Genomic DNA, 72,089 nt, shown 5'->3' on the forward strand with positions numbered 1-72,089 from the left:
CAAGAAAATGAGCTTTTTTTCGTTTTCCACTTCTTGAGTTCTAATATAATACTTGTTCTTATAGTTATCAGTAAATGGACATCATTAAACTTATATGAACAATAGTTTTGTTTGTCTGGTCTATTAAAAATTAACAGAATCAATGATAGTCTTACATGAGACTAGGTAGTTGTTCTAACAAGACAAAAACCTTTAAAAATTAAATGAATCTAAAAAATTTTCTTAGTACTTCGTGTAACATTTTCAAAACACTAGTTCTATAAGTTGTAAATATATTTCAGCACTCTAGCTATTTTTGCAGCTGATCATATGCCACAATCTTCTTGTTATGAGTAGTGTGCATATTTTGAATGGGAGAGATATACTTCTTAGTGAGAACATACATATTGCCACTAAAACTTAGATTCTCTCAACCATTGAATGTTTAATACATATACACTATAGAAGTATAATGGCTTATATGTTTCTAACATTATGTCTTGTGACTTGGTACACATATGGGAATCAGGATCATCAGAAATGAACACTAGTAAAAGCACAGTTGTTTATGTTGAAGAAATCTGAACCTTACTGAAAGAGAAAGACATATGAAGAAGATATTAATTCTAAGTAGAGACACAAACTTATGTATTCATAAGGTAGAGTATGTACAATGGGAAGTGTTAAATAGGGTTTCATTGTAAAGACAAATGTTTATGCTTATATTCATATATAGTGAAGAATGTACAATCTACAGAAATAACAATGATATTATGAATACAGTTGGCTGGATAATTATACATAAAATTATCATTTTATTTTTTTCATAACCAAACCATATCATAATTATGTAAGGCAATACATCACAAGAAAATAATTTTAGAAAATGATACCATGTTGTGGTATGGTTGTGTTAATCTGGAACCCAGAGCTAAAAAGGTGAAGAAACAAACACCAGAGCTATTTGGTCATCCAGTCTAGCCAAAGTATAAAGTTCCTGGCCCAGTTAGGAGTACTGTGTCAACAAATGATATGGAGATTTGTATAGGAAGACAGTGCATGTTGAGTCAGTACCTATACACATGTTAGACATACACACATATACTCACACAGACACATACAAGCATGTGCACAAACAACCCACATATACCAGTCATACTGTACACCACACACATACAAATACACTTGTATATACACAGAAATAAATGATCAATCAGTCAATAAAATGTTACTAGAATAGCTTAGGTCATCAGTATTATCATCAGGAAAAATAAGACTGTCATAACTACAATTAGCTTACACCAAGACCCAAAGAAAAAAATCCTAAAAACTTAAGATAGAAATTTTGTCACCTCAAATTGTTGTAATTCAGTATTATTTCCAGATAATATTTTACTAGCCAGAATTAAAATTACCCATGCCAAAAGACTGAATTGAAGCTCTTATATATCATGGTAAGGTTGCAGAGGGAGGTGATTTGCAAGTAAAGGGAATATATTTAGCATTCTCCACCTTCATAAATACAGAGATTGTGGAAGTACTAGAAAAATGTCTTGTTATTGAGTATCCCAAAGCACTCTCCAATTATCTAGATTTGATCTTCCTTAATGAACGAGACTTCCCATGATATCTTACTAATTAATATTTAATAGCTAATAACAAAAAATGACACTATAAAACAGGATACAAGATTATATTTCAGTATTCTTTGGTTTTTGCTATTTTACTCACAAGAAAATATGCAAATGCTATAGTTATTTATAAGTCATATTTTAGGGATGGATTTTTGCCTACTTATTATATGAAAGAGGTCTTATAGGAACATTTTTCCGTAAAGAGGAGTTTTAGATAAACGTGAATATTAATATTTAAATAATACAACATACTTCTGTGTACTGTAATAAATATGTATAAAGAATAATTATAGAAATACATGCCCCCAGGGATGGTAAATTTGAATGTAGGATTTACCACGTATTTAAGATACTTTTTTCTATGTATAAATAAGTATATTAGCCATTTTGAATTTAGTTTTTTTTCAAATTAACAATGATGGATTTATACTGTAATACTTTTAGGCACCAATAAGTTAATTTCTGTTGTATTACCTTGTGAATTTTCCTGTATTAACAAGTTATTGACCTCTTCTGATTATTGCTAAATAATTAAATTGTAGATGTCTATTTATTATGTCTGGCATAATTGTGGTTTATTTTCATAAAAATAACCTTTTTCTTTGCTATTGGTATTCAATTGAGAAAGTCCTTACCTATTTCCCCATCATGCAGTATAATTTTTTTGTTCTCACATTTTTTATTTATTATTTTCTCTGTATATTTATTTAAATTAGAAACAATGGCCGGGCGTTGGTGGTGCACGCCTTTAATCCCAGCACTAGTGAGGCAGAGGCAGGTGGATATCTGTGAGTTGGAGTCCAGCCTGGTCTACAAGACCTAGTTCCAAGACAGCCTCCAAAGCCACAGAGAAACACTGTCTCGGGGAAAAAAATAAAAAAAGAAACAAGATTGTTTTACATGTTAATCCCAGTTCCCTCTGCCTCCATTCCTCCCCCTACCGCCCCCATGCTAATAACTCCCTACCTATCCCATACCCTTTATGCTCCCCAGGAAGGGTGACACCTTCCATAAAGGGGTCTTCAGAGTCTGTCATATCCTTTGGGATATGTCCTAGGCCCACTCACTTGTGTCTAGGCTCAGGGAGTATCCCTTTATGTGGAATGGGCTCCCAAAGTCTATTCTTATGCTAGGGATAAGTACTGATCTACTACAAAAGGCCCCATAGATTTCTGAGGTCTCCTAGGTGACACCTAAGTTCATGGGGTCTGCATCAGTCCCATGCTGGTTTCCCAGCTATCAGTCTGGGAACCAAGTGTTGCCTCTTGTTCAGGTCAGCTGTTTCTGTGGGTTTCACCAGCTTGGGCTTGTCCCCTTTACTCATCACTTCTTCTCTGCAACTTGGCGATCAATTGCCACAGACAACATAATAAAATACCTTGGGATGACACTAACCAAAAAAGTGAAAGACTTTTATCATAATAATTTTGAATCTTTAAAGAAAGAAAGAAACTAAACAAGGTACCAGGAAATGGAAGGATCTCCCATGTTCTTGCATAGGTATTATTAACATAGTAAAAATGGCAATCTTGCCAAAAGCAATCAACAGATTCAATGCAATCCCCACCAAAATCGAGGCACAATTCTTCACAGACATTGAAAACTAATTCTCAACTATATATGGAAAAACATAAGACCCAAGATAGCCAAATTAACCCTGTATAATAAAGGAACTTCCAGGGGTATCACCATCCCTGATTTCAAGCTCTATTATAGAGCCATAGTTCTGAAAACAGCTTGGTATCGACACAAAAATTGACAGTAGAACGATGGAATCAAGTTGAAAACCCAGATATTAACCCACACACCTAGGAATATCTGATTTTTGACAAAGAAGCTAAAATTATACAATGGAATAAACAAAGTATCTTCAACAAATTGTGTTGGCATAACTGGATGCTGTCATGTAAAGGCTGCAGTATAATCTTTTCCATGTTTTTCCTTTTCTTTTTTTTTTTTTGGTTTTCGAGACATGGTTTCTCTGTGTAGCTTTGGAGCCTATCCTGTCACTCGCTCTGGAAACCATGCTGACCTCTAATTCACAGCAATTCGCCTGCCTCTGCCTCCCAAGTGCTGGGATTAAAGGCGTGCGCCACCAATGCCCAGCTGTTCCATGTTTTTCTGATATGGTGTTAAGTGTATGTGGCTTCAAGCCTGACCACTCTACATTGGAAAACTGTAAAGAGGGTAACACCCCTTGCCATGCTAATTCTTCTTTCCTAGCAGTCATTAGTTACTTGTAGTGATTTCCTTCTAGCAGTTTCAGAGTTGCTCATTGAGCCCTTTGATCCATTTGCAGTTGTTATTTGAGAATTACAAGGGAGATAGCTCTGGTCTCATTCCTCAAAATGAAGGTAGCTAACTCTCTAGCACCATTTTGTCTCTGTGTTCCGACTTTTCTCCAGTATGCTTCTTTTGTTCACTTTGTCAAAAATCATGAGGCTATAGTTATATGGATTTATGTCTAAGTCATCTATCTATTCTATCCCATTGATATGTGTTTGGTTTTGTACTAGTACTATTTTGTTTTTAATTACTAAGACTCTGTAATAGATTATATGTTAGTTATTTAGAACATCCAGCAGTACTTTTATTGTTAAAGATTATGATGACTATATGAAGTCTTTTGTGTTTCCATTTGACTTTGTGAATTGCTTCAATCTTTTGAAGTATGCTGTTGCAGTTCTAAGTGAAATTTTATTGAATCTATCAATTGCTGCTTTATGCATGATAACCATTCCTGTAATATTAATTCACCCCAAAAATGAATATGGGAAGTCTTTCCATCTTTTGGTGTCTTCTGCTATTTCTGTATTCAGAATTTCATAGTTTTTATTGCATAGTTCTTTAGTTTCCCTGATTAAGACTATTTCAGGAGATTTTGTTTGTATATTTTTGTTCTCTTGTTATTATGAGTAGGACTGTCTCTCTGAATATTTCTCCATATGCCTGATGCTGATTTTCTACTCTGATTTTGCATTATGACACTTTGCTGAAAGTGTTTATAATGTGTTAGAGCTTTCTATTGTAGTATTTATGATCTTTTATGCATAGAACCATATCATCTGCACCCTAGAGTTGACTTTGCTGTGATAAATACCTGAAACAAAAGGCATTGCATTGGAAGTGGTTTATTTCATCACAGACCTTATAAGTATACTTAATTAAATTTCAGTTAAAAACTGCAACAGCATTCTTCAGAAAAGAATTTACAAGAACATATAGAATCACAAAAGATTCCAAATAATTAATGTAATCCTAAACAATAGGAGTAAGTCCATCACCAAAGAAAGTCAGGCCAGGAAAACAGAGCAGGATCCTAGAGGTTAGAATTTGAGAGAAGCCTTGGAAAATGTTGCTTGCTGGGGTGCTCCTCAAGGCTGACTCTACCTGCCCACAATCTCTCCCACATCAATCACTAATTAAGAAAATACCTCAAAATATTGCCTACAGCTGGTCATTTGCAGGAATTTGTGAACTATTATTCTCTACTCTCAGATGTATCTGTCTTGTATCAAGTGACAAAAAAAGCCAATGCAATCTATCAATAAAAATATTTTTGTCTTCCATTCCTAATCGTACCCATCTTTTCCATGACTCTTTTCTTTTTATTGTAGTTAATATTTCAAGCACCATACTAAAAAATAGGATAAATAGCAACTATCATGTCTTCATTATTTTACTGGGAAAAAAATTCCAGGTTTTCTCTGTTTAACTTAAAATTGTCTGCAGGCATTTTGTGTAACATTTTAGTTACATTGATAGATATTATTTTAAACCTCTATGGCTTTTATCATGATGGAATATTAGAATTTTCATAGGCATTTTTTTTTTTTTGGTTTTTCCAGACAGGGTTTCTCTGTGTAGCTTTGGAACGTATCCTGGCACTTGCTCTGGAGACCAGGATGGCCTCAAAACTCACAGCGATCTGCCTGTCTCTGTGATTAAAGGCATGTGATGCCAACACCCGGCATTTTTTGTTGTTGTTGTTTTATAGGCATTTTAATAGATGTAATATGATAACTGTAAGGCTTCTGTCTTGTTTTTTTAACAGCAAATTTATTGGATTGTATGTCAAGAGAACCAGCTCTCAACAGGTCAGGTACTGAACAGGAGGCATTGAGTTGGCACAAATGCATGCACATACAGGAGACTTTTCTGAGGCCCAAATCTTGATTCTTCACTTTATTTTCTTTCTGTTGCTTGTTCTTACTCTGTTCTGTTCTTTGAGCCCACTGTTTTCTTTCTACTTATTTCCAGGTTTTCTCTTTCTGTCTTTTCCTGATGTTTTCTTTTTATATCTTTCCTTCTTTTATTTTTGTCTTATATCTTTTATAAATCCTAAGATAAAAATTTCTAGGCAAGAAAATATTATGTTACTACCAGGAATTACATATTTCCAAAAAAATATTTAAAACTTTACACAGGAATTAATCACATTATGATGTTTTTCTTAAAAGCCCACAAGTAGTTAACATTTTCCTTTATATTAATTTTCCCACCATAACACCTTAACCCCAAAACAATGATTCTTTTATAATTGATTAACTAAGTCTTAAGCAAGCCAAGCATATTTCAGCCAGTTATTTTAGTATAGGCAGGTAGCGTTTTGTGCTTTGAAGAAAAAATTAATCATTTTATTATTTATTTCAAAAGATAGTAATAAATACTAAAGAATCACAAATCTAAGGTTTTATATACAAAATCAATCAGTGATTTTTACTGTAAGTCTTCAGAGTGCACACTGACTCATCAACATTTTGTTCTTAAATCATATCAGAAAACCAAGGGAAAAAATGAGTATAAGAAAATAATCATTACCTTTGGTCACCAACTCATCTTTAGAAAGACAGGTGTGTCACATGATAATAACCATGCTGCCTTTGGTCTTTTTCCTTGACCTCAACAAGCCCCTCATTTATTTATTAAAAGTATGCCTTTTTAAACTTTAAAGTGTTCCCCAAGATTTTCCACATCAAAATCATTAACAAAAATATCTTAACCTAACTTTACTAATAATCTCTACCTCTAAATTCTTTCTAAGTAGCAATGCTTGGAAATAAGCAACCACTCTTATTGTAGGTAACTGTGAACTGTTCAGTCAAGGGATAGAAACCCACCTAGAGTTTTCATGCAATTTATAGATTATGATGGACATGGTGACTGCCAGGGCAAAAAGCAAATCTATGCTCCATAACAGCATGAGGTCCTCAGGATATGCAGTATTTGGAGCTCTGCCTTTCCAAGGTATACCCATTGTGTCTATGCTAACCAATGAACCTTTTCCCATGAGTTGCAGAGCTGTATGCTCTCCCTCTCATAGGTTATTAACTCCCTGAATAGTCCTAATCCTTAACTATGCATTTGCTTTTTGCGTTTGTATTACTAACTAGTGCCAATGACAATATACTTAAAAAGAAGCAAATTAAAGAAGAAAATGTTCATTTGAATGAACAGTTGAAGGTAAAATCTACTGTACTGACAGAAGTATAATAATACTGAAGTGACTACACAGACCTTAGAATTTCATGACACAGATGGTTCATTGTGTCCACAGTCAGGAAGTAACATACATTATGATTCCAGTTCACATAATTATTCTGTGTGTTTTCTCTTTATTTTTTTATCCTATATACTTTGATCACATGCTTTCCCATCCCTCACTCCTACTAATTATTCCTATGTCCCTACTCCCTCAATTTTTTGGTTTAGTTTTCTCTCTCTCTCTCTAATGAAGAAAAACAGGAAAATAACAACAAAATTCAAAACAGATAAACCAAAAAAAAGAAAGAAAAGAAAATCAGTAAGATGAAAAGAGCAAAACAAATCAGAGTGACTCAAAGCATATAGAGTCCACTTAGCGCAACCTAGTAAGGGTTGGTCTTCTCTGCTCACTTAATTACTGATTGGTCTTCCAGATAATTGCAAATTAGTTAAATTTGTAATGAACAATAAATTTTACCTGTATACACATTATCTACATGACACTCAGACACATCACCTTTCAATTATAACCTTAAATAGTTTTTTTATTACAGTCACATGAGCATCTTGATAGAAAATGCATTTTGTCTATGTCTGAGAGTGCCCTAGATATTAAGATTTTTTAGATTGTCTGGAAACCAAAGTGTCTACTGAGACACTATTCAGGTCTCTAAATTCAAGCTCCAGAATTTTTTTTTTGAATTCAGATACTATAAATACATAACTGATTATCAGACATGGCCTTCTACTTTGGCTGGCTCCACTCTATATATGTAGCTTTCCTTCATGGATATGGATAATATATATAGTTGGAATTTCTACATCCTAATGTCTCCAATGCCATTTAGGTGTCAAGTGTCCATTATTAACTAGACTCAACCTCACTAAAAATTCACACACACACACACACACACACTGCATCAAGACAGTTTTAAGAAGGCAACATGCATGGCAATATTTTAATTGCCAATAGATGCTTTCACCTGTTCAACTTGATAATCTGTGTCTTCAAAGGGTATGTATTTCTATTGGCAGTCTTGTGTTAAAATTTCCTGCTAGTGTTGGCCATTGCAACCTTGTTTGGTGCTTGGCCTAATCTAGAATTACTCTATCCCACAGGTCCAAACACTGTATTGCTCCCGCAAATTGATTGTTCTTTGTTTGTTTTTAAAGTTGCTGTGAAAATAGTACCTGAGAAGAACCTTAGAAAAGGAAGGATTTATTAACTAACAATTTGAGGAAACAGTTATTGTGTTACTGTGCTGAGTGACATTCTATTCAAGATGGGTCAGAACATGAAGCAACTGGCCATATTATGTCTGCAATGGGAAATACAAAGTGATGAATGATGTTGCAAAGCTCTCAATGACACACTCACACACACACACACAAACACACACACACACACACACACACACACACACACACACACACGTTTGTTTGTTTGTTTGTGTGTGTGTATTTTTCTTTTCTTCCCTCTCTGTCAATTTTAATCGGTTCCAGATCCTCCTTTCTTTCTGCATGTGTTCATCATCATATTTCACAAAGTACAGTCTTGGGCCTCTTTGGTCTGGTTTCCACAATATTAATGTCAGCATTATTGGTTCAAATTATGTGCTTGGAATTAGAGTTTACTTTTAAAATATCCAAATGAATGGAAGTATGTATCTAATGTCCAAGGCAGATACAGAAGCATTGCTATTTCTGTTATTCCTGTCATCCTCATCTTTAAGTAATTTCTAGTTCACTCTCTTTAGCTTCCTCCTGTCTGACTTAGCTCATTTCCACATTCATTGTGTGTTTTCCTTGATAAAATCATAACAAAATGTGCATAGATGATTTCTCTAAGGTTTCATTTATATGTATCTACATCTACATCTCTCTTCTATATCCTATAGATGGTTGGTAGATAGATGATAGTGAGAATGATAGAACTAGATACTCCTGTGTTAAGCAAGTTTCAAACATTGTATTTCCCATAGCCATATAGAATTTGTAAACAGAACATAGATGGTCAACTTCATTTCAATGCTTCTTTATAAAAACCTCTCTTCTCATAGAGAAAATGTAATGTTTTTAATATTACTTTTCAGCAGCTCTACACAGTATACTGTGTAGTCTATAGAGCACACATTTTTTAAACAAGATCATTCTGCCCTAGAGTGTTAAAGAATTATTTTTAAGATAGCCAGTCACTCTCTGTGGCTTTGAAAAAATGTCTGTCTGTATTTACAAGACTATTGTAAATACCACCTTTGGTAGTGGGTTTAGCTTCCTCCTGAATATTTTAAATAAAGGGTTTGAAAGGCAGCTTTAGTTTTGTGGGGTTTAGAGCCATAGGAAAAAAAGAATTGAATCATAATAAGAATTTTGGTTATTTTAGAAATTGAAACATTGTTTAAAGTCTTCAATCTTTATCATTTGAAATTCCAAATCATTCTAAACATTATTCAGTGAATGCTGGTGAGATATTTTTATGTGTTTAGTCTGACTCCGGGGGCATCTACTCATAAGTATTAATAAGAACTTAGCCTTCAGTCAAGAAAATCTGAAGAATCTCCTGGGTAACAGGGACACATTATGTTTCCCTACACCAGGAAAATGAACAAATCAATTTGCATTTTGAATTCCACAGAGAATGAACACTGCTAGTTAGTCTGTTATGGATTCCTCTAGGAGCAGTGAGTTGAAGTATTTCTAGCAATATCACATAGTGACATTTTTATTACCAGGAAATCCTTTGCATGTACAAATAAAAAATATGTTCTGTTCCATTGCTGTCTTACTGTGAACAGAATACTTAGAAAACTGATTCATATTCTTATCCCTGAGTCTTTATTGCATAACAGAAGCTACTTGTCATGTGTATGTCCTAAGGGCTATTGCAACTTTTATGGCCACTTACACTCTGTTCAGATTATATGAATGCACAAGCCCAATTAAGAGAGTCTTTTATTTCATATACTTTGGTACATTCGTGTGGAATTTATTTTAAAGTTGGTAACAGTGCATAGATTGAGGTAATTTTAATAAAATATCCCAACAGAGAATTATTTTAATGGGATATTATGTTCTCTGCTTACTGGCATTAAGTGGTGCAAGCAATAATGCAAAAGAAAATAAATGTTTTAAACAAATGCAGCATATCAACCAACCTAGGCGCAGTGAAAGATGACAAAATAAAAATTTTGCTGTTGGCCGCTTTTGTTCTCAAACTTGTAATAACATCAGGTAACATTTTAAATTAATAAAGCATCTTTACTCCTCTCAATATTTTCATATTGTGTTGTGCTATGCAGATGAGTCATGCATGTTTATCGACCATAAATTACATATGGAAAAAGAGATCCCAAGGCACTAAATTGTTTGCATACGATTATATTTACAACAAAGCACTACCCTAGGGAATTTTTTTTGCCTACTATTTTCTACTTTCTGACTTGTTCTAATATTCAATCATCATGTTCAATAATTGTTATCCTACCTTCCATCATACATGTCTTTCTAATATGTTTTCCATTTTTCATCTTCCCTGGAGGAAATTATATGTTGTCATTTTATGGTGGATGTGTGTTTTTCCTTCCTGCTTTAAGCTCACCACTACAATTGGAGACAACAAAAATGTTTCCATCTAACATCTGTATTCCCCCACTTTCCTTGTATTACACAAAATGTTACATACTTTTTTTCTTATTGCCATCCCCAGTATCCTGTGCATTCTCTACTTATATAAATTCACTGAAATTTTGTATTTTATTAAATTGAAACATTCAGGAGAAGACCAAACATACAAGAATAACTGGCCAACACCCTTTGATCTTGAGAGACTAAGAGAAAAAAATTGGATGGATAAGAAAGTGGAGTGTTGACCAAGAGCACTTGGAAATGGGTGATATGAATATGATCAAAACATGTGTGAATTTCTCAAACAGCTAGTAAAAATAGATTGTTTTAATTTAAAAGTTTTTTCCTGCCTTGTCATCTGTGATATTGACAGTTACTGCTTGGATATTGATTGTATTTCCTATATTGGTTGGATTTTATTTTTACTTTGGTGGTAATGTCCTCTATATGTTTTGTAAGTTGTCACTTTCACTCTATTATTGTTTACAATTATGCAGAAAAACATAAATTGAGATTGTAGTCACTTATAAATTTAAATGTATTTTTAATTTTTGGAAGTTCTCTTTCTTTTATCCCCAACCCCTTAATGTGTGAATGAGAAGAGTGCTTATGTGCCATTACAAAGATCAGATGATGACTGGAAAAAGTTGATTTTCTATTCTTTCTAACACATAAGTACTGGGAAACAAGTTGAGTTTGTCATTTTTGGCAGCAAATGTCCTTTGCTGCTAGGCACCATTTTCAGTCTAATCTATTAAAAAGTGTGAAGTGAACTAAATCTGATGAAGAATGTTCTTTGCCATGGCCACTCTGTGGTGATTTAAGAAAAGCAGAAAGCGAGAGAAAGACACCATGCCACAGAGTTCAAGCAGAGGGTTTATTTATTTATTTATTGGAAGGGATCATAAAAATGGGAGAGGGGAAAGGGAAGGCAGGCTTCCAGGAACAGCAGGAGAAAGGAAAAAGGGTCAGAGGGAGAGAAAGAGAGAGAGAAGGATGCGAGGTGAGCAGATCCCTTTTAAAAGGCAACATAGTGAATGTGCACAGGTGGTGCTCTTAGTGGCTGTAGCTGAAGGCATAGCTAAGGACAGACCAGTATGAATGTATGAACAGTTATGCTGTGCTGGATAGTTTTATGTCAATTTGACACAAAATAGAGCCATGTGAAAGAATGGAGCCTTAATTAAAAAAAAATACTAGTAATAAAAGTTTTCCATAAGTCTTTCTCTGAAAGTAAGCCTTATAGGGTATTTTCTTGATTAGTCATTAGGTTTAGGTGGGGCTGCTGTTCCTGTGTTATAGAAGAAAGGAAGCTTAGCAAGCCAGGGGTAGTAAGCCAATAGACAGCATCTCCCTGTAGTCTTTGTTTCAGCTCCCCCCTCCAGAATATTGTCCTGTTATAATTACTGTTCTGACTTCCTCCAAAGATGGATTTCCATATGTAGTAAAAGTCAAATAAACCCTTTCTCCCCAAATTGTTTGCAGCCATTGTGTTTCAGGACAGAAATAGAAACCTTAAGTAAGACATCCAAACATTCTTATTTGTTAAAACAGGCTTTAAAATGAACTAATAATAAATCATGAATGTTTGTTTGCTTTCTTTTTTGATATTTAAATAGTCTAGAAATTTCCAGAATCTCAAAGATATTAATTCATATGATTTTAGTTTTGTGCTTGCATAATAGACTTGTAACCCAGTATTTGCAGTATCTTGGCAAAAGATTTATCACTCAAGTTTAACTCTAGAATCCAAACAATTCCTAATAGTGTTTTTACTATCTGTTTGCCTACTTTAAAACCATAGCAAATATCTATTTTTTTCTATGTCTTCTATTGATGACAATGCTATGTGAATATTATCATTTACATGTCAAATGTATTTTCTGTTAACTAATCATATATGAAGAATCTCAGTACTTGAATTTAATATTTTTGTCTGGAATCATTTTTATAATATACTTTCACATATATGTATTTCTTATTCAGAAGAATGAACTTTATGATTTAATATCTACCCAAGATCTTTTTATTTTCATTGATAAAACTGTGAAACACATTCATAGCTGTATTATGGATTCATCAAAATAAAATATATCCTGCTTAGCAAATTTCATAGTTGCTACTGGATAATAAATTTTGTAGGATATTTTGTAGAAAATATGTTTTTCTGTTGGGGGATGTTTAGATTTAACTCAGAGAATACTCCTTATATCAGTCGGTTTTACATAGAATTCTTGACTAAGTTTGGCTACTAGAACTTTAACTTTAAATGTAGCATAGTTTCACTATTAACTAAAGCAAAACATAGTTTAAAAATTTCCATTCTAAAAAATAAATAAAGTAAAAATAGAAAATATTTTCATCTCTATCTAGAAGGAAGTTGCTAAACATACTTATTCACTTTTCGATTTCTTTCAAACAGATTCTAGTTCTGGAAGTCACCAACTTTTAGTTCTGTTTAGATTTGAAAATTAGTTCCCCAGTTTTCCAGTCCATGTTCTTTATTCTATCTCTTAGTACAGGCAGTACTGACAATGAATAAACACATTGAATATATCAACAGAGCTTTATCCTTTCAACTTCGATTATGTTAAATTAAATATTCAACAAAGATAAGTATCAAAATATTAATTTTCACACTGGACAGTTTATTCTATTTGATTAGGCTGAAACATTAAATAGTAATAGCATGAGTCGTCTCTTGAAAAGAAATGTGGTTTCCAAAATATTTAATTCAAAGTAGAGTTTGACTTCCACCTTTTAATACTCTGACAAATCAATATCTAGACACATAAACCTTCTTTTGTTTTATTAGAGTAAGCTTTTGATATTTCATGCATATTGCAAAAACCCAAGACCTGTTTAATTCTAAGAAATTGAATAAAATAACTAATTAAATGAAGTAAAACAATAAATGTATCCCTTTTACATAATTTGTTATAGGTAGAAAAAATATTCTATCATTTATAGGATGCATAAGAACTAATCAAGCTGATTCCTGTGAGAAAGGTCTATAATCACAGTTACTTAGAAGTCATAAGAAAGAGAATTTTGACTTTAAGACCTACCCACACTAGAGAATAATTTCAAAGACTACTTGGGCAACTTGATGTCATGACTCCAACTACAAAGTAAAATGAGACATAGGGATGTAGTTTAAGGATGGTAGAACCATAAAAAATTATATTTATTCAGTAATTGTTCATTAGACATTTAGTTTAATATATATGTTTCATTTGCTAGAAGATCTGATTAAAATATACCATTATTTTCTTTTTAATTTCTTTAAAAGGGAATGGCATATTTTAATAAATAATAAAATGAATAATAATGTTAATGAATTCAGATTAGTAGTCATGTTTCTAATTGTAGCATTTCCCATGGAAACAAGGGAAGGAAGGAAACTCTCTTGTCTACCACAGACAAAGCTGGCCTTTTCTGACATGCTAAGAAAAAGTATCTCTTTAATCCAAACTTCATTATAGTATGATTTTCTATGGACAATATGGCATATTTTTTAATAATTAAGATTTCTTTTTGGTCTCAGGTAGTTTGGATTATGCCACTGCCCTACTAATGTTTGATGATTTCTCTTGCAAGACTATGGATCTAGGATAAAGAATCCAGTGAAATTCACAATCTAGTAAAAGCATCATTTTGTTCTGAAAAATTGACTTAAATGATTATTTTTTAAAAGGCAGAGTGGTTGTGGATAAACTTCTTCCCTGTTTGTGTTTCTCAAACTCTCATCTATATTATAAAGAAGTAGTCAAGGGCCAGGCAGTGGTGGTGCAACACCTTTAATCCAACAATTGGGAGGCAGAGGCAGGATGATCTCTCTGTGAGTTAGAGACCAGCCTGGTCTGCAAGAGCTAGTTCCAGGACAGGCTCCAAGGCTACACAAGATAACCCTGTCTCAAAAAAACAAAACTAAAACAAAAACGTTCAAGTTTTCTCTAATAGATGACTATTTTGCATATATTCCTTTATTTCTTAAATATTGATTTTATTATTTTTAGTTGTGATTTTATGTGTATGTGCACTTGGGTACAGGTACCCATGATGATGGAGGTAAAGGCATTTGTGAGCCACCTCACTTGAGTGCTAGGAACTAAGCTCAGATCCTTTGCAAAGGCAATATGAGCTATTAACTTCTCAGCCACTTCTCCACTTATATTCCTTTTTGCCAAACAATGGGATGTTTCAAGTAAGTTTTTCAACTTAAAAATGCAGGCATTTGCAAAAGCAGTAGTTTCTTGTCTTGGCACTCATATATGATGAAGGATGAAAACAAAATAAAAGTTATTTACATTTTAAAGACAAAATTTTCCCTTATGAATCTTAAGGCAACAACTCACTGTCATTATGAAAGACAATTTCAGTACAGTACAGCCACCATTTTTAACTTAGAAAAGCAGCAAACAGACATCATTTTATTTGGCAGATAAAATATTTCAAAAGCTTTTATATGTAAAATAGTAGAGTAAGTTATTTCAAAGAAATAGCATCATATTTTGAATCTGTTGAGAAGCCCCTGGGCATCTACAGCACATTTAAGAATGTAAAGATGGATGTGTGCAGGGGCGTGTGTGTGTGTGTGTGTGTGTGTGTGTGTGTGTGTGTGTTTGTGTGTGTGTGTTCACCTTTTTGTGTGGATCTAGGCATGGTTCCTGAAGTTATGCATTTGGAACAAATGTTATACCACTGAGCTACAGCCTTCAAAATTGGTTATTCTAAAGGATTAAATATGAAAAAGTAACTCACATACATATTTCAATAAAATGTCATTTTTTCAAATTGCTGTGTTTTTGCATTTCACTCTAATTGTATCATTAAGAATAGTGGAGAAATCTGAGCCTATTACAAACAGGAGGCACCTTGAGGGATTATAGGGAACTAATACCTAAGAAGACATTACAGAGAAAAACACTATTATGGGTGAGAATTGAAATGTCCAAACAGCTTACTGGGTTTCTATAAAGAACATCCTGTGTCATACACATAACTTATTTGCAAATTGTACATTTCCAATGCATGTCATTTGAATTTACCTATTTTATCTAATAAATCTTGAAAATTTTCAAATTCCAAACCAAATCTATAATATTAAACTGGAGAAAACACATTCGAATAACTATACAGAATGTAAACATCATAAACATAAATGAATTTTAATATTATATTTAATATAACATGTTAGTTTTCATTTTGGAGCCTATATTTATCATTCAAAATTTAAAGTATTAATATGAATATAATACTTTTATAAATTAAATAATTTAAGTTCCTATTAATAAAACATACACACATCATTACATAGGAAGATGATAATACATAGATACATAGATTGGTAATTAGATGATAGAATTATATTTCTCTTAAACAAATTTTCAATTTAGAAAATAACAATGTTGTCTCTAGAAAAAAAAGCCTTGACCAGAACACTTTTTTTTTCTTATTTACAGACACTGGAATTTAAGTTTTAATTAGTATAATTAACAATCTGGCTATAGGATGCCATTTAAGTTGTCATCAATCTCATTATAGGTTTCTTCAGCACTGTTTTTACCCCTGTGTAACTAGGCTGAGAGAGTATCTCTACATAGGGAATGGGCACCCAAAGTCCATTTGTGCACTAAGGATAAATACTGGTTCCACAGCCAGAGGTCCCATAGAATGCACTGGCCTCCTAACTGACACCCACATTCAGGGTGCTTGGTTAGGTCCTATGTTTATTCCCCAGCTGTCAGACTGGGTTCCATGAGCTCCCACTTGCTCATGTCAGCTGATTCTGTGGGTTACCCCAGCCTGGTCTTGAGCCATTTGATAATCACTCCTCCCTCTCTACAATTGAATTCTAGTTCATCTCAGTGATTAGCTGTGAGTGTCTGCTTCTACTTCCATCAGCTACTGAGTGAAGGCTGCAGGATGGCATAGAAGGTAGTCATGAATCTCATAATTGGAGAATGACGTTTAAGGTAGTCTCTGGAATATTGCTTAGATTCTTAATTGTGGACATCCTTGTGGATCTCTGGACATTTCCCTAGTGCCAGATTTCTCTTTTACCCTATATTGGCTCCCTCTATTAAGGTATCTCTTTTCTAATGATATGACAAACTTTAATGATTCACCATAAAAGGCCCCACCCTCCCTGGGGAGTGAATGAGGGTGGGATGTGGGGGTGGGGGTGGGGACATGGGAGGATGGGAGGGAGAGAGAACTGGGATTGATATGTAAAATAAGATTGCTTTTAAATTAAATAAATTAAATAATAATAATAAGTTAGCTAACACCCATCTCAGGTTCACATGAAGTAGAAACTTGTTGCTTAGAGGCAATGTGGTACAAACTTCACAAAGTTTTGTTATGGAAATTTCCCTAAAGAGAAAATATTCTCTCACTCTGGTTAGAGATGCTTTGCAGACCCCCATCCATGATTTTGAGACAAGATTTCTTTGTAGCTTTTGGAGACTGTCCTGGAACTAGATCTGTAGACCAGGATGACCTCAAACTCAGAGATCAGCCTATGAGATCAGCCTGTCTTTTCCCTGAGTACTGGAATAAAATGCTTGTCCCAGAGTTTATAGTTAACTACTGGCTAGCTCTGCACTCTGATGACCAAGCAAACTTTATCTGTCAGAAGACAGAGTATCACACAACACAGTTTTATTCTCTTGCCAGTGGGCTTGCTTAGACCACAGCTAGAGCTTTCCAAGTCTGGCTAATTCCTGTAGTTTCTTCCAGTGCTCACGGGTTTTGCAATCACTGTTGAAAAGCTGGTTTGATGACCCCCCTATGGAAGGCCTCACCCTCCCTGGGGAGCAGAAAGAATATGTGACAGGTAGGGTTTTAGTTGGGGGGGTAGGGAGGAGGGGAGGGAGAGGGAACTGGTATTGACATGTAAAAAATCGTGTTTGTGTTTCAAATTAAAAAAAAGAAAAAAACATGGGGGGGACAAAAACATCTGAAGGTAGTCTGTGGGTCTCAAGACCACCAAAGGAAACCTCATGTGGAATTTAATATGCTTAAAAGGCATATGTGGAGGATAGTGTTTATTACATTATTTCCTTCACAAACAGTGATTGTGTCAGTGGTAGTGCACACCTTTAATCACAGCATTCCCAAGACAGAGGCAGATGGGTCTCAGTGAGTTCTAGGCCTGCCTGCTTTACAGAGTGAGTTTTAGGAGAGCCAGGACTACACAGAGAAACTCCGTCTTGTAACAAAAAAAAAGGTAAAGCAAACAAAACAAAACAAAAACCCCAATTTGATAGCTGTATCAACCATTTCTTAACACAGCTTTGCTAGCACTTGCTTTTTCAAGATATAAGGAAGAAGATTCTACTGAAACCAGCATGTGGCGTTTTTGAATGAGAATGGAACTGAGCTTACATGTTTGAATATTTGGTCCCCAGCCAGTGTAACTACTTGGGAGAAATTAGAAGTGGCTTTGTTGGAGGAAGTATGTCACTGTGGGTGGGTGAGCTTTGAGGTTTCAAAAGCCTATCTATCCAGGCTTACTCATGCTGTCTTTCTGTCTGACTGCTGCCTGTAGATCATGGTCTAAAGCTCTCAGCTAATGTTGTGGTGCAATGCCTGTCTGTTTCCCACCATAATGATAATGGACTAACCCTATGAAAATGTAAGCAAGTTACTAATTAAATGCTTTCTTTCATAAGAGTTGTCTTGGTCTTGTGTGTGTTCCCAACAATAGAACTATAACTAAGAAATGTAGGAGTGACAAAAGAAGAACGCCATAAAATTTAATTCATCCTGCCTTGATGTAGTCTGATGTCTCTCAGGCAGAAATTTCTATGCTATCACAGTATAAGGCAATAATCAGATTATGCTATAATACTAGCATATTAAAATACTAAGTGTTTCCTTATATTCTTTACTTCAATTCCACATAAATATTCACACATAGAGTGAAATATATTATGATTTTTTTTTAAAAAGTTGCTTCAAACTATAAGATTCATAAACATACACTTCATTATATTATTTAACTTTTAAAGAAGCTAATAAAATAAGTAATTTTGAAATATTACAAAAAAATTCAAATATAGATTATCTTTCTCCATGCATGAAACTCTTGCAAGCAATAATGAATATTTTCATTTTGGGGCCTAAAATATAAAATGTAGTTTATTAAGTGTATTTTAATGTAGATACATACATACATAATGTAGATACATACATACATATATATAATTCACACAGACACATATGTATATGTATACATATACATGGGCAACTATTTTAAACATATTCCAGGTATTAATAGAGAAATTCTTCAGATTATGGTTTTATAGCTGGCTTAGTTTCTTTTATTTCTTTATGACTTTTGTAGATTTTTCTTAATTTATGATTTCAAAAATTTTGTATTAAAAAGTAAATATTAAAAACAGACAAATGTGTGTCAGTTTTGCTGAAATGAGCAAATGTTTATTCACCCTATATACGGTACTTTTATTTAATGGAAGCATTTTCTTTATTAGTCATTTTAGTGTGACAAATAATTGATAAGGGCTAAGAATATATCATGGGTAACTTAGAAGAGGACAGTCAGCTTCAACACAACTATATTACCAAAATTCTCATCATTGTGTAGTGTCTCATTATAGCTTTATCCATTTAACCAGATACACAATTACAGGCAGCCTCTTTGGAGTCTCTTGAAATTGTTTGTTTATAATGTAATTCTAGAGGTAGAGTCTTTTATATATTACAAATATCTGATCTTCATAAGTTTCATTTCCCTAATATGCTTTGTAAATGCTGTTAGTTTCCTCTTGTCTTGCCCCCCTCCTTCCTCTTTGAGGGAATTTCTCAACTTGGAGGAAAAGCTAGACCACACTCTGCCAATATTTTAGCTTCTTCTTTCTCCTTTCTAAATGATAAACTTTACAGGGGATATTATACATAAAGATTCTCTTTCTTTTCCACTTATTACTGAACATTTGGCTGCTATGCTATAGCAAAAGTCACTCATTCTCAGAGGTTGGATATGTTAGGATTGTCTGCAGTATAACACATTTTTTTCCCCATATGACTAACAGGTAAACGTTATCTCAAAGGACAACATGTCATTTATTGGTACTGTAAAATCAAGCCAGCCAAACAGAGTTTTCATCTCAGTTAATCAGTTTTTCCCATTCATGCAGCAAGTATGTTTAGTATCCCATAAGTCTCTTACTACTAAGTAAGGACATTGGTGATAATTTTGTAATCTTTGGTAAACATGGACCTCTGTAGCCAAAAGCTCATAGGAAGAAACCCCATTCACAGTACTGGGCTATTTACTACTTTGATGATATGGTGGCTTGAATAAGACATTTGAAGGTGTGGCCTTTATGGAAGAAGGGTATCACTGGGATTGGACTTTAGTTTTTTGAAAGCCCTGTGCTCTCTCTCTCTTTCTGCTGTCTGGGGATCACCATGTAGGAATCTCAACTCTTTCTCCACCACCATGTCTGCTTGTCTGTGTTCAGTCGTGCTTCCCATTATGCTGATAATTGAGATAATTGATTAAACCTATGAAACTGTAAGCAAGGCCAAATTTAATGCTTTCCTTTGTAAAACTTTCTGTGGTTGTGGTATCACTTCAAAGAAATAGAGCAAAAGGCTAAGACAATTGGCAATTGTTTTTGTTTGTTTGTTTTGTTTTTTCTATGCACATAGCTCAATCTCATTTGGTGTCTTACTGTCAAACAGAAAATGCCACATACAGCAATACAACCTGCTTATCACAACATATATGGATCATTTTAATATTACATTGTAATCTATAGTCAATTTCCCAATTATAGGACATCCCTGTACTCAATCATTGACTTCTGTTCATATAAGAGACGTGCCACTGTACATCATATGGATAAAGATGGCCATACAGTGCTTATGAGTAATTCCTCCTTGTTTATATTATCAGTAACCTCAGGAAGAATTCAACTACCATGACATCTAGATAGAACACCATGTATAAAGTAAAAATTGTCACCCATACATAATCTAGAATTGCTTGAGATGTAGGACTCTGTGTATTCCAGTGAAGGATTTCTTAAGTTTGTTAAATGAGGTGGGATAACTAGTTTATTGTGCATACTGCCATTATATGACTGGAATCCCAGAGTGTGCAAGAAGTGAAAGTGAGTGAAAGACTCAGGTTTTCATGCATTTTGGTTAGGAATGTGTTGTCATATTCTGTTTTAAGCTCCTATGTCTTTCTTGATTTCACCATCATGATAGACAAGAAGCCTGGGTCTTGAGGTTTCTGTCAGTAATAATGATGCTATCAGGAATTAGACAGGAGTAATTCACCAGGTGGTAGTGGCACCTTTAATCTAAGCACTTTGGAGGCAGAGGCCGGTATATGTCTGTGAGTGTGAGGCTAGCCTGGTCTACACAAGCTAGTTCCAAGACAGATTCCAAAGCCAGAGAGAACTTCTGCCTAAAAAAATTAAAAAAACAAAACAGAAAGAATAAATAATTTTTGACCTAGAGTCTGTATTCCTTCTGCCTAAATCCTAAGAAATTCTCTAAGGTTGAAATTTAGGTGAGTGGGCTAAGTTTTCTGATAGAGGGAATTTCAATACAACATGTATTTGTATTAGTTCTGGGGGGAAAAACAGTTGTAAGAATTTAAGTTGTTAGCAGGATTGAAACGGAGCTGCATGGGTTCCATCATATCTATGGTACTAAATTTGCACACAGGGGATATACAGATTTCAAGATGTCACAAGATTTTTCCCATTGTATCAGAAAGCAGCTATAGACAAGCAACAAGTGGAAGTTCCTTTCAGGAGGCCTTTGAGAAGATGAAGACCACATTAGAGTGGAAAGAGGACTCAGTACTGCCAGCGTTATGTGAAAGAATACAAGGTGAGCTATGGCTCAGAAAAGAACTTGCCTAGGGCAGAATCTTTGTGTGGTAGAGTTGGGAGATACCTTTTTAGGGAATTTCAAACAAAATAACAGGAGGAAAAAGGTCTAATACACTCTCTCATACCACCTAGGGAAACATAGCCACATTGATTGCAACCAAATGCTCCTTGCTAAGCTAGATCAGCTACAGCTGTGTGTATCATTGCTGAATTCAGGGAACAAATTGCATTGGGTATCTTATCAGGGAGACTGGAACAGATTTCTCTTCAAAATAGAAAGGACATTGTTGACAGACTCTAAATTGGTAAACCAGTGATTTTATTGGAGCTATATACACAAGGTTGTATGATGCATATTTAAAGTAGCATGTATGTTTCAAAGGTGTAGTAGTGTGGATGGTGGTTTGTGAAAGTTGCATCCTATGAGCTCCCTTCATGACTTCCAGGCATGTCAGCCTTGAGAGTACATTCTCTTCAGCAATGTTCCAGCTCTTGGGTCCATGGGGAGGGCTTTGTGAATCATACCACTTTCTGATTTTTGCTTCTTTGTCTCATTGGCAAACTAAGTATCCAATTGTCTTACACAATGATTTAACTTCAGGAAGATGAATTTTCCTAAGTATCCCACATCTATAACTAAGAAAATGGATGTTATCACTGCAATAATACTTTTTTTTCCTTTAAGAAGACACTGAAGAAAAATTTTGAATATATCAAGATGATAACTACATTACAGTGGAAACAGGATGGGAGCCTGCCAGGATCATCAGAAGGAATCCAAGGTGAGCTGCTGTTATGCAAAATAAACTTGCCTAAGATAGAATCTTTTTGTGATAGAGGTAGACAGAATGATTTTCCAGGTGACTTTTATCATCATAGCTATAGTAGTTCTTGAGTATTTCATGTTCAGCTTACTATATTATAATCACCAAATCGATATTTCCTCCTATAGCAGTACTTTTTAGTTCACTTTATTGGTTCTCTTGGCCTATTAAAATAACTTACGATTTCATTTTTTCTATAAGTACATAAAGTCACATGGAATCATGAGATAGTTAAGAGCAATATAAATGAGTAATTATTTTCAGAGATTATGGAAGGAAATTTGAGAATTGCAATGCGCCTTCCTCAGAACTTGAAGTTGTTTTCAATATAAACACACTATGGCAGTCCCTATGCTGCAATAAATCAGTATTACATTATTACCTGAAAGGGTGTTCTTGTGAATTAATTATACTGGTAAACAGATTCCAATTGATGGAATATAGGCATTTGCAATTCTAATAAATTCTTTATAACACTGCCCTGTTCTTGCAGTTGTCCTTAGAATTTCTTCATACGAGTACCAGTATTTACATGTCCCACTTTTGTTTGTATTTTCAGTGCCCCTGACAGCTTCCTTGAGTGCCCTACTTTATAGCTGCTCATTGTTTTTCTGCTGTACAGAGTATTTTCCACCCTGTGGTCTTGTCTTTTCATTGACTCACATAGACAATCACAATTCTATGAAAAGCTTCAGATAGGCTTGTGGCTGGTTCAGTGATCGTTTTTTTTTTTTTTTTTTTTTTTTTGTTGTTTCTTTGTTTGTCTAGATATTTTACATATTCAAACACAATTGACTAAAGGTGGATATGGAGTCATCTACTCACTTGTTTTGTTTTGTACCTGTCTTTGACTTCTCATAGCAGTATACTCAAACTGCTTTTCAGTTAAGAGGGAGATAATTAAACACCCAACTTCAAAGATAAAACCTTAGTGGATTTTAAAATGGTCATTCAGTGAATGAAGACAAAGATATTTTGGAGTAGAAAATCAATTATCACTGCAATGTCTATTATAGATAGATACTGACATGGTAAAAATAATATACCTGATCACTATTTCTCAGACTATGTGAATCAATTTTATCTTTTTTTAGCATGAAAAATCTAATAAAGCCCAAGTTAAAATTTTTATTTTCTTTCCCATAATAGCAACTTTACTTTGGATCATTGTACCATTTAAATGTATAGAAAATCATATATTTATCAAAGTGTAAGTTTTGTCACTCAAATACTACTTGGGTAAGTTTTCTTCTTTCATGTGCACTTATCTTCAATGCCAAAACTTCCATCTAAATAATTTGTCATTTCCCATCTTCAATTGGACCCTGTTGCTATGAACACAGCTCTCTGGATTGTCTGTATTCAAACTCAGTAGGGGAGTACATATGTTTGATCAGGCATTGTTTTGTTCAAGTAAAACTAATAAATGTTCACAAGTGATTCAGCAAGGTAAAAACTGAACTCTCTTTATGAGTGAGAGTTTGAGGGATATGGAAACAACATGAAAATAAGTAAATAATTGCATCTGTATATACAGAGAAAATGAAGGTATTGGGCACAGGAAATATAATATACAGTTATGATGAATGATGCATTGGGAATGTCAAGGTACCTGTTGTCTACTGTTACTTTTTCAATAAAAATACATCCATAGTAGTCAAAAAGGTTGATAATGAAATTTATCACATACTTAAAATTCAATGTAAACACTGTCCTTTGGGGTCATCCAAAAAGTGGCCATCTAATTTTCTCAGCAGATTTTACAAAGAAACATTAGTAAAACTTAAATCACGCATAAAACCCCACAAATTTATAGTGGGAGACTTCAACAGCACATTCTCATCTCTAGACAGGGCCACCAGACAAAAATTTTAAAAAGAAACATTGGAACTAAAGAAGTTATAGCCTAATTGGATTTAACAGCCATTTATAGAACATTTCATCTAAACACAAATGACTATACCTTCTTTTCAGCACCACATGGAACCTTCTCTGGAATCCAACACATACTTGACAACATAGCAAACCCCCACAGGTACAAAAAGATTGGAATACCCCCTGTATCTTATCTGATCGCCATGCCTTCAAGTTAGAATTCAATGACAACACAAATTGCAGAAAACTTACAATCTCATGGAAATTGAGCAATGCATAATTGCACCATTCTTGGGTCAAGGAAAAAATAAAATTAGAAATTAAAAACTTCCTAGAATTCAATGAGAATGAAAACACACCATACCCAAACTTATGGGTCACTTTGAAATCTGTGCTAAGAGGAAAGTTGATAGCACTAAGTGCCCTGATGAAGAAACTGGAGAATAGTCACACTAGGGAATTAACAAGAAAGAAATTTACAATTAAAAATTTAAGATACTGAATAAGGAGATTAAAAAGTCAATAAATGATAGAAAATTTTCCAATATCATGGATTTGTGGATGTAATATAATGACAATGCTATATTTACAATAGGAACCTACAATTTCAACACAATTGGCCTCTAGACAACTGTGACAGCTTTTACACAGCCATTTAAAACAGACAAAAATTAGCTGTTATACTCTCTGGTGTAAAACTGAAGAACTCTAAGGCAACATATCAAAGATTCTCCAATGATCATGTTTGTTGCATATTCACAATTGTTAAGAATTACTACCAGCATAGATATCCATGAGTAGGAACTAGATAAACAGTGAGTGTGATAATAGCCATCAGAATTGAACAGCATGCAAATGCAATTGCCACCAAGCATAAAAACATGAATCCAGTCCCCAGAAACTGTTTGGTGAAAAGAGGGAAATAATCCCACAAGCTGTATTCTGACTTCCTCATATAGCTCACAATTTTTATTTGCTTACTTCTGTTTGCACCCTACAAAATAAATCTATAAATATAAATTAATAAAATAAATAAAATATGATAACAGTTTCCTACATTTTGTCACTTTATAGGAAATTGGATAGCACTGGAGTTTATTATAGTTCATGAAACGAAGGAGATTCACAAAGCCAAATGACACATTCTTTGCTGTCAGTATGGAATCTTGATTAAGTGTGTGTGTGTGTGTTTGCGTGTGTGTGTGTGTGTGTGTGTGTGTGTGTGTGTGTGTGTGTGTGTACATGCGCTCGCACACACGTGGTGATGTAAGTTATTTAAATAGAAAGAAAAGTTTGAGAGGGGAGGTAAAATTCTAAGGGACAAGTAAATATATGTGTAATGGAATTCTGGTGACAAACAAATAAGAGCCATCAGGGACCAGTACAAATGCGGGAAAGCAAGGGAAGAAAAGGACAAAAACTGTAGAGTGCATGTTTCTTTGTCAAGCCCTTTTAGCTTTAGAAATGAAACTATTATAAAGAGCAAAGGTAATTTTATTTTACAAGTGTAAATAGGAAAAACATAGTCTATGATATATACATATTAAAACACAGTCTGCCTATTTGTAGGCATCCTTCAAGTAAGAAGGAATGGAGATTGCTCTTCCCATGTTAAAGTGCTTTTGTTTACAACTTTCCAAAGACTGTTTTTTTTTTTTATGGGGCAATGCATTATTAATTTTCTTGCCTCTGCAGAAACTTAGGAAGGATTGATGAATAAAACCCAAGGAAGGCTGAAAGAACTCAATCCACTATCAGATCTACCCCACACAGCTTGGAGTAAGAAACCTGTGACTGTAGGCAGGAAAGCAACAATGATTGATATCCTTGTTGCCAAGATAAATGAGAAAAGCCTGACAGACTCAGTCTAGAATTGAATCTCCTGATGCTCAATCAACTTAATTTCATTCATTTTTAACAGTAACAGCTTTACCGAGAAATATTTTCAAAGATAATGTGGTGGGTATTTGCATCTTTTCAATTACAGGATATGTGTTTAAAAATAATATATTTTTTAATCTGTTCAATGTTTCTTTGAGCTGCTATTAGGAGACGATTCCTGTTATTTGCTTATTGATACTAAATCATGTATGTGCTTAGGGCTGAAACTACTGCAGTCACACATCAGTCTGTGGAAATCTTATTTGTCTTTTTGCCTATATTTTCAAGACAGTTTTCTTCAGAGAAGACTAAGTAACATAATAGCAGATCAACAGGAAATCTAAGAAACATGTTCTATGTTTTCATATGTCAAACATGCCAACATTAAGATGAAGAACTGCTTCCTGATATGAGGATTAGAAAGTGATTTCAAAAACAAAACATTCTGCAATGAATTACAGTTTTTATTCAGGAACTGAATGGAAAATACCATATTGCATTGTCAATGTACTTTTCATAGAGTTATAATAATGTTTTTGTTTTCAAAGCACAATATTGTAGATCACTAATGAATTCTTCTGTTTATCATTTACAATCCCCTGCGCTAGCTTAAGTAGAAAATTATACCCTGATTAGTGAAGGAAGCTGAGCTAAGCATCAAAGAATGCTACCAGAATCCATATAATTAAATGATCATAGAAAGAAGAGCTAAGTATTAGAGGAAATATTTATTTTACTCAATATAACACAAAATCTAAAAGAGATAAATAAAAGAACAACACTTGATTTCTGCAGTTTCTCATATATAATAGTGCAGATTATTCTTGAGAATAATTATAAAATCAATGAAATTTGAATACTAATTTTGGAGCTGTTCCTGCAATTGTGTTTATTAATTAAGCAAAGGCTAATTAAGTGTCAAATGTGCCTGGCTCAAAATTTTGTGAGGCCTGATCATAAGCAAGATGACCACCTTCAAGACTTTAAGCAGAACATATTAAGTTTTGACAGTTTAGAGGACACAAATAGAAAGTCTTAGAAACAGATAAATAAAGGTATATTTTGAAGAAAACATGGTATATAGGCATTTTCTGTGCCTGTTCCAGGAGCTTATGTCATTTTTGATTTAAGGAAAATTGACAATAAAGCAAAGATCAAGAATTGGATACCAATTTCTTAAGATGGCATGTCTACTAGGCATAAAATATGGATCTCTTGAAACAAAAGAGACTGGTCATGGCCTGCTACAAAATTCATCACAGAAATACTGAAGTGTGGTGTGGTGTGTGTGTGTGTGTGTGTGTGAGAGAGAGAGAGAGAGAGAGAGAGAGAGAGAGAGAGAGAGAGAGAGAGAGAGAAAGAGAGAGGGAGAGAGTGAGAGAGTGACAGGGACAGAGACAGTGACAGAGAGACAGAGACAGAGACAGAGACAGAGAGACACACACACAGAGAGACAGAGAGAGAGAGACACAGAGAGAGAAAGCATGTGTTCCTGCACCTGTGCTGTCAGAAAAGGAAAATATGTGTACGTGAATGTGCATGAGTGTTTCCATATGTGAGTATGTGGCTGTGAATGTGTGAGTGTGTGTTAGTGTATGTACGAATATGTGTATGACTGTGTGTATGTATGTGAATTCATGTATGCAAGGGTGAGGGTATGTGAATGTGTGTAGTGAGAAAGTGTGTGTGAGAGAGACTATGTGTGTTAATGTGTGTGTAGGTGACAAGGACTGGTTCTCTATCTGCGTACATACTGTTTGTCAGATGATGATTGTGCATGCCTGTGTATGCACAAGTATATGTGTGGCTGCAGAGGCATGAAGTTGATGTTAGGTGATTTCTCTTTCTCCCTTATTATTTTAAAACAGAATCTCTCACTGAACAAGAAGCTGATTAGGCTAGACTAGCTGAACCACAAGCCCCACCTACATTTTCATTTCTATCTCCACAGTTATGGGATCATAGGCGCACTCCACCATGTTCACCTTGTTACACAGAGCTACAGGTCATCATGAATTCATGCTTACATGGTGTCTTAGTTTCCCTTCCTGTTGCTGTAATAAAATATCCTGATTATGGGCATTTGTTTGACTAGAATGTTTAAATGCCATTCCATTATAGCTGGGAAGTCACAGTGAAAAGAAATTAAGGAAAATCACATATAAGAGAAGAGAGCAAACAACTGATACACTTATGCTCATTCTCTGCTTGCTTCCTTATGTGAGACACAATCCAAGAACCCAAAATTCAGGAATAATATCACCCAGAGTGTATGGGTCTTTCCACCTCAAAAATTCCATTCATGATCATCCCATCAGGCATTGCCAGATGCTAACTTCATGTAGATACTGTCTGATCGAGTTTTCTTCATAAGTGACTAGAATGTCCCAAGCTGACAAATAAAATCAGACATCATGTACAGCAACACTTTACTTGTTGAACTCTCTTCTTAAACTTGGAAATATCACTTTAAAAAGTGTGGAGGAGGTTCACTTGCACTGCTCAGGAACACCTGACACTGGGGGTCTGCTCAGGGAATCTGAGCAGGAGGCAACACACCCAGAGACTGCCAAGGCCCCAGTAACAGTCCTGCATCCATCCAGGAGAAGAAGACAGATATCAGGGTATTGGAACTCTTTGCATCTACCAGAAGGAAACCTTGGTCCCATATCCACCAGGAGAGGAAGAAACTCCTGCTACACCCACCAGAAGAAAGGATGGAAAGAAGACAATATAAAAGCACATTCAATAACAGAAAAGCCAATATGCCCCCACTGGAAACTAGGGACAATACACCAGCAAGACCTGAACATCACAATGCAGATGAAGCAGAAGAGAATGACCTTAAAAACATCTTTATGAAAATGATAAATGGCCTCAAAGAGGATATGAGAAAATCCCTTAAAATGTAAGAAAAAAAAACAAATCAAATCTAAAAGATATCAACAAATCTTTCAAGGAAACAGTTCAAAACCTAAAATCTGAAATAGAGACAATAAAAACAGCACAATCTGAGGGAATGCTGCAAATAGAAAAGTTGTGTAAATGATCAGGACTACAGATGCAAGCATAACAAACAGAATACAAGAGATGAATCTCAGGAGTTGAAGATACACTAGGAGAAATACACTCATCAACCAAATAAAAACTTAAGTTCAACAAATCCTTAACACAAAATATCCAGGAAATATGGGATACTGTGATATGAACAAAACTAAGAATAATAGGTATAGAAGAAGGTGCAGAAATCCAACTCAAAGGCACAGAAAACACACCCAACAAACTCATAGAATAAAACTTTCCCAACCTAAAGAAAGACATGCCAATGAAAGTAGAAAAGGCCTACAGAATACCAAATAGACTAGACCAAAAAAGGGTCTCCTTGCCACATAATATTCACAAACCAAACATACAGAATAAAGAGAAAATATTAAGAGCAGCAAAGGAAAAAGTCAAGTAACATATAAAGACAAACATATTAGAATTACACCATACTTCTCCATGGAAACTCTGGAAGTCAGAAGGTCCTGGATAGATATTCTACCTACAATAATAAATCATGGATGCCATCCAAACTACTACACCCAACAAAGCTTTCAATCAATATAGATGGAGGAAAACAAGACATTCCATGACAAAACCAGTTTCAAACAATACATATCCACCAATCCAGCCCTAAAGAGAGTTATAGAAGGAAAACTACAACCCAAGGAAGTTAACTACAACCAGAAAATATAGGCAATAGAAAATCCCAATTTACCAACAGCCAAAAGAACAAAAGGATGGAAACCCACACATAATTTCACCACCACCACCAAATCCAAAAGAACAAGAATGAACAATCAATGTTCATCAATATCCCTCAATATTAATGGTCTTATCTCTCCTATAAAAAGACACATGTTAGCAGAAGGGATAAGAAGACAGAATCCATCCTTCTGCTGCATAAAATAAACACATCACAACTTCAAAGACAGACAGTACCTTAGAATTAAAGGTTGGGAAAAGATTTTTCAATCAAATGGACCCAAGAAACAAGCAGGAGTAGCAATCCTAATATCCAACAAATTGGACTTTAAACTAAAATCAATCAAAAGAGATGAAGACGGCCACTTCCTACTCATCACAGGAGAAATCCATCAGGATGAAATCTCAATTCTGAACATTTATGCCCCAAATACAAAGGCATTCACGTTTGTAAAAGAAACACTACTAAAACTCAAATCACACTTAAAAAACCACCCACACTTATAGTGGGAGACTTCAGCACCACACTCTCACTACTAGACAGGAACACCAGATAGAAACTTAACAAAGAAACAAAGGAAATAATGGAAGTTATGGCACAATTGGACTTAACAGATATCTATAGAACATTCCATCCAAATACAAAAGAATATATCTTCTTCTCAGTGCCACATGGAACCTTCTTCTAAAATAGACCACATACTGGGCAACACAGAAAACATCAACAGGTACAAAAAAAATTAAAGTTTCCCTCTGTATCTTATCAAACCACCATGTTTTAAAGTTAGAATTCAACGACAAAATGAACTGCAGAAAACCTACAAACTCATGGAAATTAACTAAAGCCCAATTGCACATTTCCTGGGTGGACGAAGAAATAAAAAAATTAAAGATATCCTAGAATTCAATGAGAATGAGGACAAAACATTCCCAAACTTATGGGACACTTTGAAAGCAGTGCCCAGAGGAAAGTCCATAGTGCTAAGTGCCCACATGAAGAAACAGGAGAATAATCACACTAGAGAATTAACAGTACAACTGAAAGCTCTAGAACACAAAAAAGGCAATACACCTCCCAAGATACATATGCCAGGAAACAAACAAATTGAGGGCTGAAATTAATGAAGTGGAAACTAGGAGAACAATACAAAGAATCAATATAATGACAAGAAGGTTCTTTGAGAAAATCATCAAGATAGACAAACCTTTATCTAGTCTTATCAGATAGCAGAGAATGAACATGCAAATTAATTAAATCAGGAATGAAAAGGGGGAAATAAAAACAGACACAAAGAAAATCCAGAGAATCATCAGGTCATACTTTGAAAATCTATTTTCCTCAAAACTGGAAAATCTAAAGGAAATGGACAATTATCGATAGATTTCACTTACCAAAAATACTTCAAGAACAGATAAACAACTTAAATAGACCTATAAACCCCAATGAAATAAAAGCAGTCATCAAAAGTCTCCTAACCAAAAAAGGCAAAGGGCCAGATGGTTTCAGTTCAGAATTCTACCAGAAATTCAAGGAACAGCTAATACCAATTCTCCTCAAATTATTCCACACATTAAAAGCAGAAGGGTCTCTGGAGATCTCCCTGGTTCCAGATCTCTTCTCGGACCTATAGTGACTCCCTCTGATATGGTATCATTCATCCTGCTATGTTTCCTCTATTCTTCCCCCAACTCAATATTTCTGCCCCTCCATTTCCTCTCCTCTACTCCTCTTCTCTTGCTCTTATTGTAGCAGCTCCTCCCCCCCCTCATGCCCCCAATTAGTTCAGGAGTTCATGCCACCTCAATTCCTGTGGACCATTTATCCATTAGAGTCCTTCATGTTTCCTAGTTTCTTTGGGGAAGAGCTTTATAGGCTGGTAATCCTTTGCTCTATGTCTAAAATTCATATATCAGTGAGTACATACCATGTTTATCTTTTTGTGACTGGGTTACCTCACTCAGGATGGTTTCCTCTAGTTGCATCCATTTGCCTGAGAATTTCAAGATTCCATTGCAGATCTGGAACCAGGGAGATCTCCAGAGACCTACAAGGATAAAAGGAACTGACAATCTAGGCAATGGTGGAAAGGATAACCCAAAAACCCTTCCTCTAAAATGAGATTGATGACTTCTCTTTATGCCATCCTAGAGCCCTCAACCAGTGGCTGATGGAAGCAGAGACAGACATCCACAGATATACACTGAGCCGAAATCGGGAATTTAGTTGAAGAGAAGGAGGAATGTAGAACGAAGGAGTCTGTACCAGGTTGGAGAAACCCACAGGAACAGTTGACCTGAACAAGGGAGAGCACATGGACTCCAGATGCTGTCAGGGAGGCCAGTACAAGACTGCTCCAAACCCCTGAACATGGATGTCAATAAGGAGGCCTCTGCACTCCAGGGAGCCTCTGATGGTGGATTAGTATTTTTCCCTGGTGCAAGAAGTCACTTTGAGAGCCCATCCCATGTGAAGGGTTACACTCTGGCTCTGGACACATGGGGAAGGGCCCAGGACCAGCGCAGAAAGATTTGTTGGACTTTGCAGAGCCACGTTGAGGGCCCTACCATGCCTGGGAGTGGTGGGTGGATGGGATGGGGTGGGCTGGGGATGGGGGAGGAGGGCTTGGGGTTGAGGGGAGGGAGAGGGAGAAGGGACTTGAAACAAGCTTGTTCCCTAACTAGAAATAATAAATAAATAAATAAAAGAACTACATATGGAAACTAACAGTTTTGACCCCATAGTATCAATAATATATCCCTTAAGTCTTAAAAAAAAAAAGCAGAAGGGACATTACCAAACTCTTTTTATAAATCTTCAATAACCTTGATGCCCAAGCCACACAAAGATACAACTAAGAAAGAGAATTACAGATAAATATGCCTCATGAACATTAATGTAAAAATACTCAATAAAATAAGGGCAAATAGAATGAAAGAACACACCAGAGAAATCATCCACCATGATAAAGCAGGCTTCATCCCAAGGGTGAAAGGATGGTTCAACATATTTAAATACATCAATGTAATCCACCATACAAACAGAACTAGGAAAAAAAAAGGTCATCTCATTAGATGCCAAAAAACCTTTGACAAAATCCAACACCCGTTCATGATAAAGGTCTTGGAGAGTTCAGAGATAACAGGAATATACCTTAACATAATAAAAGCAATATACAGCAAGCTTACAGCCAAAATCAAATTAAATGCAGAAAATCTCAATGAAATTCCTCTAAAATGAGGGACCAGACAAGCATGTCAACTCTCTACATACCTCTTCAATATTGTCCTTGAAGTCCTAGCTAGAGCAATAAGATAACTAAAGGAGATCAATAGGATAAAAATTGGAAAGGAAGAAGTCAAAATTTCACTTTTTGGAGGTGCTATGATAGCCTACACGAGTGACCCCAAAAATGGTTCTAGGGAAGTCCTACAGCTGATAAATACCTTTAGGAAAGTGGCAGGATACAAGATTAATTCAAAAACATCTGTAGCCCTACTATATACAGATGATACATTCACAAAGAAAGAAATCAGAGAGACATCACCATTACAATTGCCACAAACAAGATAAAATACCCTGGTAACGCTAACCAAAAAAGTGAAAGACCTGTACTGTAAGAAATTTGTGTCTCTCAGGAAAGAAATTCAAGAAGATACTAGAAAATGGAAGGATCTCCCCTGTTCTTGGATAGGTAGGATCAACATAGTAAAAATGGCAATCTTGCCAGAAGCAATATACATATTCAATACAATCCCCATCAAAATCCCAACATAATTCTTCACAGAACTTGAAAGAAAAATTCTTTACTTTATATGGAAAAACAAAATTTCCAGGATAGTCAAAATAACCACGTACTATAAAGGAACTTCTGGAGGCATCACCAACCCTGACTTCAAGCTCTATAGTCCTGAAAACAGCTTGATATTGGCACAAAAGTTGAAAGGTAGAACAACGGAATAGAGTGGAAAACACTGATATTAACAAAACTGATTTTTGAAAAAGAAGAGAAAATTATACAATAGAATAAAGAAAGCATCTTCAACAAATGGTGCTGGCATAAGTGGATGCTGGAATGTAGAACACTGCAGATTGATCCATGACTATCGGTATGCACAAAACTTAAGTCCAAATGGATCAAAGACCTCATCATAAATCCAGCCACACTGAACCTATTATAAGACAAGTTGGGAAATACCCTTGAACTGTTTGGTACAGGAGACTGTTTCCTGAACATTACACCAGTAGCACAGACACAGAGTTCAACAATTGATAAATGGGACCTTCTGAAACTGAGAAGCAAAGTACAAAGTAAGGCAAAGTACAAAGTCATCAAGACAATGGCAGCCCAGAGAATAGGAAAAGATATTCACCAACCCCAACAGAGGGATGGTCTCCAAGTTATACAAAGAAATTAGTCTCTAAAAGACAAAACAATCCTAATAAATGTGGGGTACAGAACTAAATACACAATTCTCAATAGAGATATATAAAATGGGTAAAAAGCACATAAGAATGTGTTAGACATCCTTAGCCATCAGTGAAATGCAAATCAAAACAACTTTGAGATACCATCTTACTCCTGTCAGAAAGGTTAAAATCAAAAACACCAATGACAGTTCATGCTGGAGAGGATGTGGAGAAAAGGGAACATTCCTCCGATGCAAGTGGGAGTGCCAACTTATACAACCACTTTGCAAATCAGTATGGTGACTCCTCAGGAAAATAGGAATCAGTCTACCACAAGATCCAGCAATTCCACTCTTAGGCATATACCCAAAAGAAGCACATCCATACAACATGGACATCTGTTTAGTGTGTTCATAGTAGCACTATTTGTAATAGTCAGAACCTGGAAGCAACCTAGATGGCCCTCAACTGAAGAATGGATGGAGAAAATGTGGTACATTTGCATAATGGATTACTACTCAGCTGAAAAAAAAATTGGAATCCTGAAATTTGCAGGAAAATGGAAGGAGCTAGAAGAAACCTTACTGGGTAAGGTAACCCAATTAGAAAAAGATAAACATGTTATGTACTCACTCATATGTGGATTTTAGACATGGAGTAAAGGATTACCAGCCTACAATCCACACTGCCAGAGAAGTCGGTAAACAAGGATGACCCTAAGAGAGATGTATATGGTCCCCTGGAGAAGGGGAAAGGGACAAGACCTTGTGAGTAAATTGGGAGCAAGGAAGGAGAGGGGAGGGATCTAGGAGAATGAGAAGGGGAGAAGAGGAGGGTTGAGGAGGACATGAGGAAGCAGATAGTTTGTGTTGGGGGAAGAATAGAAGAAAACAATAAAAGAGATACCATAATAGAGCAAGACATTTTAGTTTTACAGAGAAATCAGGCTCTAGGGAAAGGTCTGGGGATCTACAATGATGACAGCAACTAACAATCTAAGCAACAGAGGAGAGGCTATCTTAAATGCCCTCCCCTGATAATGAAATTGATGACTAACTTATATGCCATCCTATAGCCTTTATCCAGCAGCTGGTGGAAGTAGATGCTACACCTGCAACTAGTCACTGAAATGAACTGGAGTCCTGTTGCAGAGAAGGACAAGTGTTGACAAATGGGGCCAGACCAGGCTGGTGAAAGTCACACAAAGCACTGACCTGAAAAACCGGGAGCTCTTGTTCCCCAGACTGATAACTGGAATACCAGCATGGGACTGATCCAGACCCCAGGAATGTGGGTTTCAGTGAGGAGACCTCGAAAGTCTATGGAACCTCCTGTAGTATTTCAGTACTTAACCCTAGCATAGGTGTAGACTTTGGGAGCCTATTCCACATAGAGGGATACTCCCTGAGCCAAGACACATGGGGGTGGGCCTAGCCCCTATCCCAAAGTATATGAAAGACTCTGATTACCCCCTATGGGATGCCTTTCCCTCCCTGAGGTGCAGAAAGGATATGTGATTATTAGGTTTTTAGGAGAAGGGGTAACAGGGGAGGAAGAAAGAAGGGGAGGGACAGGAACCTGAGTTTGACATGTAAAACAATCTTGTTTCTAATTCAAATAAGAAAAAAAATCAGAAAAAAATTTGGACTACCTAGAACATGTACTACTGCAACCAACTTGATTGACATCCTTGAGATAGGCACCCTAGTTGGCTACCACTCTTTGCCTCCCATAGATCTTCCATCCATTGGGGCTATATAGATGGCATGACAGTTAAAACCTCTTGGGGAGGACCCAAGTTCACTTCCTAACAGCCACATGATGGTTCACAGCTGTCCATCACTCAAGTTCCTGTGATATTTTCTGTTCTATTCTATTTTCTGCTATCTGTAAACACTTCAGGCATATGGCAACATACACATACACATATAGGCAAAACACACATGCATATAAAAAAAACACATGTGTTTTGTTAATTTTATTCATTACCCCTTGTGGTTGAAGGACATGGTGATATGAAATTAAAGACTAATACTGTTAATGTGATAAGAAACAAGAGGCTATTTCTTATTCTGAAGGTTGTGCTTTCTTTATGTTGCTAAATGTTTGAAATACAATGTGCCTGGAAGAAAGGAATCCCTATCCCTGATCCCACAATTGTTTACTCTCTTTTTCTGCCCTGTCCATCTTTTCTCATTACCCATTATTAAGAGCCTTTCTTTACCCGAAGACTGGTAAAAGGCAATAGCTCCTGAATTTTATGGAAACACATGTAAGGCATTAGAGTAATATTTGCCCACTACTAAAGAAAGATAATGAGATCCTAAATCTGAGTTATATCTTGACCTAAAATTCAACTGACAAACCTTGAGTTTCTAAATGACTTGCTTAAAAAATAAATGCATTTATTCTTGTCATGACATGATGGCAATCTGTTGTTGCTGTCTCCTTAATGCCTGACATTAACTCTAAAATTTCTAATAGTAAATTGTCCTGATGTATTAATAAGTCTTGTACTATGAAAGATAATGATCAAAATATATGATCCAAAATTATTTACTAATAAATGATATCATCTGTTCCTCATATAAATGACATAAAATTATAAAAATGAAATGACTATTTTTTAAATTTTTATAATATAATTAAATGTTACTTCCATAATTTTTTCTTAGAAAGTTTACATGAAATTCAGTTTAAAAATTCTTGCTGCCCACAATTTAATTTTGTACAGTTTCTGGTCCTATGTGTACATATTTTGGAATATATGCCACAGAGTTTAAAATGTGTCAGAAGGCTTAAACCCTATGTTTCTCCACATTCACTTTTCCTGCCTGTATGACATCCACACAGTCATTGGCCAGGTTGTGGAATGTGACCTCTTTTATAAGCAAAACTTCACTCTGAAACATGATGCTTTTGTACTTTTTTTTTCATCCACAATTAAATTGAGAAATTACACAGCAGCAAAATGTTGCAGTTAATCCACTAGGAAAAAAATTATACGCATATAAAGTAAAATATACTGCCTTTTTCATGAACAGTGTGCGAGCTATTTGAAAATTTTATGCCATTAGCACTTTCAATATGTCATTAACCCAGAAAATAAGAGGGAGTAATGAAAGTCATTAAAAGCAGTTGAGTGTCCTGCTGTAGCCTGGCCAATAAGGGCATAAAGAATGAGAACCAGAGCAAGGCATTCTATTACACTTCATTCTGGCAGAGGCACACTTTGCTTTTTGTGCACAGAGGACAAAGGAGAGTGTTATAATTTAGACAGTTGTACCATGTTGTAGGTGAGAAATGACAATTAGCTCTCATAATAAAGGGCTGTTATGCTTATGTTTCGAAGAAAAAGACTATCACACTCTACATACCCTGCTCACACCTGGTACTGTTAAAATCTCCTGGGCTGGAGTGCTCCTGTAGGGTTTAGTGTTTAAAGAACTTTCATGAATAAAGATGCTGTCAAAAACATAACACTTCCCTATTTTCTGTGTTACTAGTCCATAGGACATTTTTAATTTTTTAAAACACAAGACCTGCCCTACCATAATTAATGAAATTCCAGGCAGATGGACTCACCACATTTCACAGTCATGATCAATTAAAAAAATCCACATTTAAATTAATTTGAACCCTCAAGTCATGATTTTGAGCTCTACTGGAGAATGATAAAGTTTGTCATCAGATTAAATCCAGGGATCTTCAGCATTACCTAGTTCATAGATAGCCTGTGATACATTCTATAGAAAGTCACCCTTAGCTCTATCTGGTACTTCTTAGATTTATATTAAGATAAATGACATTATGTACTGGAATGGAAATAGTCAAATAACATTATATCTCTGGATACTAGAATAAAATTGGAGTAAAGAAAATGGATTTTGTGTGAAATAGTATAACATAATTTTAAAAGAAATCTTATAATTGAGGAAATATTTTAATGGAGGTAAACTGTATGAATAAATATTCTCAGTATAAGTATCCTAAATGCAACATATACATTGAAATTTTGATAATTAATACAATGGATATTTACATAAACTATAATTTTTTGAAGATTCTCTATTTTGTTTATACATATATTCATGTACGTATACACTGTATAAGATAATACAATTTCTATATATTACAAAGTACTTGTGATTGTAGACAGAATTGTCAATATGGAATAGGAAATAATGAAGAAAATTTACTCTCAGATCTCTTTACATAAATCCTTCCAGTATGGAGAAAGAATTTTAATTCTTAGAGCAAATTGTTGGTAATTTTTTAAGGAATTCAATGTTGGGTCTTGTTTAAGCAGTACATTTATAAGATTCATGGTTGTGACTGAAAGGTTCAGGCTTTGATGCTGATCAGCTCTACCTCATTAAGAGACAGACCCCGCCCCTTGACAACAGTTGGGGAAAACTTGCTAAGTCATTGCCACATCACCTGCCATGCATTACGGCCTGCTGAGGACTCTGGACATGCATGGAACCTCATTGCACATGAGCAGGCTTTTAAAAGCTCCAACTTTCCTGCTTCTCTCTCTTTCTGCTTCCTCTCTTTATGCCACTCTCTCTCTGCTCACTCCTTCTCTGCTCTTCTCCTCTCCCACTTACATGCTCTCTCTGCCTCTCTATGGCAACCGGCCATGGTGGTCAGCCATTACCGGAAGAAGTTCCTCTTCTCTCTCAGACTCCCTACCCTGCTGGCCATATAATGAACTAGTTAATGTTATGTTTTTATTTAAAAAGAGGAAAAGAGAAAGCTACAAGACATGTTGACTAGTTTATTATATGGCCCGGCAGAGTAGGGAGACTAAGAGAGAAGAGGAACAGGGGTAATGGCTGACCACCATGAGCGGTCACCATAGAGAGGCAGAGAGAGCATGTAGGTGGGAGAAGAGCAGAGGGAGTGAGCAGAGAGAGAGAGAGCAGCATAAAGAGAGGAAGCAGAAAGAGAGTGAAGCTAGAAAGTTGGAGCTTTGAAAGGGAAGACTGCACATGCGCACTGAGGTTCCACGCATGGGCAGAGTCCTCAGGTGTGGCTGGTGATGCGGTGATGACCTAGCACGTTTTCTTGTGCATGTCCTGACCGTTGTCAGGGGGCAGGGTCTGTCTCTTAAAGAGTTAGAGCCGATCAGCGTCAAAGCCTGAACCTTTCAGTTAGCATGTCTCAACTTGAAGTTTTCTCTTTTCCTCTTTTTAAATAAAAACATAACATTGACACCTGACTTGGTTTAGGCTCTCTCCATAAACTTTTTAGCTGCTTGCTGGCAGGATAGGCTTTCTCTCTAACTTCTCCTGTCAGGGACACAGGAAATTTTGGGGATCCTAAAATCTGAACTCATAACCCACTTCCATCTGTGTACACTTCAACTCACCGCCATTCCAACTAAGGATCTCTGGAACTCACTCATCTGCCTTTTTGCTGCAATCTGGTAAGATATCCCTTTTCCCATGGGGCAGACCTAGCACTACATTTTGGAGTTCACTGCCTTTTGGTCTCCTCTTTCGGGTTTTTTGCCAGGTGCTCTCAGACAGAGCAATCTGTGCAATTTTTGTCCTTGTCCACAGGAAATACATTTTATGGTACCTTCTGGTTACTGCCAGCGAGTACGTAAGTGAGCTGAGTTCTGCCTCCCATTGGGAAATTTCTTTCACCTGGGAATGCCCCTCATTCTTCTGTTTGTTCTATCTCTGACCATGTTTCTTCTTGGTTGGCAATGTCTGCTTGAGATGTTCTGAGAGTTTTTTTGTTTGTTTGCTGGTTTTCTTTTTTCCACATGAATGAGGTTTGACTAATGGAGAAAAACTTCTTCCGGCAATTGAGAATGTGCTTAATGGGGGCAGCCGTCTTGGCCATGTGGGCTAACCAGGGTGCAGCCATCTTAGTCATGTGCCATCCTAACCATGTGACCTAGCTTAGGCCTGCCCATTCAGTTCAGTGACTTGCACAGGCAAGCACTGCCACCAGACATCTTTCTTTTTATTTCTTCTGTCACTTGTTAGGTGCATTTCCTGAGGATCAGGCATGCGATCCTGCTCCAGGAGCGGTGCTTTTTTTGCTTTTTCATTTCCGACCACTGGGTCCTTTTTTTTTTTTTTTGGTTTCAGGGACAGCTGTGTCCCTTTTGGGGCCAGACCCCTGGTTACTCCCATGGGCAGATGTGCATCCAGAGAGGAGCTTTTTGCCGGTTTTCCACTTGCCTCACCCATGGGAAATGCATAGAGGAAAATTTCTGGTTACAGGCAACAAGCAGGTAAACAGACAAAAAAGCAGCTTATTGTTTCTGCCATCTTGGCCATATGGACTGACCCGGGGGCTGCCCTCTTTATCATGTGATCTATCTGTAGACATACCCACTCCAGCGACCTGTGCCAGCAAACCTGTTTGCCGGAGTTTTGATTTCTGCCAGATCTTTTTGCTTTTTATTTTATTTTATTTTATTTGTCTGTGATTTCTTCTTTCACTGGCTCTGTTGTTCCTGGCTTGTTTACTAAACACTGTGCCTTTCCAGGGCCCTCTGTTTAAGTCTACTCTGTCCTTTTAAATCTCCTGTCTGTTTGCTACAATGTATGGATCAGAGATTACATTCTCTGATCCCTTTTACTGTTCCCCCTTTTACTGTTATCCAGTCCTGCTTGTCTCTGTATCTGTAATTTAACTTTATACTTATCTAGCTCTATATGCAACTTAAACTGTGATAAGTGCCATATTTCTAAATTGCTATGTATCTTTAAATGATGGTATGCACTTAAAGTCATAAAGGTCTAATTGCACTATACTTAAAATATAAGCTAAGTCTATACAACTTAAATTTAACTCATGTATTTTTCAATGAAAGTTTAAAATCACAAAGGTCTATTTCAAACTAACAAAATATTTATACCACTAAGTCCATCCTGTAAGATATTTACAAAGGTACAGCTTTTAATACAAAATAAAATAAATCTCTCTAAATAAAGGTAAACTTTTAACTGCTGAGATACTAAACAGACAGCCCTCAAATGCTTAGAGATCTAGAGAATATAGCGTTTAAAATGTTTTGTTAAAAAGCTTTTTATAACAGAGAGATAGGCCAGCTGCTGGCCCCACCCCATTTCCTCTGAAAAGACTGAAGGGCAGTGAAGAAACTTCATCTCAAGTCAGTGACAACACTGGTCACTGAGGAACCCTGCCCTTCACCTCAACTGCTACAAAGTATTCCAGACTGTGGACAAGAGAACAGTGGAATTGACTTTCCCTGCATTGCTTGGGCCAACGGTATTCAAGTTTTCCTATAGTCTGTAATACACATTTCACATGTTATTAGCAAGAAGGCAGGTGTCCTGCAGCCTGCTACAATAGATGGAGGACCTTGGGGATGGCTGTCCATGCAGCCTGCTGGCAAGTCTCTGTTATTCTTTAATCATTGATTCAGGTAAAATATTATCTTTCTCAAGAACTCTGACGCTTTTGATGACTGGTAGTCGTGCCAGCTTAAAGCAAAACAGATTCCAGGAACAGTTATTTTAGGGTTTATCTATGTGAAGATAGGACAGAGTGAGATGTATGAAGGTCTGAGAATGTAGTTACGAATGGTCTAAGGATGGAAAGGTCTAACATGGTGGATAAATGCAAGTTATTAAGGTCTGAGAATGGAAGGTCTAAGATGGTAATGTAAAGTATATGAATTAAAGTTATAAAGGTCTGAGGATAAAAAGGCATAAGTGATGATAAAGTGAGTTGAGACATTAAAAATAATGAAATATGTTCTTGATTTCTCTATTTCTCATGCTACTGTTCATAGTCAGTTCTACAATAGTAGTTATGTAGGATCATAACTACTAGGTCAAGATTAAGATGCTTTTCATTGTCCTAAAAAAATCTGTCAATTTTAAAATGGTAATGCTTTCAGCCAAGTTTCTTCTAACATAAATATACTGCTAATGTGTCTAATACTTTTGTTTCCACAAACTCTAAAGATTCTTGCAAGTTCCAGGGAGCTGAATTGGATCCAAACAAACAGGTCTAAGAGGTGTCAGGGAGTTCAGTACCGCCTGGACTGCAATGAAACAACCAGCTTTGCCAGGAAGTGGCAGCATCCCAACCTTCTCGGGTCCCCTAAAGATGGTCAACACCCCCCAGGTCAGCAGGAAGCAGTCTTGAGAATTTGACGCCCTTATTCCTTAAACTGCCATGTCTAACAACCCAACTTATTAAATAATAAGTAGAGGTGGGAATGAAAGGTTCAGGCTTTGATGCTTATCACCTCTACCTCCTTAAGAGACAGACCCCGCCCCCTGACAACAGTTGGGGCACACACAGGAAAATTTGCTAAGTCATTGCCACATCACCTGCCATGCATTATGGCCTGCTGAGGACTCTGGGCATGCATGGAACCTCAGTGCACATGTGCAGTCTTCCCTTTAAAAGCTCCAACTTTCCTTCTTCACTCTCTCTCTACTTCCTCTCTTTACACCGCTCTCTCTCTCTCTGCTCACTCCTTCTCTACTCTTCTCCCACCTACATGCTCTCTCTCTGCCTCTCTATGGTGACCGGATATGGCGGTGAGCCATCACCCCTGTTCCTCTTCTCTCTTAGTCTCCCTACTCTGCTGGGCCTATAATAAACTAGTTAACAAGTCACATCTTGCAGCTTTCCTCCTTTTTTAAATAAAAACATAACAGTGACTTCATGGGTTTAAACTTCCTAAACTGTCTCCACCCCATCCACATTGCCATGTCTATTATCATTGTCTTTGTTCAGCTCATGGTTGGGTAATATTGCTGGTGAGACTTTATGGGTTTAGTTTCTGACATGGCATAGAAGCAGAACTTGTATGATGGTTCTACGAAAATAGTGGAGAGTGCTATATCTTGATATGCAGGCAAAAGCAACTGGGGTATCTCACTGGTCATGGTTTGAGCATACATGAGATCATAAAGCCTGCTTCCACAGTAACACACTTCATCCCTTGTCTCATAATGTCATGTCAGGGCTCTCACTTTCTTTCATTTTAAATTATTTTGCCCAAAAGCTTTTATTTTGTTATTTTTATCTTACTTAACTTTTTATCTTCTTTTACACTACATGTCTTTTGCATACATGTTATACTCCATTGTATAAATGTGCCACATTTTCTTTATCCATTCTTCAGTTGAGGGGCATTTAGGTTGCTTCCATGTTCTGGCTATTACAAACAACACTGCTATGAACATGGTTGAACATATGTCCTTGTTTTATGAACGTCCATTATTTGAGTATATGCCCAAGAGAGGAATTGCTGGATCTTGAGTTAGACTGATTCACATTTTTCTGAGCAACCACCATGCTGATTTCCAAAGTGGTCTTACAAGTTTGCACTCCCATCAGCAATGGAGGAGAGTTCCTTTTTCTCCACATCCTCTCCAGCATAGATTGTCATTGGTATTTTTTATTTTAGCTTTTCTGACAGGTGTGAGGTGGTACCTCAGAGTTGTTTTGAGTTGTATTTCTCTGATGGCCAATGATTTTGAGCACTTTCTTAAGTTTCTTTCAGCCATTTTGGATTCCTCTGTTGAGAATTCTCTATTTAATTTTGCACCCCACTTTTTAATTTCATTGTTTGGTGTTTTGGTGGCTAGCTTCTTGAGTTCATTGTATATTTTATAGATCAGCCCTCTGTCAGATGTGGTATTTGTGAAGATCTTTTCCCATTCTGTGGGCTGTCATTTTGTTTTACTGACTGTGTCCTTTTCTTAAAGAAGCTTCTCAGTTTCAGGAGGTCCCATTTATTAATTGAAGATCTCAATGTCTGTGCTACTGGTGTAAGGTTCAGGAAGTGGTCTCCTGTGTCAACTCTTTCAATGGTATCTCCCACTTTCTCTTCTAGAAGATTCAGAGTGGCTGGATTTATGGTGAGATCTTTTGTACTCAATCATATATGACTTTTAGACATAGAGCAAAGGATTAGCAGCCTACAATCCTCTTCACCACAGAAACTAGAAAACATGATGGACTCTAAGGGAAAAATGCATGGACCCTAGGAATGGGAAGAGGTAGGAACTCCTCAGCTAATTGTGACCATGAGTGTAGGGGAGAGGGAGCTGCCAGAATGAGAGGAAGAGAAGAGAAGTGGAGAGTAGGAAATAGAGGTGCAGAAATATTGAGTTGGGGGAAGAATAGAGGAGAGCAGGATGAGAGATATCATATTAGAGGGAGCCATTATAGGTCCAAGGAGAGATCTGGCACTAGGGAGTTTTCCAGAGACTTACAAGGATAACAGGAACTGACAATCCAGGCAATGGTAGAGAGGATAACCTAAATGCCCTTCCCCTAAAATGAGATTGATGACTACTTTTTATAACATCCTAGAGCCCTCATCCAGTGGCTAATGGAAACAGATATACATTGAACTGAACTCTGGAACTTAGTTGCAGAGAGGGAGGAATGAAGTTCTAAGGGGTGGGTACCAGGCTGTTGAAACCCACACAAACAGCTGGCCTGAACAAGAGGGAGAACATTGACCTCAGACTGCTGCCTGGGAGGCTAGTACAGAACTGATCCAGACCAGTGAACTGGATATCAATTAGGAGGCCTCTGCACTCTAGGTGGGCCCTGGTAGTGGATTAGTATTTTCCCCTGGTATATGAAGGGACTTTGAGAGCCCATCACACATGAAGGGAAGCACTCTTGCCCTGGACACATGGGGCAGAGCCCAGGCCCGGCCCAGGATGATGTGGTGGACTTTGCAGAGCCTCTGTTGAGGGCCCTACCCTGCTTGGGGAGTGGAGGGTGGATAGAGTAGGGGGAAATTCAGGGATAGAGTGAGGAGGGGTAGGGGTGAGGAGAGGGAGAGGGAGAAGGGATTGACATGTGAAACAAGCTTGTTCCTAATTTGAACTAATAAAAAAAAATCTATTTTTTCCTTAGACAGAAGATAGCCATTTCGTAATTGATTAAGTCCTTCAATTAACTTTATGAGACACAATTATATTGAAGAGTAAGGCAATTTATTTTTAGTCTACACATTTCAATGCTAGTTTTACAGACACTGGAAGTATTTACTCATCAAATAGCTGTACTATAATTAGACTTGTAATTATGAGACATTGTATGTGTTCGTGTGTGTGTGTGTGTGTGTGTGTGTGTGTGTGTGTGTGTGTGTGTGTATTTTGTGGTTGCAAGTACATAAGTGTATATGTTGGTTGGAATACAATATTGGGTATAAATTCAGGCAAAAACAATTTTCCTTAGAGTTTAACCTGGATATTACCTAATAGATTAGACTGCTTACCTAAGGCAGCCCTAGGAATAAACACATCTGTGTATTTCCACTGCTTGGATTAAATATGTGTTGCCATTCTTAGTCATTTTCTTTTATTATTATTTTTTTAAATTAGAAACAAGTTTGTTTTACATGTCAATCCTAGTTCCTTCCCCCCCTTCCCCTCCTCCCTTTACTCCCTCTGACCCACTATTCCCTCCCCTTTCTGCTCCCCAGCGAGGGTGATGCTTTCCAAGGGCATCCTCAAAGTCTGCCACATCACTTGTGTCAGTGCCTAGGCCCTCCCCTGTGTGTCTAGGCTGACAGAATATCCCTCTATGTGGAGTGGGCTCCCAAATTCCATTTGTGTACTAGGGATAAATCCTGATCCACTACCAGAGACCCTAGAGAATTGCCCATACCCCCAAACTGACAGGCATAGTCAGGGAGTCTGGAACAGTCATATGCCAGTTTCCCAGTGTGGTTTCCATGAGCTCCCCCTTCTTCAGATCAGCTGTTTCTGAGGGTCTTGAGCAGTTTGCTCATCATTCATCCCTCTCTGCCACTGGATTACAGATTTCAGCTCAGTGTTTCGCTGTGGGTGTCTGCTTCTGCTTCCTTCAGCTACTGGATGAAGACTCTAGGATGGCATATAAGGGAGTCATCAATCTCATTATTGGAGAAGGGCATTAAGTCCCCTCAATTATTGCTTAGATTGTTACTTGTGGTCATCCTTGTAGATCTCTGGACATTTCCCTAGTGCCAGATTTCTTCAAGCTTAAAATGTGTTATGGTATCTCTTCTCTTGCTCTCTTCTATTCTTCCACTGACTCAATCTTCCTGCTCCCACATGTCCTCTTGTCTGCTCTTCTTCCCTTGACTTTCTCTGGTGGGGTCGAGCAGAGGATTACAAATCCACACCACCAGAGAAGCCTCTCTTTTTTTCTTAACATGGATTCTATGATAAAATTCAACTTTCATGTTTGCAAGGTAGCATTTCCTGATCAAGCGATATTTCTATACGAAAACACAACCAAAATTTAGACACATTGTTTGCTCTTTTTAGTTGGTATCTGCAAGCCTCAATAGTGTCTTATGTTAAGTTACAGCATTGTCAATGGCCTGCAATGTTTGGAGTTCTTTGAGAACTCACTCGCCAACAGGTTCAAAAGTGTAGTCTTTCAAATTATAAGGCTAGGTGTCTAGTATTATCGGTTGATAAGTACATTTGATATCTATTGTAAAATAATTTATTTCAAATGGAGATATTTGAGATCAAAATAAAAGTAAGTGACCTAATGTGTATATGAATAACATTAATTCCCAAGACCTTTTCATTTGAATAATAACATGAAGAGATGAAACTTTGTTGCAAATATTACCTTTGCATTTAAAGTTTATTGATTTCTACCATTGATTATAGAATTAATGACAGAATGAGTAGTATTAAAATATGCAATTAAATTACAGCACCTGTACAACATAGAAATGTGTTTAGATATATGGATGTTGATGAAACATTGAAAAGTCTGAAAATGTTCTATTATGAAAATCTGTTTCAAGTGATTAGAATATAAAAGATCAATGATTTATGTTCTTATAAAATAAATACATAAATATATGCATATATCTAATTTCCTTTCCTGGATTTATTAGTGAATTTATGTATATCAAAGTGAGTCAAAATTTGGGCAAGAAAAAAATATTTGACAAAAAATCATTGTATATAGTCTAGTTATATGATACCTTATTGAATATATAAACTTTTTATATTCAAATCTCTAGAACTTAAATTTTTTAAGTGTTCAATTATAATAAATATTATTACCCTAATAACAAGATGAATCTACATTTCAAAATTACAAATTTATATATCCATTATAACTTAATTATATTAATAGAATATAATTCTATGGTCCTTTTAGCATACATATCTCATGAAAAACTATCATACATCATAATATGCATAATTATTTGCTTTTAAAAGTATTACTTGTTCATCAAATTATAAATTTACAAATGACCTTTTCAAATTACACACTTAGTTATCAGATACAAAACACTGAGTGAGTAATATTTCTCATATTAATGATATAATGTCTATGCTAGTGATTTTTGTTATAATAGCTAACTTTTCTAATGAAGTTTTCTCTTCCTGCATCTTAGGAATGCTTATTTTCTACTTACAGTTTTTACCATCAGTGATACTAAGATACTGAAATAACATGCAAATAAAGCTAAACATTTCCTTTCAAGACCTACAAGCTTATTGATAATAATTATCTTTCCCCCAGTATTAATTTTTAATTCTCTAGGTTTCTGTTATAATCTTACAGTATATTTTATACACTCTATACAGAACAAAAAAACAGGAACAAAAAATAGAAAGTATGACATTTAATCTTTATTTAAATTTCATTTTAAAAGCTAACTAAATTGAGTCAACATGTCAACTAAAAAGAACTGAAGATAAAAATGCTAATTTCATAAGTAAAATTATGCCTGTTTTAAAAATTGCTCAGACACTCCTAAGACTAAAAAATTAATTCTTGTATAAATATGTTCAAAATTTCTTTATTCTGTGTATCATTGCTATTTATATAATTCAGTGCACTGTCTCCACACACATTTGTGCATATTCCCAAAATACAAAGCATTTAATATCTTAAATTATTCAATATAAATTCAACATTATTTTGTACAGAAAGCATACTTAAGGACTGAATTTTGGATGATATCACTATAATTTAAATGCCTTCATTGCTGCTGAAACTTGAAGCATATTAATGCTAACAGTAGCCTCAGGACTCACAGATCAGAATTTCTATTGCTGAGTTTTGACTTAGTAATATGTGCAATGTATTTTGGTATAATTATACATGTACATTGCATGAGTAGAAAACAAAATACAGGAGAGAGAGCAACCTAGATGCTACCATTAGGAATCAATGATGGATGGGGGTGGGATGGGGGGTCGGTAGGGGTAATAGGAGAGCAGGAGGGAGGGAGAACTGTGATTGGTATGCAAAATAAGATTGTTTTTAATTTAAATAGAATTTAATTACAAAAATAAATCAATGGTAAATGTTTATTCCACATCTATTCTGTATAGTGTGTCCTGAAATTTGAATCATATAACTATTATAGTCATAGAATTTCTTGATAAATATATTGATATCAGAAATCTCTTGACTATCAAATGTGCACATATGTGTACATCTATGTGTGTGAACTAGACTTAATTCATGAAACTATGCTTCACTAGAAACTATATACACATTGACATCATACTGTTAATTTGTCAAAATAATTTTACTGTACCTCATAACATAAGCTCTAAATAATACTCAGATATTTTATTAGTTTTGAAGTAAAAAATATTTAGGTTTTTTGAGATTTAGAGAAGGAGCATCCTACATTTTGTGCATCTAAGAAATTATTCTTTAGTAGCTAGGTAGAAGAAGATGTTAGAAAGCTTAAAACGTTTTATGCCTTTCGGTGCTCTTTCCTCATGGATAATCACTCAGTTGCTTTTCTTTCCATTATAGAATTTCCCTGGAATAGCCCGACATGTTTTCCTATAAGGAATATTTTACAGTACTGAATCCACATTTTGTTTGACTTTTTATTTGAATTTTATTGAAGACTTTAGTTAGCAAACTTCCTGTCATGCTTTTTTGAACACAACTTTTTTGAACAATGTGGTTTTGTTCATGATCTACAATCTTATATATAAACAAATTGTAGTTGATGAATTGGTATTTCTACAAATCAGTGGTCATATATGCTGATTTACAGTCTTATTTATATTTATTTTTCAATTTATTCCTAATGATATATTAGGAATTTTGCTCTCGTAATTGAAGAGCACGTTTCACTTAGTTTTCTAAAAATATATTTATTTTTATTTATGATTAATTACTGCCTCATATTCTCCTACAAATATTTTTTCAATTCTGTCCACTTATCATTTACAAGCCTATCTATATACATATATCTATCTTTCTATCATCTAGCTAGCCAGCAAGCTATTATCTATCTAATCTATCTATATTTTTGCTTATCTATGAGCTATTTATGTTTATATGTAATCTATTTAGGTAACATGCATTTTTAAATGAATCCTTTCCTCATACAATATATCCTGATTAGAATTTCCCCTCCATCTACTTCTCCCAGCTCTTCCCTGCCTCCCCTTCCCTAAGGATTCACTCCCTTTCTGTCTTTCATTAGAAAAGAATAGACTTCTAAGAGACAGAAATCAAATATGGCAAAGTAAAATATAAAATGATGAAACAAAAGACTTTCATAATGAAACTGGACACAGAAATCAAACATGAGAGAAAGATCCCTAGAGCAGGAAAACAAACCAGAGAGCCTTTCATCCATATAGTCAGGAGTCCCATAAAAACACTTATTTAATAGCTATACCAGGTATGTAGAGGACTTGATGTATTTGCTTACAACTTCAGTCTCTGTGAGCTCATATGGACTTGGCTTGGTTGATTCAGTTGGGCCTTGTTTGCCTGATATACTCCATCTTCTCTGGCTTTTACAGTCAGACTCTTACTCCCTCCAAATAATGTTTGGCTGTGGTCTCTGCATCTGTTCCCCACTGCTGCTATAGAAAGTCTCTCTGATGGTAACTTGCTAAGGCACTAATGCATGGTCATGTATGCTATTAAAACACAAGCCTTTCTTATTTATATTTTTCTGCTTTTAAATCAGTTATGCCCTATTCTCTATAAACATACTCCTAAGTAATCACCTGATGGCTAATCTTTCCGAAAGAGCAGTTGTTCCTAAACTGTCAAACAAGTTACCTACATTAAAGAATATAATAGCTAAATGTTAAAAGCAATAGTTGTACCAATATTCAACTCATTGATTGGGTAAGAGTTCATTAAATTATCATATATTCCACACGCGTTTTTCTTCATGTGAAAATGTGGTAGACTTTCTCATTATCTGCAACCCTCTAACACTTTCTCAATTATTTCAATCTCCTGATTGAAGTTAAATACTCATGTATTCGAGACTTTTGCATTATTACTGAATAAAACCCCATCTTCTCACATCTCTTTATTTTAGTTAATTCTTTTATGTTTGTATTTGCATCTCCTATGAATCTACTTCATCATTTCTAAGTTTAATATCTCAATGATTTTTTTTACTATTGACTACAAAAGTTTTTCCAAGACATTACTGATATTAGAATAGAAAATATTTGTATCTTATTCATTAAGGTAGTTCAAATTCTTTTCAAAAATTAACCATCAAATTCTGTACTAATAAATATGATGTTTAAATCTACATGTATTATTTATAATTAGTTCAAGCATTTCCACAGAAGAAAATGCTGAGCATAAGAGATATTTGGGAAGTTGTTTTTGCATTTAGCTTCCCATGTTTGTTAACATTGTTATTTCTGTGGCCAGTTTGAGTTCTCAATGCAGAGTGCAGCTTGTTCTGCACAGCTCCTCTGGACTACAGAGCTTCTATTTATTTGAGATTGGTTAATGTTCTCAGAGTCAATACAAGAAAAATTGCTGTGCCTGGGATTTTTAAATCAAAAACTGCTGGCATTGAAAAATGAAGAACAAACCCTTTTATCCTGGCAAGTTCCTAACAGCACTGAACTATTAACAGGAAATCATTTTGAAGCAAATTTACTCTTCTAAGGTGTGATCTGCTTCCTATGATAATATTTTAAAAATGCAGGTACATTTTCAAGAAGAAAAAAAATTATGTAAACTTATTTTCATAAATGGCTATTACTTCTTTACGAGCTATATATATATATATGAAAGTAGAAAATATTCGCTCAACAGAGGTAGATACTTTGTTGTAACAATTGACTTTTGCCTTGAATTTTGAAACCATTAAAATTATTTTCAGGTATGATTCTATTATACAGTTTGGTATGTTTTATTTCATGTGCTTAAGTACTAAGCAATACGATAGTATCAAATTAGAATAAAAAGACGTGGTCTTGCCTTATCAGTAAAATGATGACATTATTCAAAATATCATAAAGAGTCTGAACAGACTTACTGTGTATGAGTGTATGTGTTTGTGTGTGTGTGTGTGTGTAGTGGTCAATTTGGGCACCACTATCTCTACTGTGCCACCTCATTTAATGCACTGTATTCAGACTAGTCATGGGACAGCAGCCAAGTGGAAATGACAGTGACTGACAATTACTGGGAGTAATAAAATGGCTTCGAGAAGTTCACTGAGACCTGTGGACCTCAATCAACTGAACTACAAATCCATTAAATGACTTAATTTTGTGAATCCAACTGTGAGATATATTTACCACCACACTGACAAGAACCATAGATAATAAATGCAACCAGTAATGTGAGTTACTAAGTGGGAAAGAATTGAATAAATGTTGTTGGTAGACAAAAACTGAGAAAGTGGCATGCTGTGTCAAAACCAAGGGATACAAATAGTTAAGGGAAGTGGATAATGATTATGCAACTCCAATGACTATTGAAGTTAAAGCTAATTAATCGCCAGTTTCAAATGTCTTAACCAGCATATTGTTCAAAAGCAAAATTAAAAAGCGTTGGCCATTTTAGATGGATATCTAAATATAAGTGATCATGGCTAGGTTTGAAGCAGGCCTGCCCATATTCTGCTCACTCGTTTACAAATAATTTTATCCAGCAGATACATCACAGGAGGGCAAAGATATTATGGCACATAACTAAAGTTTATAGTTGTTTATTTTTCTTTCTTCAAATGTTACATACAAAATAGATTTACAAACCATTTTACAAATTATAAAAATTTAAAATAGTATATTCATTCATCTACCAAATATAGTATTTTTTTTAAATGTTATTTTATATCAGGAATTTGTGAGTCATGGCTGAAGGAAGACATTCAGATATTTAATTTAAGTACTAAATTATTCTGAAAAGAAATGGGAGAAACATATTCATTGACAGTATCTGAAAAAATTAGGCAAGACAATTAAAACTTTTATTATGTTTTTACTTACATGTTTATTGATCTGGAAATAATTATACGCAGGTGAAAATTTTGCTGAATTTTCAACACTAATTCTTCATTAATAATTTCATACGATAGATGAAATTTTATTTGGGTTGATTCATTTGATACTTTTCTCAATATACCCATTCTAGAAATTTAGCAATTATTATCAGTTTTTACCCCAAAATCTATAAGATACATATTTTACTTTGATTTATTTGATATCATAATTGCTGATTGGGAAGGAAAGTAAACACACTGTGGCCAAAATGCATTTTTTTTACTGGGAAGAAAAACAATAATTAATTATTATAAAATCCCTTCAATAAAGTAGAGCACCTAAAGAGATTAGGGGGAAATTGATCAGCACAAAGATTTAGGGAAAGTCTAGAATAAGTATATAATTATAATCCTTATACTTTCTTAATTGGGGCACGAATGGGAAAGGTAAATGATAGTGCATAGGTTTATAATTAATTAAATTCTGATCCTTCAAACAAGTCATGACCAATACATAAATATTTACTTGATTCATAGTTTCAGATAATGAATTAAATCATCAGATTCACATTTGCTATGAATTTATGTAATGCATATCATTTAAACATATATACATGATTTAAATATATATGCATATGCATGTTAATCATTTGTGCTATATTATGACATATTTTTCCTGTGCTACATATAAAATCACAAAGCCTTTCATGTGTTCCACAGGCCATTCATAGCTGAACTTCCCAAACTCCTTATTTGACTTCTGTACAATATAGTTTTCCTATTGAATTTACAAAAGAAGATGACATTGCTAACAATAAGTGAACATGTAGTTAATATATGTATTTGTCTTCCACATAGACTTTCAAAATGTTGAAATAGGGAGATGCTATACCCTCTTTATGTTGGAATAGGGAGAAACTATACCCTCTTTCTATACTGTAGGATAGGGATAGATGCCTGAACACATCAAAATGTTTATACAAGCTGGTATGTCATTTGCAATAAAATTTTAACTTAAAAGGTACACAAAATTATTTCTTCCAGCAAGAATCAGGAAGCTAAATTGATTGTAAAATCTACTTGGGTTTAAAGTTATTAAATATGCAGTTACGAAACACTTAGGTTGCATTATATGAACAAGAAGATGACTAAGTCTTAGAGAATTGAATAACATCTTGTGATTGCATTGGCTGGTGACTAATAAAAAGAAAACTGTGTAATTGGAAAGTTTTGTTTTCCATTTTCTTCATTTTTGATAGTTTTTTAAAATTTCAGGAGACAAGATAAATGAAGCTAAAAATACACACACATATTTTAATTCACAGGCCATGATGTTGCTCATGTATGGTCCTTCTTGATAAGGAGAGGCACATTGAACATTGAAAGACCTTCAGTAACACTTTTGTTTCCCAAAATGAAAGTATGACTCTGAAATACTCCATGAACCACCTTGTCTGTTAATGTCTGTATGTTGTATTCTTTATCAAAATTATATCTTGAAGTACTTATTATCCTCCTGTTGGCACATAAACATAAATAGCATTCTAAACCACAGTATAATTCACTTTTATCAATGAAATTTGTCCTTGAAAAATTAGGTCTCTCTCTGTTTCCCACAATCCTTTCAAGTGTCTGGATTAACATCATGAAATAAGATATTACCTAATAGAAAATTTCATTTATTTTCATAGTTTATATACTTAACATTTATATATTTAAATTATTAATTTAAGTAGATTAGTGCAACTTGACATAGTAATTAAGTCCTCTTGCTTTCATTTAATCTAATCAATTGGTATGTATATGCATATTTGACATATTTCATAAATACTTATTTGAAAGTAATCAAAAGCAAAAAGTAATTAGTAATAAAACCCAAAATTGCTTGCATTTAAAAATTCCTGAACATCATGTTGTTCTTATTTTGTACTTTCCTGAAAATTGCTCAAAAAGAGGACATGCTTGTGTGACAAAAGAACTCCTAACTTAGGTGTGATGTGCAACAGTGGCCATTGACATTTTTCCACATTGTACATTTCCTGAGAAGAACATAACTTATAAAGTAAAATGTTCCAAATGGCATCAAGGTGTCATTGTGTCTCAGAAGCATTTAACTAAGGAAACAGTCCCAGCTTTCTTTTATAACACTGACATGCATGCATACCATCACATCATTCACCCACCATGTAATTATAGATCTGAAGTAAAAACCTTGCATTCATTCCCAAAATCTCACAGAGTATGAGAATCATAAAGAACACACAAGTTAATGGATGAATAGCAAATCTCTAGTTTGATTAGAATTGCATTTTATTGTATAATCACATGATTTTGTGCATTTTCACTTTGGTTCATAGCTTCTCTATAATCCATAGAAGTGCAAGAGAACTTGGTTAATTTAACAAGACAAAAAGAGTTTCTGAAAACAACCTTGTTAGTAATACTTCTTAAGACACACTTCATGAGTGTGTGCTATAGCTACCAGTGTTTATGGTCCATGTCTCCATGATTTTTTTCTTAGGTTACACATTGCTTCTAGAAATAGCTTGTTATCCTGTTAAAATTATACTTAATAGCTTTATAACTTATAAAGAAAAACAGCAAAACATAAGCAAAGGTCATAAAATATGCTGAGGTCATTTGACATTAGTATGCATAGTGCACTAGAAATACCTTGTCTTTTCTAGGGCAAGAACTAATCAAACTTTAATTTCTACAAATGATTTAATTGATTCTAATCATGAAATGCTGTTGATTTGAAATGTGCATATTCTCTGATCTTATGGTATTCCGTTAGTGTAAACAATTAGTATTATATATAGCTTTGCACGTAAAGGGGAACTTTAGCAATACCAAATCAATTTATATCACAAGATTTGATGAGATGTATGGAATATTGAAATAATGAAATCATAAATATCCACTGTTTTGAAAATATTTTTAAACTCATTCCAGATACTTCCTATCCTTCAAATCCATGACTTCAACTCTCAAAAATGCAAAACAAACAACAAATTTCAACCCCAAATTAACAAAGAAAAAGTACACAAAAGCATGGAGTCTGTTTTGTATTGGCAAACTATTCTTGAGCATGAAACCTGCACTAGAGTGTCCTTGACATTCACAGTGTCACAGCATTGGAGAAAAATGGTTTTCCCTCTCACAGACACAGTCTAGTGCAGGCAGCTTCACAGTCAGGTGTGAGAGCTACCCTGAGATTTTGTTTGGATTAGATTGATACAGGTCTTTTGTAGGTTTATGCAGTCTCTGTGAACTGATAGGTCCATCTGATTTGTTGTATCTGGAAGACACTCTTTCCTTGGATTCTTTCACCCCTTTTTCTCATACAGTCTTTCTGTCTTCTTACACATTGATCCATGAGCTATAAAGCTAGATACAGGAGAAAGGCATACCATTTAGGGATGAGTGCTCCAAGGTCTCCCATTTTCTGTACATTTGTTGTTTGTGAGTCTCTGGACTAATTAACATTTATGATAACAAATAAACTTATCTTATGATCATTGGGAGAGGGTCTGTTCTACGTGTATGCAATTATGATGTATTTTATTGCTATTTTCCTTTAGCAGCATAGTAATAGTAAGTTTGCCCAGTACCCGTGATGTATCTAGTCTCATGGTTTTTGTTTTTGTTTTTCTAGCTTTATTTTCCAATTTAACAATGTCAAGTAAAGATATCATCTCATGGAATGAACAATAAGTCCAATTTTCAATGGTGGTTAGTTATTCCCTTAACATTTGTGACAAAATTAAAATATTTTTTGCAGGCAGTTTGCTACTGCAGTTTACAGTGTTTAAAGCTAAGTGATATCCATGATTGATTTTCTCCTTTTATTGTGAGTATAGTATTTTCCTGCATTATGAACACTAATCAGTAGGGGTACAGTATGTGGCTTCTTTATCATTAGGTTTTACCATCAAATTATAGGTTTCCAGTAGCCCTGGAAGTAGTCTATAATGTTTGGGGTGGATCTATGAGACCCTTTGGCCAGTGACTCAAAAGGATTGACTAATTACTGTTATTGGGGTTTTATTTCATCATATATTATGTCTAATTGGATATATTGTATATATGACAACATTTAAATTCATTTTATCTCTATTTAATAAAGTTTCCATAATAGTAATATTTTACATGATTTTTCAAAATGCCTTCAGTCAGGATTGAAATCATTATAAAACAATTCATATAAGAAAAATATAGTAACTTTACAAAGGTTACCAAGTATACCTGCAGAAATTATCAGGCCCCTGTAAGGCCTAAAATTTAACCAGCTTGCATTAAAGCACATATATATTTATTTATGCCATTTACCAGGGGAAGATGTACTATCATATCTACAGTGAAAATGAAGCTAATGAGTTGCCGCTTCAAGACTCTTCTCTATAAAATTCAAGGACAATTACATTGCTATACCTTACTCCAAATATAGTGTTAGAAATATAATGTTGCCCATGCAAGTTAATTTACTTAAACAGTAGAAGTTCCTACTGATGTTCATTTTACATAAAAGATAACATTGAATGTAAATTAACAGAATGAACTAATGCATCACCTTATACTGAAACATGTGAATAACAAAAATAATAATACACTTAAGGATGAGTGACATAGGTAAATAATTGAATAGATAGTGTCCAAGCACTCAGTATATTCAAAGACAATATTGTTGTGCTCAATAGGAAATGAATGAATTGTTTGGAGGAAAATTAGGAATTTCAATGCAAATTACAGAACAAGAAAAATGTGATGAAATTATATTCAATTATAGTGGTAGATAAAAATAAATTTGAATTGAAATCCAGAAGTGATCAAATTTTGAGAGCTAGAATATTTTTTTTCTTTTTTCCCTCTTACTTAATGTCATTGAATTCTATTCAGAATGTCATTTGACAATGCACACACTTAATAATAATGGACCTCAACTTCTTTACTGTGTGTCCTACTAGTAGAGTGAACTTTCTTTGTCTTGTGAGCAAATCTCCTACATTAATAGAACCAAAAGCAATTAATAAGCACTTTGCCATTTTTAATTGTGATGATCAACTTGTAAATATATACTATCACATGGAATTAAGTGAATTGGCGTGTCTACAAACTATCATCTGGCTAGATGAGGTTGGAATTTGGTGACAGCACTTTTTTGGTGGTAGCCTTGATAATGGAGACAGGCATCTGAGGATTTTTCTTCAGTAGGATGAAAGCCTTCTTCTTCCTACTGTCATCTTTCCTGACAGGACATAGTGTATTCTCTGAGGCTGCAAAGCAAAATGTTCTTAAGTTGCTTTTATCAGGATTTTGTCACAACAAAAATACAAATAACTAAGACAATTGTTTTAGGTTTATTTTTCTTATCATGATGTAATTATTTATAAATATTGATGCTTCATTTTCTGAAAATAGTACAAAGAAAGTAGCACAAATTATACAATAAAGTTTAGAGACTTACTAAACTGTTGACAAAAATAACTATTACAGACATTGTAAGATGAGAATTAATAAAACACTGAGGTCATTTTAAATATATGTATATAGCATCTTTAGTATTAAAATATGAAAAAAACCATTTAACATCATGTTATGTATTTTGAAACAAGTATTATTAAGATAAATCATGCTTTTATAAAAAACTATAACATTATTATTAAACTGAAGTGATGATTAAACCTAAATTAAATATGAATTCATCTTTATTTATCCATACATAAATTCAAATATGAATGCAATTAACTAATTATATTTATATAATTAATGCATGTCAGCTTTGTTAATGAATGTACATATATACATATGTATACACAAATATAGACTTGTGGGTCGGTTTAGGAAAAAACAGTGTATTTCTGCTCAAGTATTCTCCTCTCCATTTAAAGTGATATTACCTACATTTTATTAATATGAACATGAAGGAAATATGACACTGGTACATTAAGGCTTGTCTTTTAACCCAATGACTGCTGCTAAGCATTGTACCTACATCTTCTTTACCTCTGAGACTTCAAAATTGATGAGCCTTGGTGGCTTTGTGGGCCTTAGACAGTTTTATCCTCTGTGAATTCTTTTCATTATATTATACTTTCAAATTTTATTTCTGTGAAAAAGGTGTAAAACTAGACTTATGTGTATGTATTTGGATGGTGGAGAATGGACAAATTTGACAGCTCACATAAGCCATCGCTACTGCCTTAAATAGCCATTAAAGTCATACATCTTTAGAAGGTGGTTAGTCATGTTTGCAAATAAGACTTCAATTTGATTGAAAACAGCAGTTTCTTCCTACAAAAGCCTATACTTCAGACCTTATGATAGGTTTGGCAGATCATACAGATTTTATGATATAGAATTGTCAAGGTCAGAGTGGTTTATTTTATTCATTATTTAGTATAAGGACAATAATTATAAGTAATACTGTTTATAGAAAACTAGATTAAATTATCTTAATATAATTATTAAATTAATCTATATGTCATATTGGAATAGGCACCAAGAATTTCCCTATAGTTACTTAAATCAAAATGGCAAAGTACATTTTCCCAAACTTTCTGAATTATTTCATCCTAGCTAAGAAACAGAATGAAGTTTAGCCCCAAAGGTATTCGGTGGAAAAGCTGTAAGCCATGGAAAATGGAGCTTAAATTCAAAGTGCCATCTCAGAGAGCATAATAAAAATAGATTTTCAGTCTGCCCCAAACACAAATAGTAATGCCATAAACTATGAAATATTGGGAGTATGGTATTGCCATCTTTAATTTTTATGGTGGAGTTTTTCTCAGATCTTCTCCATGCTAGAAAATAGCCTATTTCCTATGAAAGTCATCAACGTCTTTTAACAGACCTAGGAACTTGTAGGAAGTCTCAAAACAGAAATAGATACAGTGATTTTTAAAGATTGGAAAGCACTATGGCAAATCATATTGACAGTCAAAATAATCTAAAATTGGCATTTGGAAATCATCTTTGAATTGGTGCTTCAATAAATAATTCTTTCAGGATATGCGATAGGTAGGGTTTTAATTGGGGGGTGGTAGGGGAGGAAGGGAGGGTGAAGGGAACTGGGATTGTCATGTAATTCAATCTTGCTTGTAATTTAAAAAAAAATTTAAAAAGTTAAAATTTGAAAAAAAATCTTTCAAAATACAATCAACACAGTTAAAAATGGAAGTATCCTATGAGTGGACTTCAGTGTGGCTTTTAAGAATCCATTCTCATCAATCAAATTAATCCAATTGTGAAAGGTTCTGCCATATGGGTATTAATGATTCATACTTCATTCCATTGCCATGCGTAGGTTCATACACTTGAATACTTGGGACTAGGCTAAGAAGTAGGTTTGAATTTACCAGTAAGAAGTATATTCAGGAATTGAACTCTATTTGACTGAAAGTTTTATCAGAGGTTTTAATCAACAAAATCTTGGATTTATAAAATTATGTTCCTGCATCTGTGTTTGTGTGCATGAGTGTGTAGATATTTGTCTTTTGTTGTTGTTAGTCATCTCATTATTCCCTTTGGACACCATACATTTTGTACACGCTTCATCTGCCCACAGGCTACATTATTGATAATAAGTCAACTGCCTGCATTGACCTTGCTCCATTTTCATGCTGGCATCTACATTAATAACATACAGCACATGAGTCATATTAGCATTAAAAGGCATCAATAAACACTTGCAATAAGAATAAAAAACCAAGCAAACAATGGAGAGATTCCAGGTTGTCGAACTATCATGATTGAAAATATGAATCATAACAGCTCTAGCAGTGTATTTATAGGGAAACCTATATTCATTAAAGATAATATATATAATATATATATTAAATTGTACACTGTATATTTCTATGGAAGAACCTTTTTTAATGAATGACATTTAAATAGGGAAGTGAATTCCAAATATTCTCCAGTATTTAATTTATAACTTAGGAGTGCAACAAACCTATTTTTTATGACTATCAAAAATGACCTGAGTTTACATGTGTGGCTGTGGAATTTAGATCACTACTCTAGTATTATTTCCAGTTATTTACAATGTCACTCCATGTTTAGTATTTACACATACTTTACATTTTGCAGAAAAATCAATAATCAAGATTTATTCCATCCAAATACATTAAGTGTTTTTATTCAGGTCCTACTAATACAATATTCTCCAGACCAATCTTTATTTCTCTGGCCAGATTTTGTCACAGGTATTCAGAATAGTAATGATCAAACTGAATACAACATAACATACATATTGAAGGCACTGGTCCATATTATACTGTGGTCTTTTGCTTGCCTCCTATCCCTAAGACAACACTGTATGTATCTTCAGTTCAGACAGTAATTTCCAAGACCAAGTCAGCATCTATGAAGAGTGACTGCTGATTCCATATTCAGCTTTAGCATCAGCAAAGTGGTTCCAAAATCTGAACATAAAGACCAGTTTGGACATATACAGAAATGATTGGCAGTGGATTAAAGACTCATGATTTTAAGATGAAAATTATAGACTAAGGCAATCAATATCAAAATCAATTTATATATTTTTATGGTTTATTGTCTCTGTCCTGACCAAAGAATAAGGATGTTATCTAAGAGATTACTAGTAAAAGAAATCCCAAATTTCAAATCTCCTATAAAGTTTCTAACTATTATTAAGTGCTCAGTCTGTTTCTGCCTTTTGGAGCCCCAGTCACAAAAGCTAGATATTTAGCAGAAAATGGAAATATTCCTTTTGTTAAAGTGGCTCCATTTATTTTATTTTGTCTCATAATTGAAAATGTTATCCTACAATATATTCTGATCACTGCTTTCCATCCCCCAAGTCCTCCTTCAATGTTCCAGCCTCCCCATCCATCCAACTCCATTACCTACCTCTCTCTCTAGAAAGCAAACAAATAAAAAACAAAATAAATCATTTTTACAAAGAAAAGAAAACCATAAGAAACACATACATAAACTTTAAGGGTCCCCACTCATTTACTAGTTAATTTTAAAGTATGCCAGCACTTAAACATTACTACATTTTTTCTGTTTTTTTAATTTAAATTAGAAACAAGCTTGTTTTATATTCCAGTCTCATTTCCCTCTCCTTCTCCTCTTCCCCTGCCCACTACTAAACTTTCATCCCTTTTCTGCTTTCCAGGGAGGGTAAGGCCTTCCATGGGGATTTTCAAACATCTGTCCTATCATTTGGAGCAGGGCCTAGGCCCTCTCATGTCTCTCTAGGAAGAGAGAGTATCCCTTTATGTGGAATGGGCCCTCAAAGTCCATTGATATACAATGGATCAATACTGATCTACTACCAGAGGCCCCAAAGATTGCTGAGGCCTACTCACTGACACCTACGTTCAGTGCGTCTGGATCAGTCCTATGCTGGTTTCCCAGCTATCAGTCTGGGGACCAAGAGCTCCCCCTTGTTCAGGTCAGCTGTTTCTGTGGGTTTCACCAGCCTGGTCTGGAACCATTTGCTCATTACTGCTCCCTCTCTGTAACTGAATTCCAGGAGTTCAGTTCAGTGTTTAGCTGTGGGTGTCACCTTGTGTTTTGATCCGCTACTGGATGAAGGCTCTAGGATGGCATATAAGATCCTACTTATATTATTATTATATTAATAATATCAATATCATTATCATAGTAGGGCATTTTGCTTAGATTGTTAGTTGGTGTCATCCTCGTAGGTCTCTGGACATTTCTCTAGTGTCAGATTTCTCTTTAAACCTATAATGGTTTCCTCTATTATGGTGTCTCTTATCTTGGTCTTCTCTATTCTTCCCCTGACTCAACCTTCCTGATGGCTGGCGTCTGCCTTTCTTCTCCTCTTCTCCCCTTCTCTTTCTCCTAGCTCCCTCTCCCCTCCCACAATACTCAAAATTTACTTAGGTGATCTTGTCCCTTTTCTCTGGGGGACCAGGTCAAATTTAACAAAATTAAAATATGACATCTGTTGTTTTCTGAGCTCATAATATAGAAATAATTTTTAAAAATGTCAAATGCTGTAAGTAATTATATAACATTTAGAATTGGTAATTTCTATGAAATAAAGTTTATCCATGACAGGGAGCAAAGCAGCCATGATCTCTAAAAGAATGTGATTTTTTTCTTTTTTTTTTTTTACAAGTATGTGCTAGTCAGTGTGTATGCATGTGAACATGTGTTCAAACCCTTCAAGCAGTTCTTGAAGTTCTTTAAGCTAGAGTTATAAGCCAGTATGAGCTTCTGAGTATTGGTGCTGTTTTTTTTTTTCTGTATTCCACTGGAATGTAAGCTATTGCTTTTAAATACGGAGCCATCTCTCACTAAAACATGGCTCCAGACATGGAGATAATACTCTATACTTACATGAAGAAAGAAAGAAAAAGAGCAAGCCCCATAGAGTCAGACAATGAGGGTGGAAATGCTGTCTTTGTACATCCATCAGATGGCAGCACATTCACAAAGCAAGAATTATTTACAAAGTCAAAATGTCTTCCTTCCTTCTGTGTCTCCCTCCCTTCCTCCTCCCCTCCCTCCCTCCCTCCCTTTCCCTTGACTTCTTCCTTCCTTCCTTCCTTCCATCCTTCCTTCCTTCCTTCCTTCCTTCCTTCCTTCCTTTCTTCCTTCCTTCCTTTTTCTTTCTTTTTTCTCTTTGTGTAACACTAACATCAATGTATACCAATTATAAGTTGTAAAATAAGTAACTGCAATTTGTAAAAATTTTGGAAAATAATCTTTTATTTTCCAATATCTTGAAAACATTTCCAGAGAAGAAAGGTATTTTCCTTCCAGTGGTAGTGGTTGAAGATTAACCAGTCAATAAAGCATTGAAGAAATAGCTGTGGGTCAAATTATTTCAATTTAAACTGTGCCTTAGATATTAATATTAAAGTGGTAGATGTATGTAGACTCATATGCTGTATTACTGCAATAAATGGGCAAAGTAGAAGAGCCAGAGGAGATTGAGGATACTAAGAAATCAAGTCCCTCTAAATCAACAAAATCAAAACACATATGAACTCTGGAGGTTCCTTGTCTCATAATGCATGTCACAGCTTTTTCTATCTTGTTTATATTTTCATATTATTAATACACATTTTCTTTATTTTTAACCTATGGGCCCTTGTGTTTGGGAAATATTAGAAACTATGAACTTGTCATAGTGTTGTATTTATCTAAGTCATTCTATTTACCAAAAAAGACTCAGAAGTCAAATGTTGGGCTGAAATCCTGCTAGGCCATAGATGCCAAGAAACAATCATCTGACCTTCTGTTTCAGCTGGAGATTCAGCAAGACAGTCTCTCCACCAGTGCAAAACCAAAAAATCCCAGGAATCTCTAAGTTCCTCTCTACTCCTTCTGTAGTTTTTCTTTTTATCCATCTTCCTGGGTTCTATATTCTTTATGGATAATTCCTGTCAGCTAGTTGCTGGTTCTGTTAATTTTATTAACACAGTCTAGGAGTTTCACAGTGAGCTCAAATATCGTAAAGAAGTCCTAGGAGGAATGTCAATGGAGGTGTGGATTTGTGTTTTTCAAAAGCCCAAGCCATTCCCAATTGGCTTTCTCTGACTCATGCTTGTGGGACATGATGTAAGCTCTCACTTGCTCCCTTTCCATGTTTGCCTCCCTGGCAGTTGCTATGCTGCCGGACATGAAGGTGATTGGTTCACCCTCTGAAAACTTCAATAACCTCTTCCTTTGAAAAGTTGCCTGTTTTCCCTTAGGTCACTCTTGCATCTAGTCTCAGCACTTGGCATTTATATACACTCAGCTGCATCTTCATTTGAAAAGATAATCCATGCATAATTGAACATGAGATCACAAAGTCATTTTATTACACCACCCCTGGCTGATACACATTCTATTTTTAAATAAGACAAGTTATTTTTTTCAAGTTTCTGTTTTCCAAATAGGTATGTTTCTTTATTCTCAATTTAATATATAATCTGGATGAAAATTAAAGCAAAAATACTTTACAAACTCCTATGTTATATAAATATTTTAATTAACTTTTTGGAGTTGTATAAGAACACATTTTCCATATTTTAATACACATATGGTTGTTCTAAATTACATTTCACATTTGTAATGATCAGTGTGACTGTGTTTTGAAGGATGGATCTTTAAGTTCTTTTTTAATCACCAAATGCTGCACACTATGAACTGATGATTGAAAATCCAGGCCTATTCCACTGAAAATATCTGCTGGACATTTTGAATTCTAGATGGTAAATTGTGAATGTCATTAGAGAATATTTTAGAAAATGCAGGCTAGTTCATAGGTTCTGTAATCTATAATATAGATGTTAATATTAACAAACTATGAGGTAGCAAACTCACACAAGAATGTAATGTGCTGTTTGAATAAAACTACTAGCTTCCCATCTATACAGTTGTTAGCTTAATTGAAACCAGTAAAATTGTTTTAAAATTGCTAACATTTTTTACTGTTGGATCAATAGATGTACACCTCCTATGGCCTTGAGGGAAAATATGAAATACTATTTTTTTCTCATATTGCATACCTGAATGTGTGCTTGAGGTAATTTTGCTTCAATGCCATTTTGTATTGGCAGTCCTTGTATTCTTCTCCACTGGCTAGAAGCAATGAAGCATTTAAATGTTCTGCCCATCCTATTAATAGAGTTGCTACTCTAGCAAAGGAAATTCATGGCCACTTTTAGTTCTTGGAGAAAGCAATGACATGAGATAATAGAAAAAAGCAAATTAAACAAAAGCTTCTTTTTGATTTGATAGGAGATTTAGTTTCAATAAAATTTCTTTATACTGATTTTTCTATTTAAATTTCTCAAGCTGGAAATGTAAAGCATAATAACTAAGTTCATTTTCACTTGAAAACAGAACATTTACATGCACATATATTTAAGAATCATGTCAGTGTTTTAATAGTCGAAGATAATATAAATTAAAATATGTATAATATTCTGAATTTTTATGAAAATAAATCCTGATTAGTGAAAGGGACAACATTTATTCATTTACTACCATAAATTTTCAAACCTACATAAAAAATTATCATGTGAGTCTTTAGGTTAATATAATTATGAAAGAAATTTTAGTATTGCATCTAGTATTGGCTCTATAATAGCAATTCAAAAGTAATCGATGTTACCAGATATATTTAACTGTGCTGGATATGGAGGAGAATTCTTTCCTACACTTGTTTATAGTCTTACTAGCAAAATAATTGTTCATTTTTATATGAATGTATATATATATATATATATATATATATATATATATTCTCAAAATTCACCACTATTTTATAAAAAAAAACTTTATTCATGTTTTCTTGAACTACTCAAAATTAATCCTATTATTGTCAACATACTAGGGTTCAAATTTAATGGAATATAGAAAAGAGAGTTTCATTTCAAACTCAATGTAGCCTGAGTCTAAAGCATGTTCATGCACCATGCCTGGCAGAATCATGCACTTCCTTTCCCAGGGTCTTTCACTATAGATAAGAAATCCAAGCTTGTCCCAGAGCTAGTGAGAAATGATGGAGCACAGTTTCTATAGACGCCCAGTTCATTCTGACTAACACAATATCTGTGAATTGAGGACAAATTTGGACTTTATTTGCCATATACTGGAAATGTTGTGGCAATGAGGACAAGCCAGCAAAAACATATGTTATCTCTTCAACTCCTACAAAGAAACAAAGAAAACCAGATATCATTTAGAGTAAATCAGAACACGTCTCCTACGGAACATTCTGTATTCTTCCCCAAATCTTGTTTTTTACTTGTCATGGTTGAACACAGAAGTTTTTTTTTTTTTTTTTTTGAAAGAAAATAATTTTACATGTCAATCTCAGGTCCCTCTCCCTCCCCTACTCTCATGTCCTCCCACTAACATCCTATTCCATACCCTTTCTGCTCCCCGGGGGTCAGACATTCCATAGGGGGTCTACAAAGTCTGTCATATTCTTTGGGATAGGGACTAGGGCAACCGCCTTGTGTCTGGGCTCAGGGAGTATTCCTCCATGTGGGATGGGCTCCCAAAGTCCTTTCCTATGCTACGGATAAGTACTGATATACTACAAGAGGCCCCATAGATTTCCAAGGTCTCCTCAATGACACCCATATTTAGGAGGTCTGGATCAGTCCCATACTGGTTTCCAAACTATCAGTCTGGGCACCAAATGTTCAGGTCAGCTGTTTCTGTGGGTTTCACCAGCCTTGTATGGACCCCTTTGCTCATCATTCCTCCTTCTCTTCAAGTAGATTTCAGTTCAGTTCAAGGTTTAGCTGTGGGTGTCAGCTTCTACTTCCACCAGGTGCTAGATGAGGGCTATACTATGGCATATGAATTAGTCATCAATCTCATTATCAGGGGAGGGCATTTAAGGTAGCCTCTCCTCTGTTGCTTAGGTTGTTAGTTGGTATCATCTTTGTAGCTCTACAGACATTTCCCTAGTGCCTGATTTCTCTTTAAAAGTATAATATCTCCCTCTATTATATAATCTCTTACCTTGCTCTCTTCTGTTCTTCCCCCGACTCAACCTCTCTGCCCCATTATGTCTTCCTCACTCCTCTTCTCCCCTTCTCATTCTCCTAGTTCGCTATCCCCTCCCCCTCATGCTCCTAATTTGCTCAAATCTTGTCCCTTTCCCCTTCTCCAGGGTCCATGTATGTATCTCTTAGGGTCCTCCTTGTTTACCAGCCTCTCTGGCAGCATGGACTGCAGGATGACAATCCTGTACTCTATGTCTAAAATCCACATATGAGTGAATACATAACTTGCCTGTCTTTTTTGTGACTTGATTACCTCACTCAGAATGGTTTCTTCTAGTTCCATCCATTTGCCTGCAAATTTCAAGATTCCATTGCTTTTATTTTTCTGCTGAGTAGTTCTCCATTGTATAAATGGAGAACTACTTTTTTTTTCTGACCATTCTTCGGTTGATGGGCATCTAGGTTGTTTTCAGGTTCTGGGTATTACAAATAATGCTGTAATGAACATCGTTTAACACATATCCTTGTTGTATGAATGTGCTTCTTTTGGGTATATGCCTAAAACTGGAATTGCTGGATCTTGTGGTAGACTGATCCCCATTTTCCTGAGGAAACACCATATTGATTTCCAAAGTGGCTGTACAAGTTGGCACTCCCACCAGCAGTGGAGGAGTGTTCCCCTTTCTCCACATCCTCTCCAGCATAAACTGTCATTGGTGTTTTTGATTTTAGCCATTCTGACAGGAGTATGATGGTTTCTCAGAGTTGTTTTGAGATAATTTAGTTCCTGTGATCTACCCTCTATAAAATATAGATTGCTTCTCCAGACACTGTGATGCTGATCCCAGACTGAAGTAAATGCTCATATCAGAGTTTATGCTTTAGTCTTGACACTTACTTAGTAGTATAATAATTATTTATTTTATTTAATTACTTATATTGTAATATAATTATAAGATTCTCCTTTTTTTCTGTTTGCTGGCTCCAAATGTGTCATACATTCTTCCCTGCTGTCTTTCCAATTCATGGTCACTTTTTCATTAGTGTGTATATTAATGTAGTGTATATTTCCTCAGTCTACCAAGTCTAGCCTGACTAGTCTATTCCTTTGAATTAGCAATTAATAAATCCACTAATTTTCAGTTGGTTTGGACAAGAACAATTAAGTGGAAAAAACATTTAGGCTAAAACAATGATGGCAATCAACATGTTTTAATCCCTTGTGTATTGAATTTGTTACTATGCAGTGGATACTAGACGCAGTTTTAGCTCCCTCTTCTTTTGACACAAATACCACATTATGACTGCCATGTTTTGAATTGACTATTAAAACACTGAAAAGAAAAGCAATCATCTTCCTTATTAATCACTGTCACCCAGAGGAGGATAGCATTGGTCAAATATTTTTTTTTTTTTACTGTTTCTCTTCTTAAGTGTAGTGTTCCTCTAAACAAGTTACTGTAGATTCCAAGTTCCTTTTTCACTCAGTGAAAAAGCCTCTTAGATTAATTCACCAACCAGACATGGCTTCATTCTGATGCCTATACTTTTCATGTTTGTATGCTTTGGAATCATAGCCTGTCCAACAGCTAGTTCCAGCATCATCAAGCATTTTACATGAAATCAATTGTTTTAGAATTCTGATTATTATGGATTTCTCCTCAAAATTTTTAAATGAGTAGTAATAGTTTAATCCTTGTAATCATAGAAAAGCTGGCTTGGATGGTTTCTGAGTACTTGACTATCTGAAACATGACAATGACATCTCAGGTTTGAAACTTTTATTGTTACATTAGAGTTCCATCATGATATTGCTATGATATTAAGGAGATCAGTTCATTTATATTGAATGTGTTGTCCAAACAGTAAGACATCTTAGCATATTCTTTAAAAAAAATTTCAAAACATCTTCCTAATAAATCAAACTAAAGCATATGGACATTTGAGGGATATTTATATTTATATCCAATTCATCAAAGTAACATCCTTAATGAGATGAATGATGTGCTGAACAAATAATTTTATTGTTAATCTTTCATCATAGCACCTATTGCATTTGTTTTAATTATGGTGTCTGGTGAGTGTTGTGAATTCCTCACATGATATATTAGCTCTTGCAATTCCAACAAGACAGATTGCACTGGAAGGAGTACACTGATAAAACTTCTGTGGGGTAATTGCAAAAGGACAGGTATAATTTTTTCTCAATGCGCATCAACAATGATTTATTTTGCTTTGACATTAAGAAAATGTGTAGTCTCTCTTTTAAGAAATCAAAACATAAAGTAAAAATTCCAAAATAATCAGAATCCAATATTAATAGAATGCAGTCTTCAAAGTGACTGGAAGCTGGCAAACTAAATAAATACCAGCCACAAATGATATGTAAAAATTGTCACAAATTAAATAAGATTGCAAAGTGTAAAATGAAATAATGGTTTTGTTTGCTATAAAGTATCTTTTGGGGCTCATAGCAATTTACTCCTTTGTTTATCCTAATTTGAATTTTTCACATGTAGAAATTATGAGTTAAAATTGGATTAACTCACTCTGTTACACACTTTCCTCCATTTGATTTTGTGATTTTTGATTGTATGTTTGTTTCCAAGACAGAGTTTCTCTGTAGATTTGGAAGCTGGACTGGAACTCACTCTGTAGACTAGGCTGGCCTTGAACTCAGAGATTCACCTGCCTCTGCCTCTTGAGTGCAGTAATTAAAGGAATTTGTCACCACCACCCATAATTTATTTGACTTTATTTTATTTGCACCATTGGGAAGCTATCAGATCCCATGGAGCTGTAGTTACAGACAGTTGCAAGTTACAATGTGTGGGCTGAGCTTTGCCAGTATTCTTATGGTGGCACATGCCTTTAATTGCAGCACACAGGAGACAGAGGCTGGCAGATATCTGTGAGTTCAAGGCCAGACTAATCTACAGAATGAGTTCTAGTATAGTCTCCAAAGTTATAGACAAACCCTGTCTCAAAAACAAAACAACAAAAACAAAACAAAACAAAAACCAGCCAAATAATGGGGGAGACTGAACTCCAGTTGGATATCTGCCATCAGCAACTGAAGCTACCAGTACCAGAAATGGGTTATATCTAATTGAGTTATTGGCCAAAAGTGATCCATCAGAACAACATCCATCTAAACCCTGGATGTTGACAAGCTATTTGCTGCCCTCCACAATCTAAAGGTAAGACCCTATTGCTGCAGACAACATCTACATCCCTTAATAAACACAGAGAAGTAGTACTGTTGTCTACATGGAGATTTTAACCCTTACTTATTGGTGTTCTGGATCCTGGAAAATACTGTGAACTTTACCAAAGGAGAAAGGTAAACACAAACCTAGGTAGTAACCCTTCTGTCTACATTGGTGACTGGACTGCAAGACACCATAGTGCAATAGTGGATAAAAGCTTGTGGGAGTAACCAAATAATATCTGTTTGCATTTAAGACTCACTGCATCACATGGGATCATCTCTGACACCACCTGATGGCCAAGAACCTGAGACCAGATAGACCAGATTCCTAAGAGAAAACCAAATGTGGCTGTTCTGCTAAAGGAACATAGCAATATAATGACTCCTACAAACAACCTGGCCTACTCATAGATTGGTGCCTAGCTCTGCCATCATCTGAGAAACTTCCTCCTTTGCTAGACAGAAATAAATAGACCAATAGTCAGATATTATGCAAAGAGTGAGAGAGACCTTGGAACACTCAGCTCTAAATGGAATGCCTCCAACAAATCTTGCTCCTTGGGGCTCAGGAAACCTGAAGAACACTAGGCAGAGAGATTATAAGAGCCAGAGGGAATGGAGGATACCAAGGAAACAAGATGTTCTAAACATATGACCAATGCACATACCAACCCACAGAAATTGTGACATTGTGCCCAGGACCTGCAGGCTTCTGCACCAGCTGGTGTCACAGAGTTGAGAAAAGTAGATGAATCTCCTATACCAACTGCAGAAGGTGTCTCCAACTGACAGCCACTTGCAGATAAAAAGTAAGTTTTCTCCAATGGATGCTTTTGATCTATATACCACTCTTAAGGCTAGGCCCCATACCTATCTGTAGTTGGCCAAGAAAAAAAGAACTCCATGGCATCTTTGGAGGTTCTTTGTCTCATTATGTTTCTCTGGGGGCATTTCTTTCTTTTCTCTTCTTTCTTGGTTGTTAATTAATTTTATTTTACCTTACAGGTCCATTCAGTATCCATAAGGCTTCTGGTTTAAGTTTTTATGGTATTCCTATGTGGGACAAGTGTGGCCCTCTGTATCTATTTGTCTTTCTAGGGCTTTTTCTTTCACTGTCTTTCTTCTCTTTGTTTTGTTCTCTCAGAGTTTGTCTGTTTTGTTTCACCTTATTTTATTACTATTCTATAAATGCCTTTTGTTTTTATTTTTATTGAAACAAGATTTTTCTCCCAAACAATACATCCCAATCACAGTTAAAATTCTGTGGTTCCCTCTCCCTCTGCTACTTGGAGACCATATGCACAGTACAAACTCTTCTTTAGGAGTCCACTTGTACACAACAATTGAGGGATGAAACATAGTAACAGAACAAACAGTTCTTCAGATGTCCATAACATACACATACATTTCTGGATTGTTTCTTCTCTTCTTTTTCTTTTAGAAGAAAATCTCAGAGTGCTTCTCCAAACTTCACACATTTTCACACTTTTCATCTATAACAGTATCCTTCAGTCGTGTAAACCCAAATTCATCAGTCAATTCACCTATCACTGATGGATTCCCACATGTTGTTACACAATGTCCCTGCATTAGCATCCCATATTTACTCCTTTGTATAGTTATCAGATCTTCTGATCATAGTTATTACTTTTGGCTCTCATAGCTCACATACTTAAGGAGAATATGTCAACATATTGTCATTATATGACAATAAAAAACTGAAGGTATACTTTTTACAAAAGTAAAGAGAAATTTTTCAATCTGTGACTATCTTACTAGCCTCAGTATTACAACTTAGACAAACATTAAAGAAACACTAATAAATACATTAATATTGTTTTTTCTCAGTAGCAT

This window comes from Cricetulus griseus, chromosome 2 (assembly GCF_003668045.3).
Source record: "Cricetulus griseus strain 17A/GY chromosome 2, alternate assembly CriGri-PICRH-1.0, whole genome shotgun sequence".
NCBI classification, from domain to species: domain Eukaryota; kingdom Metazoa; phylum Chordata; class Mammalia; order Rodentia; family Cricetidae; genus Cricetulus; species Cricetulus griseus.